We start from the raw sequence: 72,089 nt of genomic DNA, 5'->3' as shown, positions 1-72,089 counted from the left end.
TTGTTGAAGCTGTACAGCATTTGAGGCATTACCTGGCCGACAGGAGATTCACTCTCCTCACTGACCAACGGTCGGTAGCTTTCATGTTCAATAACACACAGAGGGGCAAGATCAAAAACGATAAAATCTTGCGGTGGAGGATCGAGCTCTCCACCTATAATTACGAGATTTTGTATCGTCCCGGCAAACTCAACGAGCCCCCAGACGCCCTATCCCGAGGTACATGTGCCAGCGCACAAATAGACCGACTCCAGACCCTGCACAACAGCCTTTGTCACCCGGGAGTCACACGGTTGTACCATTTCATAAAGGCCCGCAACCTGCCCTACTCCGTCGAGGAAGTACGGATAATCACCAGGGACTGCCAGGTCGTTGCGGAGTGATAACCGCACTTCTACCGGCCGGGCCGTGTGCCCTGGTGAAGGCCTCCCGCCCCTTTGAACGTCTCAGCGTGGATTTCAAAGGGCCCCTCCTCGCCACCGACCGAAACACGTATATTCTCAGTGTGGTCGATGAGTTCTTCAGGTTCCCCTTCGCCATCCCATGCCCCGACATGACGTCTGCCACCGTCATCAAAGCCCTAAACACTATCTTCGCTCTGTTCGGTTTCCCCGCCTATATCCACAGTGACAGGGGATCCTCATTCATGAGCGATGAGCTGCGTCCGTTCCTGCTCAACAGGGGTATCGCCTCCAGCAGGAAGTCCAGCTTTCACCCCCGGGGAAACGGGCAGGTAGAGAGGTAGAATGGGATGGTATGGAGGGCCGTCCAACTAGCCCTACAGTCCAGGAACCTCCCAGCCTCTCGCTGGCAGGAGGTCCTCCCTGATGCACTCCACTCCATTCGGTCACTGCTGTGCACCGCTACTAACAACACACCCCATGAACGTCTTTTTGCCTTCCCCAGGAAGTCCACATCCGGGTGCCGCTCCCGAATTGGTTCGCAGCTCCAGGACCAGTCCTGCTCCATAGGCACGTCTGCCTCTACAAGGCAGACCCGTTGGTGGAAAGGGTGCAATTGCTCCATGCCAACCCCCAGTATGCCTATGTAATGTACCCCGACGGCTGCCAAGATACTGTCTCCCTCAGGGACCTGGCACCAGCAGGTTCCCCACACACACACGCCTCTCCAGCCCGGCGCCACCCTCCCCTCCCCCGGCGCTCCCAGCATTAACCCCACCAGGACCATCTGTCCTTCCCCTGCCCACGCCCGAGGATGAAGAGGATTTCGGCACGCTCCCGGAGTCACCGAACATGAGGCCAGCATCGGCATCACCGCCACCGCTACGCCGCTCCCATGGAACATCAAGGCACCAGACCGGTTTAATCTATAATTGGCACCGGACTTCAAAAGGCATTTGTTTCTGATCAAAAACTGTAAATATAAATTCATTGCTGTATATAGTTTTCCACCCCCCCCCCCTCAATTTTAACAGGGGGTGAATGTGGTAAACCACTGTTGCACCTGTATTAGGTGATGTAAGGTAGGACCTGTACTACAGGTTCACCGGTAGTCCCTGCCTGCTGGCTCCGCCCAGTAGGTGGAGTATAAATATACGTGTCCTCCATTCAGCAGCCATTTCGCCAGCTGCTGTGGGAAGCCACACATCTTAGAGCAATAAAGCCTCAGTTGTATCCAACTCTAGTCTTTGTTCAATTGATCGTGCCTCACCAGCTTGAACAGCAACTTCCTCAGCTCACGGGGAAGGTTTTGCTGTTTCTCAGGTTCAGTTTGTAATCTCAGAAGGCTCTAAACTCCCTTAGGAGTACCATTATTCCTCCCATGCTGGCCAGGTAGCTCGAGAATTAGAAGAGCAGGTCATTCGTGTAGAGTGCTCTCTGACCCTGCTGTGGATGCATCTCCATCCCTTCGCTGATCTGAGAGCGATAGCCAGTGGTTTGATTGCCAGAGCAAATAACAGTGGGGACAGTGGGCATCCTGCCTTCTGCCTCTGTGCAGCCGGAAGTATACAGATCTGGTGATGTTTGTCCGTACACTTGCAATGGAAGCACTGTACAGTAGTTTCAACCACAAGGTGAACCCTGGCCCAAATCTGAACCATTCTAGCACCTCTATGAGGTACCTCCATTCGACTCTGTCAAAGGCCATCTCTGCGTCTAGGGAGATGATCACTTCTGGTGTCTCTTCCCCGGGTGGGGTCATGACCATGTTCAGCAGGCGTTAGTTGTCTGCCCTTGACAAAGCCCGTCTGGTCCTCGGTGACTACCTCCGGCACGCAGCTCTTCAGTCACCTCACCAGGGCCTTCGCCAAGACTTTGCCATTCATGTTTATGAGTGAGATGGATCCGTATGACCTCCCACTCCGTCAGGTCTTTGTCTTTTTTAGGAATCAGTGATATCAATGCCTGTGCCAACGAGGGTGGCAGTGTCCCTCTTGATGGTGAGTCATTGAACATCTCCCGCAGTTGTGGGGCCAGAGCTGACGCAAACATTTTATAGAGGTCCATCAGGAATCCGTCTAGACCGAGCGCCTTTCCCGGCTGCATGGAGCTAATACTCTCCATGACTCCCTCCAGTTCTAATGGTGCTTCCAGGTCATGCCTCCTTTCGTCCCACACGACTGGTTTGTGCAGCCCATTGAGGAACTGTTTCAACTTCGGGTCCCCCCAGGAGCTCGGAGATGAACAGCTCTCATAGAAAGTTGCGAAGCCCTCATTAATCCCATCTGGTGCTGTGACCTGCTTGCCATTTCAGTCTTTCACCTACGATATTTTCCTTGTGGCTGCCTGCTTTCCCAGCTGGTGAGCCAGCAGGTGGCTGGCCTTGTCTCCATGTTCATAAAGGCCTCCCGGGTCTGGCGGAGCTGGTTCACTGCTTTCCCGGTCTCCATTTGCAATTTGTTCCTCTCCGCCAGTAGTTCAACGATCAGGGCTGTGACGTACCGCCGATCCACCTCCAATATGGAGTTGACCAGCTGCTGCCTAGCTGCCCTCGCCTTCCTGTCTCTGAGAGCACTATGCGTTAATATTTCACCCTTTTTCACTGCCTTCAGTGCCTCCCAGACTGTGGAGAGTGAGACCTCCCCATTCTTTTGTTTTAAATAAATTTAGAGTACCCAATTCATGTTTTCCAATTAAGGGGCAATTTAGCGTGTTCAATCCACCTACCTTGCACATCTTTGGGTTGTGGGGGCGAAATCCATGCAAACACGGGGAGAATGTGCAAACCCCACACAGACAGTGACCCAGAGCCGGGATTGAACCTGAGACCTTGGCGCCGTGAGGCAGCATCTAAACACTGCGCCACCGTGCTGCCCTAGGAGACCTCACCATTCTTTTTTTTAATAAATATTTTATTGAAAATTTTTGGTCAACCAACACAGTACATTGTGCATCCTTTACACAATATTATAACAACACAAATAACAATGACCTATTTTATAAACAAAAAATGAATAAATAATAAATAACAAAAATGAAAACTAACCCTAATTGGCAACTGCCTTATCACAAGTAACACTCTCCAAAAATATAATTTAACAGTCCAATATATAATTATCTGTCGCAACGACCTATACATATTATACAGTATATATTAACAACCCTGAGAGTCCTTCTGGTTCCTCCTCCCCCCCTCCCCCCCCTCCCCGCACCCCCCCCCCTCCCCCCCCCCCGCCCCCCCCAATCCTGGGCTGCTGCTGCTGCCTTCTTTTTTCCATTCCATCTATCTTTCTGCGAGGTATTCGACGAACGGTTGCCACCGCCTGGTGAACCCTTGAGCCGACCCCCTTAGAACGAACTTAATCCGCTCTAGCTTTATAAACCCTGCCATGTCATTTATCCAGGTCTCCACCCCCGGGGGCTTGGCTTCTTTCCACATTAACAATATCCTGCGCCGGGCTACTAGGGACGCAAAGGCCAAAACATCGGCCTCTCTCGCCTCCTGCACTCCCGGCTCTTGTGCAACCCCAAATATAGCCAACCCCCAGCTTGGTTCGACCCGAACCCCCACTACTTTTGAAAGCACCTTTGTCACCCCCATCCAAAACCCCTGTAGTGCCGGGCATGACCAAAACATATGGGTATGATTCGCTGGGCTTCTCGAGCACCTCGCACACCTATCCTCCACCCCAAAAAATTTACTGAGCCGTGCTCCAGTCATATGCGCCCTGTGTAATACCTTAAACTGAATCAGGCTTAGCCTGGCACACGAGGACGACGAGTTTACCCTGCTTAGGGCATCTGCCCACAGCCCCTCCACGATCTCCTCCCCCAGCTCTTCTTTCCATTTCCCTTTTAGTTCATCTACCATAGTCTCCCCTTCGTCCCTCATTTCCCTATATATATCTGACACCTTACCATCCCCCACCCATGTCTTTGAGATCACTCTGTCCTGCACCTCTTGTGTCGGGAGCTGCGGGAATTCCCTCACCTGTTGCCTCGCAAAAGCCCTCAGTTGCATATACCTGAATGCATTCCCTTGGGGCAACCCATATTTCTCGGTCAGCGCTCCCAGACTCGCAAACTTCCCATCCACAAACAGATCTTTCAGTTGCGTTATTCCTGCTCTTTGCCACATTCCATATCCCCCATCCATTCCCCCCGGGGCAAACCTATGGTTGTTTCTTATCGGGGACCCCCCCCAAGGCTCCAGTCTTTCCCCTATGCCGTCTCCACTGTCCCCAAATCTTCAGTGTAGCCACCACCACCGGGGCTTATGGTGTAGTTCCTCGGTGAGAACGGCAATGGGGCTGTCACCATAGCCTGTAGGCTAGTCCCCCTACAGGACGCCCTCTCTAATCTCTTCCACGCCGCTCCCTCCTCCTCTCCCATCCACTTACTCACCATTGAAATATTAGCGGCCCAATAATACTCACTTAGGCTCGGTAGTGCCAGCCCCCCCCCTATCCCTGCTACGCTGTAAGAATCCCTTCCTCACTCTCAGGGTCTTCCCGGCCCACACAAAACCCATGATGCTCTTTTCAATCCTTTTTAAAAAAAGCCTTCGTGATCACCACCGGGAGGCACTGAAACACAAAGAGGAATCTCGGGAGGACCACCATCTTAACTGCCTGCACCCTCCCTGCCAGTGACAGGGATACCATATCCCATCTCTTGAAATCCTCCTCCATTTGTTCCACCAACCGCGTTAAATTTAACCTATGCAATGTGCCCCAATTCTTGGCTATCTGGATCCCCAGGTAACAAAAGTCCCTTGTTACCTTCCTCAACGGTAGGTCCTCTATTTCTCTACTCTGCTCCCCTGGATGCACCACAAACAACTCACTTTTCCCCATGTTCAATTTATACCCTGAAAAATCCCCAAACTCCCCAAGTATCCGCATTATTTCTGGCATCCCCTCCGCCGGGTCTGCCACGTATAGTAGCAAATCATCCGCATACAAAGATACCCGGTGTTCTTCTCCTCCTCTAAGTACTCCCCTCCACTTCTTGGAACCCCTCAACGCTATCGCCAGGGGCTCAATCGCCAGTGCAAACAATAATGGGGACAGAGGGCATCCCTGCCTTGTCCCTCTATGGAGCCGAAAATATGCAGATCCCCGTCCATTCGTGACCACGCTCGCCATCGGGGCCCTATACAACAGCTGCACCCATCTAACATACCCCTCTCCAAAACCAAATCTCCTCAACACCTCCCACAAATAATCCCACTCCACTCTATCAAATGCTTTCTCGGCATCCATCGCCACTACTATCTCCGTTTCCCCCTCTGGTGGGGCCATCATCATTACCCCTAACAGCCTCCGTATATTCGTGTTCAGCTGTCTCCCCTTCACAAACCCAGTTTGGTCCTTGTGGACCACCCCCGGGACACATTCCTCTATTCTCATTGCCATTACCTTGGCCAGGATCTTGGCATCTACATTTAGGAGGGAAATAGGTCTATAGGACCCGCATTGTAGCGGGTCCTTTTCCTTCTTTAAGAGAAGCGATATCGTTGCTTCAGACATAGTCGGGGGCAGTTGTCCCCTTTCCTTTGCCTCATTAAAGGTCCTCGTCAATACCGGGGCGAGCAAGTCCACATATTTTCTATAGAATTCGACTGGGAATCCATCCGGTCCCGGGGCCTTTCCCGCCTGCATGCTCCTAATTCCTTTCACCACTTCTTCTACCTCGATCTGTGCTCCCAGTCCCACCCTTTCCTGCTCTTCCACCTTGGGAAATTCCAGCCGATCCAAGAAGCCCATCATTCTCTCCCTCCCATCCGGGGGTTGAGCTTCATATAATTTTTTATAAAATGTCTTGAACACTCCATTCACTCTCTCCGCTCCCCGCTCCATCTCTCCTTCCTCATCCCTCACTCCCCCTATTTCCCTCGCTGCTCCCCTTTTCCTCAATTGGTGTGCCAGCAACCTGCTCGCCTTCTCCCCATATTCGTACTGTACACCCTGTGCCTTCCTCCATTGTGCCTCTGCAGTGCCCGTAGTCAGCAAGTCAAATTCTACATGTAGCCTTTGCCTTTCCCTGTACAGTCCCTCCTCCGGTGCTTCCGCATATTGTCTGTCCACCCTCAAAAGTTCTTGCAGCAACCGCTCCCGTTCCTTACTCTCCTGCTTCCCTTTATGTGCCCTTATTGATATCAGCTCCCCTCTAACCACCGCCTTCAATGCCTCCCAGACCACTCCCACCTGGACCTCCCCATTATCATTGAGTTCCAAGTACTTTTCAATGCACCCCCTCACCCTTAATCACACCCCCTCATCTGCCACTAGTCCCATGTCCATTCTCCAGGGTGGGCGCCCTCCTGTTTCCTCCCCTATCTCCAAGTCTACCCAGTGTGGAGCGTGATCCGAAATGGCTATAGCCGTATACTCCGTTCCCCTCACCTTCGGGATCAACGCCCTTCCCAGCACAAAAAAGTCTATTCGCGAGTCGACTTTATGGACATAGGAGAAAAACGAGAACTCCTTACTCCTAGGTCTGCTAAATCTCCACGGGTCTACACCTCCCATCTGCTCCATAAAATCTTTAAGTACCTTGGCTGCTGCCGGCCTCCTTCCAGTCCTGGACTTCGACCTATCCAGCCCTGGTTCCAACACCGTATTAAAATCTCCCCCCATTATCAGCTTTCCCATCTCTAGGTCCGGAATGCGTCCTAGCATCCGCCTCATAAAATTGGCATCATCCCAGTTCGGGGCATATACGTTTACCAAAACCACCGTCTCCCCCTGTAGTTTGCCACTCACCATCACGTATCTGCCCCCGTTATCTGCCACTATAGTCTTTGCCTCGAACATTACCCGCTCCCCCACTAATATAGCCAACCCCCTGTTTTTCGCATCTAGCCCCGAATGGAACACCTGCCCCACCCATCCTTTGCGTAGCCTAACCTGGTCTATCAGTTTCAGGTGCGTTTCCTGTAACATAACCACATCTGCCTTAAGTTTCTTAAGGTGTGCGAGTACCCGTGCCCTCTTTATCGGCCCGTTCAGCCCTCTAACGTTCCATGTGATCAGCCGGGTTGGGGGGCTTCCTACCCCCCCCTCCCCCCTTGTCGATTAGCTATCCCCTTTTTCCAGCTCCTCACCCGGTTCCCACGCAGCTGTATCTCCCCCAGGCGGTGCCCCCCCGCCCATCCCCTCCCATAGCAGCTCCCCCCTCTCCCCAGCAGCAGCAACCCAGTAATTCCCCCCTCCCCTCCCACCCCCCCGCTAGATCCCCCGCTAGCGTAATTACTCCCCCCATGTTGCTCCCAGAAGTCAGCAAACTCTGGCCGACCTCGGCTTCCCCCCGTGACCTCGGCTCGCACCGTGCGACGCCCCCTCCTTCCTGCTTCTCTATTCCCGCCATGATTATCATAGCGTGGGAACCAAGCCCGCGCTTCTCCCTTGGCCCCGCCCCCAATGGTCAACGCCCCATCTCCTCCACCTCCCCTCCTCCCCCCATCACCACCTGTGGAAGAGAGAAAAGTTACCACATCGCAGGATTAGTACATAAAACTCCTCTTTCCCCCCTTTTTAACCCCCCTCTTCGCCCCCCCACATTCGCCCCACCACTTTGTTCAAACGTTCTTTTTAATAACCCGCTCATTCCAGTTTTTCTTCCACAATAAAAGTCCACGCTTCATCTGCCGTCTCAAAGTAGTGGTGCCTCCCTCGATATGTGACCCACAGTCTTGCCGGTTGTAGCATTCCAAATTTTATCTTCTTTTTATGAAGCACCGCCTTGGCCCGATTAAAGCTCGCCCTCCTTCTCGTCACCTCCGCACTCCAGTCTTGATAAACGCGGATCACCACGTTCTCCCATTTACTGCTCCGAGTTGTCTTTGCCCATCTAAGGACCATTTCTCTATCCTTAAAACGGAGGAATCTCACCACTATGGTTCTGCGAATTTCTCCTGCTCTCGGTCCTGGCGCCATCACTCGGTATGCTCCCTCCACCTCCAACGGACCCGCCGGGGCCTCCGATCCCATTAACGAGTGCAGCATCGTGCTCACATATGCCCCGACGTCCGCTCCCTCCGCACCTTCAGGAAGACCAAGAATCCTCAGGTTGTTCCTCCTTGCGTTGTTCTCCAGTGCCTCCAACCTTTCCACACATCGCTTCTGATGTGCCTCATGCGTCTCCGTCTTCACCACCAGGCCCTGTACGTCGTCCTCATTCTCGGCTGCCTTTGCCTTCACGACCTGAAGCTCCCGCTCCTGGGTCTTTTGTTCCTCCTTTAGCCCTTCGATCGCCTGTAGTATCGGGGCCAACAGCACTTTCTTCATTTCCTTTTTGAGCTCTTCCACACAGCATTTCAAGAACTCTTGTTGTTCAGGGCCCCATGTTAAACTGCCACCTTCCGACGCCATCTTGGTTTTTGCTTGCCTTCCTTGCCGCTGTTCTAAAGGATCCACTGCAATCCGGCCACTTTCTCCTCCTTTTTTCATCCGTATCCAGGGGGGATTCCCTTCTGGTTTACCGCACAGTGTTTTTAGCCGTCAAAATTGCCGTTGGGGCTCCTATCAAGAGCCCAAAAGTCCGTTTCACCGGGAGCTGCCGAAACGTGCGACTCAGCTGGTCATCGCTGCACCCGGAAGCCGGAGACCTCCCCATTCTGATTGCAGGGTACGTACCTGTCGATGGCTTGTGACATTTTCACACAAAATGCCTTGTCGTGGGTGGGGGTTGCTATATCTACACTCCATGGGGTGCATTGGGCCCGATGCATCTCCAGCCTCACATCCAGGTAGTGTGGAGCGTGGTCGGAGATTACGATTGCGGAGTATTACGCTCCTACCACCCCTGGAAGCACCAATTTCACCACTATAAAGACGTGTAGACTTTATGAACCTGGGAGAAGAAGGAGAACTCTTCTTCCCTCGGGTGTGTGAGCCTCCATGGTATCACCCCCCCGCAACATTACCCCCCCACCCCATCTGCTCCGTACAGTACTCAGTTCTCTGTTTCCCTGATTTGGGGGTGGATTTGTTCGTCCGTGGATCCTGTACACAGTTGAAGTCCCCCATCTCCCCATGATGTGTCGGTGGGAGTATCGGTCAGAGATTTCTGCCATTGTCTTTTTAATAAGGTCTGCATTGTTCTGGTTGGGAACGTACACATTTACAAACATCACTGGTGCTCCTTCCACGACACTGCTTACCACGGCATACCGTCCCACCGGGTCTGTCACCGTCTTTGCCACTGTAAATGTTGTCCTTTTACTAAACAGTATGACCACTGCCTCTAGCCCTCATCCCATAGCACGCTTGGTATACCTGTCCTATCTGTCGTGTTAGGTACACTGGTCTAACACTGGCTGCAACTGGATGCAGCTTAGATCAGAAAGATACTCCAGACCTTGAAGTTAGTTCAATTAGGTTTATTGAACTAATAGCACAGTAGCACAGTTCTCTGTGAGTTCGACTCTCTGCTAACTTAAGTGTGGTTACTCTGTATGACTGAACCAGACTAGCTCTTACCCACGTGGTGGAGGTGGGAGATTGTAACAACACCCTTGACTGACTCTCTAGATGTTCATCAGTGGAAAGAGGAGGAGTGTGAGTGCCTTGTGTCTTTTATAGTCCGATCCCACCCCTGAGTGTCCTGCCTGCTTATTGGTCATGTCCTGGTCTCTGTGTCCATTAGCTGCTTGTCTGTATATCATTATGTGTGTGTCTGAATATCATGACACTATCCAGCTGTTTCTTTCCCTCAGTCAGTCCTTTTCCCCCACGCAGACATGGGGAGAAAATGCAGACTCCACACAGACAGTCACCCGAGGTCGGATGCAAATTTGGATCCCTGGCGCTGTGAGGCAGAGGTGCTAATCAGTGTGCCACCGTGCCACCCATTCATGTCTCTGGTACCTCTAGACTCGACTATTCAAACACATTCCTGGCTGGTCTCCCATATTCACCCCTCAGCAATAATTGCAGTCATCCAGAAATCTGCAGCCTGTGTCTTTACATGCAGACTATCCTGTTCCTCTGTGCCTGCTAACCTACATTGGTTTCCAGCCAGGCAAGGTTTGATTTAAAAATTCTACTCCTTGTTTTCAAATCTCTCCACGGCCTCACACCTGCCTATCTCAGTAATTTCCTGTGGAACCCTCTGGTATATTTGTGCTCCTCTAATTCTTGCCTCTTTGATGTGGAGATGCCGGCGTTGGACTGGGGTGAGCACAGTACGAAGTCTTACAACATCGACATGGATACCACTATTACACGTGAGAACACCACCCACCAGGTACGCGGTACATACTCGTGCGACTCGGCCAACGTTGTCTACCTCATACGCTGCAGGAAAGGATGTCCCGAAGCGTGGTACATTGGCGAGACCATGCAGACGCTGCGACAACGAATGAACGGACATCGCGCAACAATCACCAGGCAGGAATGTTCCCTTCCAGTCGGGGAACACTTCAGCAGTCAAGGGCATTCAGCTTCTGATCTCCGGGTAAGCGTTCTCCAAGGCGGCCTTCAGGACCCGTGACAACGCAGAATCGCCGAGCAGAAACTTATAGCCAAGTTCCGCACACATGAGTGCGGCCTCAACCGGGACCTGGGATTCATGTCACATTACATTCATCCCCCACCATCTGGCCTGCGAAATCCTACCAACTGTCCTGGCTTGAGACAATTCACACCTCTTTAACCTGGGGTTACCCCATCTCTGGATCTGTAAAGATTTAATCACCTGCTAATGCTCGCATTCCTAGCATTGTTTGGCATCTTTGAATTTGTCTATATATGTGTTTCTGGAACAGACCTCTTCATTCACCTGAGGAAGGAGCAGCGCTCCAAAAGCTAGTGACATCGAAACAAACCTCTTGCCTCTTTGGCATTCCTAAATATAAGCACTCCAACATTGGTCAACATGCCTTCGGTTGCTTAGGCCCCAACTCTGGATTACCCCTGCCTACACCTCCCCATCTTTCTGTCTCACTTTCCTCTGCTAAGACACTTCTTGAAAGCTACCTCTCTGACCAAGCATTTGGTCAACTGATCTAACATCTTTTTTTCTGACTCTTTGTTATATTTTGTTTTATAATGTTCCTGTGAAGCCCCTTGAGATGTTTCACTTTGTTAAATGCGCTATTTAACTATGTTATTGCTGTCGTAGAAAAGCCAACGATCCCCACATGCGTTTTAACAGCCCTTTCAGCATGCCCTGCCATCTTCAAAGACTTGTTTGCGTAAACCCTGAGATTACTCTGTTCCCTTTAAAATTGTACCATTTAGTTTATATTTCCTCTCCTCACTTCACACTTCTGTATAAAATTTAATCTGCCATGTGTCTTTCCATTTTACCAGTCGACCTAAGTCCTCTTGAAGTCTGTTAGTATCTTCTTCATTTTTATTGCATTTTTGAGTTTTATATTATCTGCATATTTTGATATTATGCCCAGTATACCCAAGTTTAATGTATCAAAAAGAACACTTTTATCTCCTTGCTTGCCCCTGGGAACACCCCTGCATACTTCAGTCCAGTCTGAAAAACAACCCAACAAACTAATGTCTGCTGTCTATTCCTGAACTGGTTTCTCATCCACATTGTCACTGGGTTTTAATTTCATGGCTTTCATTTTGCTAACAGATCTATTTTGTGGTACTTTGTAAAAGGCATTTTAAAAGTCCATATACATGAAAACCCCATCAATAACCTTTTCTATTAATTCTTCAAATAACTCAGCTAAGTTATTCAAACCTGGATGTTTCCACTAACAAGAAAAATTGAACCAAAGGGCACAGCCTCAGACTGAAGGGATGAGTCTTCAAAACAGAAGTGAGGAGGAATTTCCTCAGCCAGAGGGTGGTGAATCTGTGGAACTCTTTGCTGCAGAAGGCTGTGGAGGCCAAATCACTGAGTGTCTTTAAGACAGAGATAGATGGGTTCTGGATCAATCAGGGGATCGGGGTTGTGGGATGAAGGCAGAAGAATGGGTACGAGAAAAATATCAGCCATGATTGAATGGTGGAGCAGACTTGATGGGCCGAGTGGCCTAATTCTGCTCCCATGCCTTATGGTCTTATGATTTGCTTTATTAAAGCTATGCTGGCTTTCACTTCTTCGCCCATATTTTTCCAATCACCAAGACTAGTATCGACACACATACCTCCAGTCTGATATATAAGCATTTACCACTGCTTTCTGCTATCTGTCCACCAGACAGTTTCACTTTCATGCACCCTGCCTCACTGCAATTCCATGGCCTTCAGCTCCACTGATAAATCTATTGCCATGCGTATCTATGCCAGTCTATTCTTTATCATAGTGTTATGGGCCAGGGTTTAGAGAACCTCAAAGTGTATCATGGAGTTCACCTGACCCACAACTTTTAATAGAGTGTGGTATGGGGAGCACACGGCCCACTCTACAGGTGTGGTACAGCAGAAATGGAAAGATATTTTTTAAAGCAAAACAATGTTTATTCTATGAACTCAAGTTAACTTTTTTAAAAGATACATTGAACATCTTATCAACCATCAATTCAAATACAACCCCCAAAGAATACAACACTAAGTAATCCTTTGAGCTATCCTTTTAACATCCATAAAACTTAAAACAAATCGTTTAACAGAAGCACCTCAGGTTTAACTTCACAACTGAGAACAGTTATCACGTTGAAATCAGCAAATGGACATTCATAAGATTGCAGAGATTCATACACATCCTGCTGTGATTTCAGCTTCTCCAAAACTAAAATGGAACCAAACCACCCTGCAACAAAATGCCTAAAGCGAAAGTAAAAAGCTGACAGACAGCCCAGCTCCACCCACTCTCTGACATCACTGCAGTAATAAACACCCATTTCTTAAAGGTACTCTCGCTACAGATATTTATATACACACCCATTTATAAACACCCATTTCTTAAAGGTACTCTCACATGACAATAGAGATGTATTCAATTCTATTGTATGCTCATTGTTGTCGAGTTTTGCTTTCAGTTCGGTAGGTTTTGCAGAAATCTTTGTAGTCATACACAGGTTGACTGTGTCTTTATTGACTCTTAGACCTATTTACAGGTGTACACGTCAGTGACATGAACAAAGGCGCTTTCTAGATGAAAATGATGGTGGACAATGCACATATAAGCCTTGCATCCAAGGATCACATTATGGAGCCTCATGAGAATTGTTCTTAGAAAGTTAGTGATTACCTTGATACTGCAGCACTAAAGTCAGCTCTTTGTGTATGTTTTCATGATAAGGAGATATTAGAAACCTGTGTCCAGAAATGGGGTTGAAGATGTAGCAGGAGATTTAGGGGTTAAACAGACTGAGGGAAAATACTGCTAGCAGCAGAGTCTGAGGGATACACCCACTGTCTGAGTTACCTTGTCACATTCAGACTTAACCCCGTTAGTGGGAAATCACAGGATGGCCGGTTCAGCCAGGATGTTCCACACAAAGTCCATTGTCATATTCAGGACTAACTTGTTTGACCAAGCCATCAGCCTATCACAGAGTCTGTTTACCTATTTGTCAGTCAAAGGAAGGTTAGGTGCATATAAATGGCATAGCGCTTCTTTTGTACAAACAGGAGTGGGAAATCAGCGAAGATAACAATAATGGATTCACGTCTGGCCATCTCAGGGAAGAACCTTTGTTTGAAGGGGTAGGTGGAGCTTAGAGAGAGAGAGAGAGAAAGAATGTTGTTCTGAACAGATGGGGCAGAAGGCTGTGGAAACCAACCAAAGAGGTAATGAAAGTTGCCACCAAGGCAGGTTTTGGAAATGGATTCTGAACAAATGTTCCTACCAGAAGAAAAACTGCTTTGTAAATGCAAGTATTGCCTTTGCCTATTTGTGTAAGTACAATGAGAGCTGTATGTTCATGTGTAGTGTTGTTTAATGGGAACGAAAGTGTTATGGTTAAGAAACCACAGTTAATCTGTTAGTGTTAGAGTTGAAGTAAAAGTTTACACATTGTTTTATTTTCTTTTGTTTTCATAAAGTTTGTTTATAAAATACCGAAGCCCTATTTCTAATACCCTCACTCCTGGAACAAATTGATCTTTCCGTACCACATTAAAACATTGAAAAGTTATGGCATCTGTCCAGTTTCTTAGCCACTGTTGAGAGCTGACCAGACATCCGTATTTATGCGGTCAGCCACTTTGGAGTCATTTCACCCAGGTCCACTTTGCAATGGCCTTCATTTTATGACTGTGAGGTTTTGCTCAAAGTATTGTTCATCGTTGAACACTATAACCTTTGATGCCTCCCTGCAACATTATTTTGCTTTTCGCTTTTATGTCTGAATGTTATTCCTTTATTAGTTCCCACTCTCCCCGTGCATGAAACTGAATGATGGAAGGTCTTTCCACGTGGTGAGAGTTGAAATGCCTGCGAGATGGAATGACTGTGTGCTGTCAGGGGTGTGTGTTCATCCTGATGATGCTGGCCAAGGAGCCCTGAGGATTTTACTTTGCTCCTGAATGGCTCTCTGGTGTTGTTTGATGGGATTCCTATGTTAGGTTACAGAATGTCAGTCGATACGAATTTCATTACACGACTGTGAAGTCAGTGTTTTAGGGCTAATAGGAGCTATAAAACCTTTTGGGATGGACAATGTGGAGGACTGTAATGGTATGAAAGCGATGCTCTGCCATACCTCCTGTGTGCTCATCAGTATCTATGAGAGAACTAAGTTATCATTGACTGCTGTGTCAAAGCCTACTGGAACACGTCAATGCAGGATGTAAACTTAGAAAGTTTCCGATGAATGCAGGGCAATGAGTTTTTGTCAATAGTCACACAATGGTACTATTGAACCACTCTCTGTGAGTACAATGCTAATGTAACTCGCAGATTTTAGTCCATGCCGTCTTGTTGGTCATTGTGCCCTGATGACTGATGGCATCAGTATCCAGACTCTATATTAATCATGCACCAGAGCTGACGTTTGGAGGGATAGTGCTGTCTGGATGTATCTCTGTCTTTATCAGTCAAACAATAATCATTGACAGATGTTTTACCCCTTAGAGCCACCTTGGTAAGCTCCTGTCACATAGGCACGAGTGCTTCGATGTGTGTTTGGCATCGATGCCTCTTTAAGGCTGACATGTCCAGTGACTTCGCCGTGCCATATGTAGAAACATACATAGAAAATAGAAGCAAGAAGGGGCCATTCGGCCCTTCAAGCCTACTCTGCCATTCATTATGATCATGACTGACCATCAAGTTCAATGATCAGGCCTTCCCCCATATCCCTTGATCCCTTTACCCAAAAAGCTATATCTAATTCCTTCATGAAATTACACAATGTTTTCTCCTCAAGTACTTTCTGTGGGAGTGAATTCCACAGATTCACCACTCTCTGGGGAAGAAATTTCTCCTCAACTCAGTCATAAATGGTTTACCCCTTATCTTCAAGCTATGACCCCTAGTTCTGGACTCCCCCACCATCGGGAACATTTTTTCTCAATCTACCCTGTCTAATCCTTTTGGATTTTTATAAATTTCTATCAGATTCTCTCTCACTCTTCCGAACTCCAATGAATATAATTCTAACTGGTTTAGGGCGCGATTCTCTTGCTGCATTGTGCTCAAGTGAGAACATAACACGGCTGGAGAATCCCGGGAGAACCCTCCAGTGGGCCTCCCAGCAGCCTTCGTTCCTCATGGGATTTACCCAAAGCCCATGAGACATCGGAGTCAGAACTCCGCCTGAAAGGGGCGGGATCAAATGACATTGGCAGACTTCAGCTCCCCAGTGCTAAAAATTATTCTAAGTGTGGGCTAAACCAGTGAGAAACTCCCCAGGGCCCCAAAAAATTACCAAGTGTCATGGAATAGCGGTGGGGAACTCGCCGGCAGTGCCGGTGGGAAACTTTCTTAAAAAGTCCGCTACAAATGAACTTAGAAATTTTTCCGGAGAATCGTGCCCTTAGTCGCTTCTTATCTGACAGTCCTGCCGTCCAGGAATCAACCTGGTAAACCTTTGCTGCACTCCCTCCATAGCAAGAGCAGCCTTCCTCAGATAAGGACACCAATAATGCACACAATACTCCAGGTGAGGCCTCACCAATGCCCTATACAATTGCAGTAAACATCACTATTCCTATACTCAAATCCTCTCGCTATGAAAACCAATGTACCATTTGCCTTTTTTACTGCCGACTGTACCTGTGTACTTACTCTCAGCGACTGATGCACAAGGATACAAAGGTCTCTCCCAATTTACACTCATTCAAATAATAATCTGCCTTCCTATTTTTGTTACCAAAGTGGATAACTTCACATGTATCCACATTATGCTGCATCTGCCAATCATATGCCCACTCACTCAGCCTGTCCAAATCCCTCTGAAACACCTCTGCATCCTCCTCACAGCTCACCCTCCCACCCAACTTTGTATCATCTGCAAATTTGTACCATGGTTGAAAGGACTGAACTGTGTATAGATGTTTAAGAGTAAACACTGGTGGACTGCTAAACTTAACAACCACATGCTCCCTAGGGAGCTACGCTTGCCAAGAATGCCTCCATTATTCTGGTTGAAGGTTACTTATGCTGCTCCATTTTCATTTTGAGATTGATGACCTTTTGTGAGATGTTGAAGATGACAATGGAGGTCTGACTGTCTTCCCTGCATCGCTGCGACTGGAAAACTGAGCTTGTAGCAGCTTGTCTTCACCTTATTCTTCCTGGTATCTTGTCACTATGACGTTGTCACAGACACGTCTTCCGCATTGTGCCCATGCAATGAGACCCTCATTTGGGTGAACTGAATCCTTGCCCTCTTCAAATTCATCTTTTTCATTGTCTTTCTTGTCCAAGGAGACATTTAGCTCCTTTATGTCTCTCTGTGGCAACACATCACCCCTTTGCAGAGCGAAATTGTGCAGATGCAGCAAAAAACAATCATAATGTGGGACACCCTGGCCAGGATTCTCCCTTAGGCCCCACGCCAGCGGGACAACTGGCGCCAACCACTCTGGTGTCAACAGCCCCTGAAAGTAAGGAATTCTCTAAACTTTCGGGGGCTAGGTGGACGCCGGAGGGGTTGGTGCCGCTTCAGCCAGCGCCGAACGGACGGCACGAGTTCGCGCATGCACGGACCAGCCAGCGTATTTATGCGCATGCGCAGACCGGCTGGCGTATTTCCGCACATGCACGGGGGGTTCTCTTTTCCGCTCCGGCCCCTGGGCAATATGGCGGAGCCCTACAGGGGCCCGGCGCGGAGGAAAAAAGTGCCCCCGCGGAACAAACCCCACCCGCAGATCGGTGGGCCCCGATCGCGGGCCAGGCCACCATGGGGGGCACCCCGGGGTTGGATCCCCCCCGCGCCCCCCCCGAGGACCGCCGCCACATATTCACCTGCCAGGTCAGGCCTTGCGTGAGGTGAGCAATTCACGCCTGCGGGACTGGCCAAAACTGGACGGCCGCTCGGCCCATCGGGGCCCGGAGAATCCCAGCCCCTGTGTGGTGGTAAATAGAAAGCCACATCTGATCGGTCCAAACATTTGAAACACATCTTTGAGAGACCAATAGGCTGCTCTGTTAAGGACCTTGTGGCTGAAATTACAGCATTGCAACTCTCTGCAGACGCAATCTGCGGGCGATAAACGATGTCATTAGCCAGGTCTTAAGGGGTAGATAGTCTTTATCATTGAGTAGCTAACCCCCTATGTGCCAAGGGCCCTCAAAGGTCTGTGGCACCTGTGAAGGACTCAAGATATAACAGTAAATATGCATGATTTACTTTCTGTCATCCCCGATCAGCTGGATATTTAGAGAATGTAATCCTTTTCTGTTACTTAATCACACTGGCTGTTGTCAAGGATCTCTCAAGGTCACATGTGTGCAGTCGATGGTGCCCTGCACTCATGAAAAGCCTGAGAGCGCAGTGAATCCCACACTCTGGCAGCTTGGTTTGCTTCATCCAGGCTGAATTGCACCTAATGGTGAGCTTTAGCGAAAACGGTATCTGTCACTGCCTTATGCATTTATGTGTCACTGACTGTGATACGTTCCCAGTGGAGCCCGAGAGCGATCTGCTGGCAAAGAAGTTGATTGCAGCAGTGACCTTGGGAGCAAGGGGCCTTGGATGCCCTCCATGTTCATGTGGCATGCAATCCTCAAGGAGAATTTGGCAATAAAGAGCATCAACATTCCTTGACAAGCGAAGGCACCTGCTGCACTGCCTTTTAGTCATCTCCGTGCTTGAGGTGCATTTTCTGTAGACCCTTGGTCGTGTCAAATGTGAATTTGGTCCCTCGTCAGCATTTTGATCGTCCGGGGTCCCACTGACTTTTGTTCCTCAGAGTATCAGTGTTCCCTGAGCTGTGACAAATGGCGACAGATCCTTCCTCTCCTTACTCACATCAAAACTATCAAGAAGGCAGTATTGTCTGCAGTCTGTATTCATTATATCTGTTAACGATCGGATTTGAGACATCATTGCATCATCCCCTTGAATGTTCTCTCAGCATCTCCAAGCCAGGAAACTTCTGTCCAGCAGCTATGGCCCTTCTCCCATACCTCTGTCAGGAACAGACGGCCAATCGGACCAACCCAACTATAGCCTCAAATCTTAATGATCCTCCAATGAATGCGCCGTCAGTAAGGTGCAATACTCCTTCAATGGGCATTTGACTCTGGAAAAACATATTCAGCTGACGTTCTCCACGTCTTCAGCAGATAATTAATAGGGTATCCCTTCAATCAGCCCAAAATGGAAGTTGTGAACTCCTCCCACACACCTTGAGATCCCTCCCCTATTGTTGTTTTCAAACTTGTTTTTCCAACTGCGTCATTACTCAGTAAAATGCTGATCCCGATGTTTGTGAATGCGACCAGCACCTTCCAACCTGCCCCTGTCATGCACCAAGCTCCTCCCATCCTCCTCCACAGTCACTGCCTCCTAATTCCCACCCCTTCTGTTACTATTCAGCCTTCCCCATTACCCTTGACCCTGTCGTTATGCACATGGTTATCCCTCTTCACCCCACTGTTCCCTTCAATGTTGATGTTCTCATGCCCTTAGCTGATCTGAACTCTCCCCTTCTCAAGGCAACCTGCACCCTTACTTTCAGATATCCTTCCCTCATCAGACCAAACAATATCCTCCCCATGACTTTACAGCGCAGATTTATTGAATCCAGACGCCTCACCTTAAGCCTTCTGCTTCCATAAATCCTTTTACCAGGACCAAATGCCTTAGTTTACTGACCACACCCAGCGCACCATTCTGTGCACAACTATTACTGCCCAGAGAGGCATTGCCCCACCAGAGACTGTGACCAAGACATGCTTATCATGCAGTGCCCTCTAACATGACTGTACAACTCCAGGACAACCTGCTTTATTCTCCATCACCATGAATCTCTGACTCCACCACTGCCCCAGGACAGTCTCTGACTCCTCCAATGTCCCAGGACAGTCTCTGACTCCTCCACAGTCCTAGGACAGTCTCTGACTCCTCCACTGTCCCAGGACAGTCTCTGACTCCTCCACAGTCCTAGGACAGTCTCTGACTCCTCCACTGTCCCAGGACAGTCTCTGACTCCTCCGCTGTCCCAGGACAGTCTCTGACTCCCTCCACTGTCCCAGGACAGTCTCTGACTCCTCCACTGTCCCAGGACAGTCTCTGACTCCTCCACAGTCCTAGGACAGTCTCTGACTCCTCCACTGTCCCAGGACAGTCTCTGACTCCTCCACTGTCCCAGGACAGTCTCTGACTCCTCCACTGCCCCAGGACAGTCTCTGACTCCTTCACTATACCCAGGACAGTCCCTGGCTCTACTGTCCCTGGACAGTCTCTGACTACTTCACTGCCCCAAGACAGTCCCTGACTCTACTGTCCCAGGACAGTCCCTGACTCTACTGTCCCAGGACAGTCCCTGACTCTACTGTCCCAGGACAGTCTCTGACTCCTTCACTGCCCCAGGACAGTCCCTGACTCTACTGTCCCAGAACAGCCTCTGACTCCTTCACTGCCCGAGGACAACCTCAGATTCCTCCACTGCCTCAGGACAGCCTCTGACTCCTCCACTGTCCCAGGACAGTCTCTGACTCCTCCACTGCCCCAGGACAGTCTCTGACTTCTCCACTGCCCCAGGGCAGTCCCTGACTCCTCCACTGCCTCAGGACAGCCCCTGACTCCTCCACTGCCCCAAGACAGTCCCTGACTCCTCCACAGCCCCAGGGCAGTCCCTGACTCCTCCACTGCCTCAGGACAGCCCCTGACTCCTCCACTGCCTCAGGACAGTCCCTGACACCTCCACTGCCCCAGGACAGTCTCTGACTGCTCCACTGCCTCAGGACAGCCCCTGACTCCTCCACTGCCCCAGGACAGCCCCTGACTCCTCCACTGTCCAAGGACAGTCTCTGACTCCTCCACTGCCCCAGGACAGCCTCTGACATCTCCACTGCCCCAGGACAGCCCCTGACTCCTCCACTGCCCCAGGACAGTCCCTGACTCCTCCACTGCCCCAGGACAGTCCCTGACTCCTCCACTGCCCCAGGACAGCCCCTGACTCCTCCACTGTCCAAGGACAGTCTCTGACTTCTCCACTGTCTCAGGACAGCCACTGATATCTCCACTGCCCCAGGACAGCCCCTGACTCCTCCACTGTCCAAGGACAGCCCCTGACTCCTCCACTGCCCCAGGACAGTCCCTGACTCCTCCACTGTCCCAGGACAGCCTCTGACTCCTCCACTGTCCAAGGACAGTCTCTGACTTCTCCACTTCCCCAGGACAGCCTCTGACATCTCCACTGCCCCAGGACAGCCCCTGACTCCTCCACTGTCCCAGGACAGCCTCTGACTCCTCCACTGCCCCAGGACAGCCTCTGACTCCTCCACTGTCCAAGGACAGTCGCTGACTTCTCCACTTCCCCAGGGCAGTCTCTGACATCTCCACTGCCCCAGGACAGCCCCTGACTCCTCCACTGTCCAAGGACAGTCTCTGACTCCTCCACTGCCTCAGGACAGCCCCTGACTCCTCCACTGTCCAAGGACAGTCGCTGACTTCTCCACTGCCCCAGGGCAGTCTCTGACATCTCCACTGTCCCAGGACAATCTCTGACTCCTCCACTGCCCCAGGACAGCCTCTGACATCTCCACTGCCCTAGGACAGCCCCTGACTCCTCCACTGCCCCAGGACAGTCTCTGACTCCTCTACTGCCCCAGGACAGCCCCTGACTCCTCCACTGCCCCAGGACAGCCCCTGACTCCTCCACTGCCCCAGGGCAGTACCTGACTCCTCCACTGCCCCAGGACAGCCCCTGACTCCTCCACTGCCCCAGGACAGCCCCTGACTCCTCCACTGCCCCAGGGCAGTCTCTGACTCCTCCACTGCCCCAGGACAGCCCCTGACTCCTCCACTGCCCCAGGACAGCCCCTGACTCCTCCACTGCCCCAGGGCAGCCCCTGACTCCTCCACTGCCTCAGGACAGCCCCTGACTCCTCCACTGCCTCAGGACAGTCTCTGACTCCTCCACTGCCCCAGGGCAGTCTCTGACTCCTCCACTGTCCCAGGACAGTCTCTGACTCCTCCACTGCCTCAGGACAGCCCCAGACTCCTCCACTGTCCCAGGACAGTCTCTGACTCCTCCACTGCCTCAGGACAGCCCCATACTCCTCCACTGCCCCAGGACAGTCTCTGACTCCTCCACTGCCCCAGGGCAGTCTCTGACTCCTCCACTGCCCCAGGACAGTCCCTGACTCCTCCACTGCCCCAGGACAGTCTCTGACTCCTTCACTATACCCAGGACAGTCCCTGACTCCTCCACTGCCCCAAGACAGTCCCTGACTCCTCCACAGCCCCAGGGCAGTCCCTGACTCCTCCACTGCCTCAGGACAGTCTCTGACTGCTCCACTGCCTCAGGACAGCCCCTAACTCCTCCACTGCCCCAGGACAGCCCCTGACTCCTCCACTGTCCAAGGACAGTCTCTGACTCCTCCACTGCCCCAGGACAGCCTCTGACATCTCCACTGCCCCAGGACAGCCTCTGACATCTCCACTGCCCCAGGACAGCCCCTGACTCCTCCACTGCCCCAGGACAGCCCCTGACTCCTCCACTGCCCCAGGACAGCCTCTGACATCTCCACTGCCCCAGGACAGCCCCTGACTCCTCCACTGCCCCAGGACAGTCCCTGACTCCTCCACTGCCCCAGGACAGTCCCTGACTCCTCCACTGCCCCAGGACAGCCCCTGACTCCTCCACTGTCCAAGGACAGTCCCTGACTCCTCCACTGCCCCAGGACAGCCTCTGATATCTCCACTGCCCCAGGACAGCCCCTGACTCCTCCACTGTCCAAGGACAGTCTCTGACTCCTCCACTGTCCCAGGACAGTCTCTGACTCCTCCACTGCCCCAGGACAGCCCCTGACTCCTCCACTGTCCAAGGACAGCCCCTGACTCCTCCACTGCCCCAGGACAGTCCCTGACTCCTCCACTGCCCCAGGACAGCCCCTGACTCCTCCACTGTCCCAGGACAGCCTCTGACTCCTCCACTGTCCAAGGACAGTCTCTGACTCCTCCACTGTCCAAGGACAGTCGCTGACTTCTCCACTTCCCCAGGGCAGTCCCTGACTCCTCCACTGTCCCAGGACAATCCCTGACTCCTCCACTGCCCCAGGACAGCCTCTGACATCTCCACTGCCCTAGGACAGCCCCTGACTCCTCCACTGCCCAGGACAGTCTCTGACTCCTCTACTGCCCCAGGACAGCCCCTGACTCCTCCACTGCCCCAGGACAGCCCCTGACTCCTCCACTGCCCCAGGGCAGTACCTGACTCCTCCACTGCCCCAGGACAGCCCCTGACTCCTCCACTGCCCCAGCACAGCCCCTGACTCCTCCACTGCCCCAGGGCAGTCTCTGTCTCCTCCACTGCCCCAGGACAGCCCCTGACTCCTCCACTGCCCCAGGACAGCCCCTGACTCCTCCACTGCCCCAGGGCAGTACCTGACTCCTCCACTGTCTCAGGACAGCCCCTGACTCCTCCACTGCCTCAGGACAGTCTCTGACTCCTCCACTGTCTCAGGACAGTCTCTGACTCCTCCACTGCCCCAGGGCAGTCTCTGACTCCTCCACTGCCCCAGGACAGTCCCTGACTCCTCCACTGCCCCAGGACAGTCTCTGACTCCTCCACTGTCCCAGGACAGTCTCTGACTCCTCCACTGCCCCAGGACAGTCTCTGACTCCTCCACTGCCTCAGGACAGCCCCAGACTCCTCCACTGTCCCAGGACAGTCTCTGACTCCTCCACTGCCCCAGGACAGTCTCTGACTCCTCCACTGCCCCAGGACAGTCTCTGACTCCTCCACTGCCCCAGGACAGCCCCTGACCCCTGCACTGCCTCAGGACAGTCTCTGACTCCTCCACTGCCTCAGGACAGCCCCAGACTCCTCCACTGCCTCAGGACAGCCTCTGCCTCCTCCACTGCCTCAGGACAGCCCCTGACTCCTCCACTGTCCAAGGACAGTCTCTGACTCCTCCACTGCCTCAGGACAGTCTCTGACTCCTCCACTGCCTCAGGACAGCCCCAGACTCCTCCACTGTCCCAGGACAGTCTCTGACTCCTCCACTGCCTCAGGACAGTCCCTGACTCCTCCACAGCCCCAGGACAGCCCCTGACTCCTCCACTGCCTCAGGACAGTCCCTGACTCCTCCACTGCCCCAGGACAGCCCCTGACTCCTCCACTGCCCCAGGACAGCCCCTGACTCCTCCACTGCCCCAGGACAGTCCCTGACTCCTCCACTGCCTCAGGACAGTCCCTGACTCCTCCACTGCCCCAGGACAGCCCCTGACTCCTCCACTGCCTCAGAACAGCCCCTGACTCCTCCACTGCCCCAGGAGAGCCCCTGACTCCTCCACTGTCCAAGGACAGTCTCTGACTCCTCCACTGCCCCAGGACAGCCTCTGACTTCTCCACTGTCCCAGGACAGTCTCTGACTTCTCCACTGTCCCAGGACAGTCTCTGACTCCTTCATTGCCCCAAGACAGTCTCTGACTTCTCCACTGCCCCAGGACAGTCTCTGACTCCTTCATTGCCCCAAGGCAGTCTCTGACTCCTTCATTGCCCCAAGACAGTCTCTGACTTCTCCACTGCCCCAGGACAGTCTCTGACTCCTCCACTGCCCCAGGGCAGTCTCTGACTCCTTCATTGCCCCAAGACAGTCTCTGACTTCTCCACTGCCCCAGGGCAGTCTCTGACTCCTTCATTGCCCCAAGACAGTCTCTGACTTCTCCACTGCCCCAGGACAGCCTCTGACTTCTCCACTGTCCCAGGACAGTCTCTGACTTCTCCACTGTCCCAGGACAGTCTCTGACTTCTCCACTGCCCCAGGACAGCCTCTGACTTCTCCACTGTCCCAGGGCAGTCTCTGACTCCTCCACTGCCTCAGGACAGTCTCTGACTCCTCATTGCTTCAGGACAGTCCCTGACTCCGTCACTGCCCCAGAACAGCCCCTGGCTCTACTGCCCCAGGACAGAACCTGACTCTTCCACTGCCTCAGGACAGCCCTTGACTCCTCCACTGCCCCAGGACAGGCCCTGACTCCTTCATTGCCCCAGGACAGCCCCTGACTCCTTCATTGACCCAGGACAGTCCCTGCCTCCTCCACTGCCCCAGGACTGTCCCTGGCTCTACAGCCCCAGGACAGCCCTTGACTCCTTCATTGCCCCAGGACAGCCCCTGACTTCTTCATTGCCCCATGACAGTCTCTGACTTAATTGCCCCATATCACCCTCTGATTCCTCAGCCCCACGGCAGACTTTCTCTGCTCCAATTTATTTCATCACCATGACCCCCAGTCAAGCCTCCATCTTGCCCCTTCTCTCACGTGCTCCACTAGCCCTCCCCTGGCCAAGTTTCTCTTTCCCCTTTCCCTCCTATGTTCTACCAGCACCTGCCAACTCTTGCTGTCTTCACCCTCCCCAGTGGTATTGCCTCCTGAGGAGGGGGAAGACACCAGAAGACGGGTGCGGCGGGACGGAGAATCCTGCCCTCTGTTCTCCTGCCGGAGGAGATTTGCACCCGATTTACGTTCCTCCTGGGAGCACAAATCGGGAAGCAATTCTGGATCCCATGCCATGCAAATTTATGCACAGTAAGGAATACAAGGGATTCCTGAGGGAATCCCGCTATCGGGCCATAATTTCTAGTGGGCTGCCCAACAGTGAAGTCCTGTGGCCGACCACTCCTCTTCCGGCACTGCAAATCAGCACCCCAACCCCTCCACACTGCAAAGAGGCCTCCCACTCCCGGATTGCCAGGGTGCCCCTTCTTCCCCAGGTACGGCGGTGCCTGGCCCACCCCCAAGGGACTCCCTGAATAAGGAGACCTCCCCAGGGACCTCCTTAATAGGAAGATCCCACCAGGGACCGCATGAATAGGCAACTCAACCCAGGGACCCCCGAACTAGAGATGCCCCCAAAAAGACCCCCGAACTAAAGGAATCCCCCCCCCCCCCACAGAGACTCCCTAACATGGCTGGAGACATTGGACCGTTTTGGGGGAAGGTGGGACCTGTTAAAGGCGGACAGGTTGCACCTGAATCGAAATGGGGCCAGTGTCCTTGCAGGGATGTTTGCTGATGCTATTGGTGAGACTTTAAACTGACTTGGCAAGGAGCTGGGATCCTGAGAGATGGTTCAACAGGTGGGGATGCACAACCAAAATTAGAAGAGACAACAAGTGAGTCAGGAAGGCAAAGAAGTTATAGGCCAATTACGTCACAAGGGAGTTTGGCAACATTGGATGGTATTTATTTTAATGCAAGGAATCTGGCGAACAAGGCAGATGAGTTGAGGGAACAAATTAAAACATGGGGGTATGATGTCATTGCTGTCACTGAGACAAGGTTGAGAAAGGGGCTGGGTTGGCATATCAATATTTCAGGATATGGGGCGGGATTCTCCGATACTCGCCGGGTCGGAGAATCACCGGGGGGCGGGGTGAATCCTGCCCCTGTCAGCTGCCGAATTCTCCAGCACCGGAGATTCGGCGGCGGCAGGAATCGCGCCGCGCCAGTCGGCGGGCCAACCCCCGGCGATTCTCCGGCCCGCGATGGGCTGAAGTCCCGCCTGTTCTATGCCAGTCCCGCCGGTGTAAATTGGACTAGGTCCCTTACCGGCGGGACCTGGCAGCGCGGGCGGGCTCCGGGGTCCTGGGGGGGGGGGTAAGGGTGATCTGGCTCCAGGGCGGTGCCCCCTCGGTGGCCTGGCCCGCGATCGGGGCCCACCGATCCGCGGGCGGGCCTGTGCCGTGGGGGCACTCTTTTCCTATGCGCCGGACAGGTGGGCCTCCACGACGGCCGGCCCGTAGGTGACACCCCCTGCACATGCGCGGGGATGATGTCAGCAGCCGCTGATGCTCCTGCGCATGCGCGGACCCGTGCCGGCCGACAGAGTCCCTTCGGCCCCGGCTGGCACGGCGCCAAAGGCCTTCCATGGCAGCGGGCGGGGCGTCAACCACTCTGTGCCGGGCCTAGCCTATAAAGGTGCGAAGGATTCTGCACCTTTGGGGCGGCCCGACGCCGGAGTGGTTCACGCCACTCCGTCCCGCCGGGACCCCCCACCCCGCCAGGTACGGGAGAATCCTGCCCATGGAGACTTCAGGCGATTGAACAGCACGGTAGCACGTGGTTAGCACTGTTGCTTCATAGCTCCAGGGTCCCAGATTCGATTCCAGTCTGGGTTACTGTCTGTGTGGAGTCTGCGTGTTCTCCCCGTGTCTGCGTGGGTTTCCTCTGGGTGCTTCGGTTTCTTCCCACAAGTCCCGTAAGTCGTGCTGTTAGGTAATTTGGACATTCTGAATTCTCCCTCTGTGAACCCGAACAAGCGCCGGAATGTGGCGACTTGGGGATTTTCTCAGTAACTTCATTGCAGTGTTAATGTAAGCCTACTTGTGACACTAATAAAATTATTATTATAAAAACCCTCTTCAGAATCCACTCTGTTCATCCTGCATGGGGAAAGTGCGAGAAAAAGTGCCTGAAACATAGTCTGTTCCAGCCCCATCCTGGCTGGAAACTGCATCCAGCAGCCTCGCCCACCTGAGGTTAGAAAATCAAAGTTAAACTGAATTTCAGAACCTGGAATTTACGAGCCCTCATGGATAATGTGCAAAACAATCAACCGCAACGGAGAACTGTCCTTATTGCCCGTGAACTCAGGCAATTCAACACCGACGTCACTGACCTGCAAGAGGCCCAAAGAGCAGAAAAAGGGCAGCTGAGGGAAGATAGCGGTGTTTACAGTGTCTTTTGGAAAGGAAACCTCGAAGATCAGCCCAGGACATATGGAATTGGTTTCACATTCAAGGACAAACCCGTCAACCAATTCTTGGAGCTCCCTGTCAGCATCAACGAAAGCCTTATGACCCCCCCCGTCTACAACTTGCCAAGAACCAGCAGGCAATGGTTGAGAGTGCCTCAGCCCAACCCTAGACCCAATGATGAGTACAAAGAAGACTCTACTCCACTCTGGACACCATACACTCCAACATTCCTAAGGCAGATAAGATCATCCTCCTTGGGGACTTCAGCGTCAGGATTGGAAAGGACTCACAAATCTGGAAAGGAACCATCTGAAAGGACAGAGTTTAGAATTATAACTCCAATGGGTTTCTCCTGCTCGCCGAATGTGCAGAACACCAGCTTGTCATCACTAACACACTGTTCCGCCAAAAATACAAGTTCAAGACTTCCTGGAGACATCCACGATCAAAGCACCGGCACATGATCGACTTCATCATCGTCAGATCCCAAGACCAAAAGGATGCCCTCAACACCAAAATGATGACCAGTGCAGATGACTGCTGGACTGACCACCAGCTCATCTGTTCCTCTATGTCCATTAAACTCCACCAGAAGCAACGGATGATGAAAGAGCAGCTCAGAAAAAAGATCAACATTGAGCGGCTTCAAGAGGCAAGCATACTAGCGAATTTCCAATCGGGAGACATTGGCCGGGATTCTCCGAGTCCACGTCGGGTTGGAGAATCGCCGTTGACGCCGGAAATTCCCGCCACGCCGCTCCGACGGCGCGACGCCATTCTCTGGCGACCGGAGAATTGGCGGCAGTCGTGCGCGCAGTCGACGCGCCGCCGGTCAGGGGCCATTGAAAGAGCTTTTGCGTGTGCGCGGACCAGCGGCGGCAGTGCAGGGCCGCCTATCGGCGCTGGAGCTGCGTGGAGCACTCCAGCGCTATGCTGGCTCCCTGTGGGCCACTGAATCGCTGGCCCAAGAGGCCCATTGACGCCAGAGTGAAACACTCCGGTGTTTACGCCGGCGACAACACTTAAGCGGGATTTTGGAGAATTCTGGCCATTTTCTTGGTAGGTTAATGTTTTATATTATGAGTGTTCAGCATTTATAAATATGTTTAAAATACAAATTAAATGAAAGGAAGATTTATATATATTTTTTTTATTTGGGTTGTCATGAGGCTGTTAATTCCATTAAAAGGGTACTTTACTGTGTAACATGAGTATGGAGTCACAGAAGGTGATTTGTCAAGAGGATATTAATTCCATTAAACAAACTATAATGGAAAGGATGTAGTGATCACTCGCTAACGGGTATGATTGTCCACCTGAGATACTCAGTGTTGCTGGTCACATGTTCGGTGGGTCCTTGAGTGGCTGATGAGCCCGATCCTAGAGCCACATCTTCATTCACTCACTTGGAGGGAGTTTCCAAAAGGTGGCACTGGTCCTCGGATGTGAAGCCACGTGTATTCCTTTCCCAGGCTCCTTTTCTGTGCTCCTCTTGCCGTCGAGAGTTCTCGAAGAATTGTGACCCTTCAATTAGGAGGTTTCTCCAAGTGGGTCTCTTCTGAGCAAAGATCTCCCCGGCATTAACGCGATGTTCCATTTCTTGAGGTAAGCCTACAGGGTGTCTTTGAAGAACTTCCATTGTCCTTGTCTTATTCGGGGTCCTCCCTTGAGCTGGCTGAAGAAGGTTTGCTTTGGCAATCGGGTCTCTAACATCCTAAGCATATGGGTGGCCCAGCAGAGTTGGTTTTTGATTATCGTGGTCTCGATACTGGTGCTATTGACTGCTGCAGGGACACTAATGTTAGCACACCTGTCCTCCCAGCTGATTCAGAGCTAAAGTACACTTGGATTTTGGAATGTATTTTAAGCTGAATTGTTTAGGAGTCTTCCCGATGTAGCGTTTATCCTTAGAAGCCTCAGTGATTACTTCAAATGGTTTAACAAAGTTTAATGCCTTAGTTGATATATGCAAGTCTCCTGTAAGCTAATGTGAATTGTCTGTCTGACAGGTATTGCAGCGAATTAATCACCCACCCCTAAGAGTGTACTGTAAAAGGACATCTGAAATGACGTCAGAGGAGATGTGTGCCAGGAAACTGCGCTTCAGCAGCTACTACTTTCTTATCAATTAATAATTGTCCAAACCCTTCCCTTCCCCCTCGTCCCTCCCTCCCTTTTACAAATGGACAGAATCGTTGTGTTTAAGTGAGAAAATATATTTTATTGCAAGAAATTTATAAAAGTTGAGCTGGTATTATGTCATTGTTCAGCTGATAAAGTTATAATAATAATAATAATCTTTATTGTCACAAGTAGGCTTACATAAACAGTGCAAAGAAGTTACTATGAAAAGCCCCTATTCGGGTACACAGAGGGAGAATTCAGAATGTCCAATTCACCTAACAGCATGTCTTCCGGGACTTGTGGGAGGAAACCGGAGCACCCGGAGCAAACCCACGCAGACACAGGGAGAACATGCAGACTCCTCATAGACAGTGACCCAAGCCGGGAATCGAACCTGGGACCCTGCCGCTGTAAAGCAACAGTGCTACCCACTGTGCTACCGTGCCGCCAGTTAAACATTAAGGTTTTTCTCTTTAAAAAAAAATTTAGAGTACACAATTCATTTTTTCCAATTAAGTGGCAATTTAGCGTTGCCAATCCACCTAGCCTGCACATCTTTGGGTTGTGGGGGCGAAACCCACGCAAACACGGGGAGAATGTGCAAACTCCACACAGACAGTGACCCAGAGCCCGGATCGAACCTAGGACCTCGGTGCCGTGAGGCAGCAGTGCTAACCACTGCACCACCGTGCTGCACCTAAACGTCAAGTTAAATGTTAACTGGTTCAAAGTTTTGAATTTATAAAATTATTTGTGTTAATAAATATTTTACATTAAACTTTACAAGCTTCTACAAGTGTCTCACTGAAACATCAGAACACAACATTTAATTGAGATAATTATAAATGAATAAGATAATTGAAGTAAACAAGGTAGAAACAGAATAACACGGGTATCACTGTGGCACACTAGTTAGCACTGCTGCCTCACAACACCAGGGACCCGTGTTCAATTCTGACCTTGCGTGACTGTGTGGTGTTTGTACACTCTTCCTGTGACTGCATGGATTTCCCAGAACCATGGAATAGAATCATAGAATTCCTACAGTGCAGAAGGAGGCTATTCAGCCCATCAAGTCAGCATGTTCCTTTGAAAGAGTGCCTTTTCTGGGTCCACTCCCCCACCCTATCCCCGGAACATAACCTATACATCCCTTGACACTAAGGGGCAGCTTAGTATGGCCAATCCGCCTATCCTGCACATCTTTGGACTGTGGGAGGAAACCGGAGCACCCGGAGGAAACCCACGTAGACATGAGTGAGGCAGCAGTGCTAACCACTTGCTTTGGTTTTCTCCCACAGTCCAAAGATGTGTAGGTTAGGTGGTTTAACCTTGCTAAATTTCTCCTTAGTGTCCAAAGGTTAGGTGAGGTTATGGGGATAGGACCAGGCGTAGGCCTGGGTAATGTGCTCTTTCAAAGTGTCAGTGTGGACTTGATGGGCCGAATGGCTTCCTTCTGCACTGCAGTGATTCTATAAATGCTAATCAAAAAAATTGGATCCAGAATTGGGGTGTTTTCTGACTGGAAGTCTGTGACCTGTGGGATCCCACAGCGATCAGTGTTGAAGAGAGATTGGATAGACTGAGGTTGTTTTCCTCGGAGCAGAGAAGACTGAGGGGGGACATGATTTGAGATGTAAAAATTATGAGGGGCATAGGTAGACTAGAAAGATATAAACCTTTCCCCTTGGTGGAGCGATCAATGATCAAGGGGCATAGCTGTAAGGTAAGGGGCAGGAGGTTTAGTGGGGATGCGAGGAAAGGCTTTTTCACCCAGAGGGGGTGGGAGTCTGGAACTCGCTGCCTGCAAGGGTGGTGGAACAGAGACCCTCAAAACATTTAAGAAGTATTTAGATATACACTTGCGATGCCAAGGCAAACAAGGCTATGGGCCAAGTGCTGAAAAATGGGATTGAATACTTAGGTGGTTGTTTTTGACCGGCGCAGACACAATGGGCCTATTGAAACCCCCACAAGACCTACGGGGAGGGACCGATTAGCCTCGTGGCACACCAGAGGGGTGGGGCCCATTAGCAGGGTAATTGATTACAGGCATAAAAGCTGGCCCTGATAGGAGCCTAGGTAGAGAAGCCCTGGCTGGGACCTGGATTGTGACCTGTAAATAGTTTGCTTTAACAATAAATCGTTTTCATTTTACTCTCGTACCTGACTCTTCTGTAATCACTGAAGGGCCAAAGGTCTTTTTCTCTGCTGTAGACCTCTATGACTCTATAACTCTATGACCACTTCTCTCACAGTATTAATGGCCGCCCATTAATTAGTTATAAAAAAATACAGAGGGCGGGATTTTCTGTTTCTGAGACTAAGGGTTGACGCCAATGCAGTATCCGTGGACTTTTATGACAGAAAACCCGGCGCCGCACCTGGACTGATTCCGCTACCTTGAGGGGCTAGCACCAGTGCCGCATGGAACACAATCGATTCCAATGAAAAATGGCGTGGATTCGCCGGGTCTGTGATCGACACTCAGGAGGCTGACAAGCTGTAGCCACCCATACACGTTACAATCCCACACACACTTATCCCAGCCAACAAGATGGCACTGGTTGTACTGGAGTGTGTCCATACAGCTGATTGGTCGTCTGGAGCCAGAGGGCACCCAGGGGGGGTGTCCTGAGGAGATACCTATACGACCCATGGCACTAAGTTCAAAGTGGGCTGTTAGCGGTGTGCTGCCTTGCCAGCTGCGGCAATGGTGTTCTGTGCCTGTCCACCCCGACCCCTAAGCCCACCTCCTGGCCACCCATCCTCTCCCCAGCTCTGGTCGAAGCCTCCCGGCCAGCAGCACAACTGTCAGCAAACTACACCGATGTTGGACACCTTCCGTACTCTCTCTCCCTCAGCAGCCGCCACAATTTTTAAAAGCACATGTGAACCACGCCGTCGGGAACTTGGCCCATCAGAGTTGTAGAATTGCGGAGGCCCTGAAGATTACTGGGTCAGGCCTGCTAATGATAGCACAGTGGTTAGCACAGTTGCTTCACAGCTCCAGGGTCCCAGGTTCTATTCCTAGCTTGGGTCACTGTTTGTGAGGAGTCTGCACATTCACCCTGTGTCTGCGTGGGTTTCCTCCGGGTGCTCCGGTTTCCTCCCACAGTCCAAAGACGTGCAGGTTAGGTGGATTGGCCAAGCTAAATTCTCCTTAGTGTCAAAAAAGGTTTGGTGGGTTTATTGGGTTACGGGGATAGGGTGGAGGTGTGGGCATAGGTAGGGTGCTCTTTCTAAGGGCTAGTGCTGACTCGACGGGCTGAATGATCTCCTTCTGCACTGTGAATTCTATGTAAATTCTATGATATGCAAACGGTGCCTACTGTACGTGCGGAGTGTAATGCATTGACTGTGTTTTCAAGGTGATGGAGAATTGCAATTTGCCATCAAATCGATGCCTGCCGTGATTTTGGTGTTGGAAGCTATTCTCCGTCTAATCGCATTTCCCGATTTAGTCGTTGACTAACGAAGAATCCTGCCCAATATAACAAACTGTAATAAAACTGAAACATTTTAAGAACTTTTCTTAATGCTAAGCGAAAATCCCCTCCATACTATTCTGGCTGGAAAAACCGGGAAGTAACTTGTTTTGAAGTCTGACTGTACTGTTGCAAATTAATTGCCATGATGTGGAGATGGGGTGAGCACAGTAAGAAGTCTTACAACACCAGGTTAAAGTACAACAGGTTTGTTTCAAACACTAGCTTTCGGAGCACTGCTCCTTCCTCAGGTGAATGTGAATAAGGTGAATAAGGGTGATGAATGAAGGAGCAGTGCTCCGAAAGCTAGTGTTTGAAACAAACCTGTTGGACTTTAACATGGTGTTGTAAGACTTCTTACTGTGCAAATTAATTGGTGGAGGATGTGAGAACTGCCTGGCGTGAGTCTTGCATTGATGATTTCCTCCTTTGGTGTGAAGTATTTGCCATCCAATCAGCAGATCTCTTCAGACTTTCCATATTTTTAAAATAATTATGCTTCCTAAATCACTTCCTATATTTCCGAAATCACTTTAAGGCTGCATTTAAATTAAAATTGTGTATTGAATGCAAAGTGATTTTATTTTGCTCAAATACTGATGTTATACACCTGGAAATTGTGCAGGGGTTCTCCCAGTACCCCACAGTTTATGTCGGATCTCTGGAGTTTTTGCCAATCTTGCAACAAAGTTACAGCAGGGGATTGCAAAACTCCTTGTGAAAACTCTACCCCATTGCGTCAAGCCAAATTTGGAATCTGGTCTAACTGTAGGGAGGAGCTGAATCTGGAGAAGTTGACTCAAGGAAGAAAATTTCACTTTGCTTCTCTCTCGAGATGGATCGCCTCTGGATTTATGCTCCAACTTCCCAGCACCAGTGCAACGTGAAACCACATACACATACACGCGGCACTTTAATTTAGTTGACCAAGGTTCAGTTTATTGATCCTTTGCCCTGACTGAAATATTTGTATTTTCCATTCGGAGGACTTCAATCGTGTCTGGAAAAACATAAGACATGATCGAGTTTCCAAAATGATTTTCAGAAGTAAAAATCCTTTGATTCTAATTTTTAAATTACCAAATAAAAGTCTTCTAATTTTAAACATAATCCAGATTAGAACACAAAAGGGTGCACATAGGGCAAGTTAATTACCAAATGTATGATTCCCTTTTATTGTGAGAATAGATCTTTAGCCCTTTTGTCCTTAATTATTATCTGTACTAATTTGATTTCAAAAAGTGAGAGGATGTACCTGCCCCCTGCAGCTACTAATGCTGGATTGGCCTCTTGAAACTGTGACTCTGTTAGAGTTAAGTAATTACACTCTAGTTCCTAATACGTGGCACAATACATGATGATATCACATTCCTCATAGTCTGAGCCACGTTGGTCTAGTTTTCCACCAGTTATTTAACCTTCTGCTGGCTGACGTACCAATCACTGAGAGCTCTTTGCTGGTTAAAAAAATAAAGATTTTCTGAAAAAAAAAAGGACTGGAAGCATACCAAATGACTGATGCAGGGCAGATCAATGCATGTTCTGTAACACCTGCCTGCCAGCTGGTATGCAGGCACCAAGTCGATGTGAAAGTCGCTCACAAGAAACGTAGGGTGCTGTTACATTGTATGGACACTGTCTTGAGGTCAGTGCCTGTTTTAGAGGGGTGAAAGCTGGCAGGTCAGAGCTTCAATGCCGCTATCATGTTGCTCTCCAGTGAGCAAAAAAAACTGCATTTGGCAAATGCCGGTTATATTTTTAACGTTAGCAAAAACGTTAACGGAATATTTTACTCACATTCAGTGGAATGGAAACTGAAATTTCAATGGTTTAGTGGAATATGTGGGATTTTATTTTAAACTGGTTGAAGTCATACTGGGCTGGTTTGAGACTTGAAGCGACAAAGGCTACTGCCACATAGCTGAATTGAGTTAGGAGACACCACACCTCAATTATGCTGCACACTTTATACCAGAATTCCACATTGTTTTGGAAGGGTGTACTGCAACTGCTGTCTTAGTTTCTTAATTTCTTACCAAAGTAACACATTGCCTGCGAATGTGGTAGCATGTGCCAATAAATTGCTAATTAATATTGCACCAGAGAAGTAACACAAACTCAGCTTTAAATGCAGACATGCCAGGTATAAACGTTCCATATGTTTGAAAATGGTTTCCTGCTGTGTCTTTCCTGCTGATCGCAAATGGCACTTCTAACATTTCTCTGTTGTAGTCAGTTCTGCAACAACAATGAATAAGTCCTGATCTTTAGAATTCAATTTACACTCTGCAGCCAAGCAGTTAGTCTTTATTTTATTTTCCTCTGGAATGCACTGCTGGATTTCTTCATGGATGCTTTATTTCAGATAAAAATAACAGATAATATAAATATCCTAGAGGAATCTCAGGGAAGGTATGGAAAGAGTTAACTAGACAATTAAGATTGAACTATTGAACTCATCAGAGAGGCACAACGTGGCTGTATATGTGCAGCTAAGTAAAGTTCCACTGATTCAATCCCATTTATTTCCATGCACATTTTGAACCACCAGAAATTGTTAAATCTGCTGACTTTGGAGAAATTCAAAAGATAGAGAGAGAGTGACGGGCTGACAGTGAGAATGTTAAATGTTCTCTAAGTTGTTACAGCTAAGTCATAAATAGATGGATACATATTTCGAACTGATTCCACTCCCACAATAATTTAAATAATACTGAGTGGGTACACCCTGCCTTGAAGTGCTAAAGGGGTGATCTGATTGAAAGGAGTTCCCCAGATGCTTCCACCATTTAGTCGGAGAATCCAGGGAAACGGGTTGGAATATTAGAATTTGAACAAACGAGCTTCAAAGTAAACCTAGAAAAACTTCTTCATACTAACAGTTGTGAGAAAGTGGAATGCATTTCCCCAAACGCCATGCATGCAAAAACAATTAAAGTGTTTATAAAAGGAACAAAGAAAAAAAGAACTTGCATTTATATAGCACCATTAATGACCTCAGGATTTCTCAAGTGCGATACAGTCAATGAAGTACTTTTGATGTGTAGCTGTAAATACACAGCAAGCTCACACCACAGTGGAGTAAATGATCAAGTCATTTATTTTAGTTGTTGGTTGAGGGCTGAGTGTTGGCCAAGACGCTGGGAGAACTCTCTCCTGCTCTTCTCTAAATAATGTCATCATGAGGGGGGCAGATAAAGCCTCAGTAAATGTCCGATCTAAAAGAAAGGGGTAATTCCTTACTTGGGAAATAGGGGTATTTAGGTTTATGCAAAAAGAAAACCACAAGTTTGGGATTATAAAGATTGAGCTGCCCTCACTAATAAAAATTGCAGAGTTAGCCCAATGGGCCAAATGACCTACCCTGTTCCTGTTAACATAATTCTGTAAAGTACGACGGCAGAATTTCAATGGTTGAAATTAATAGAATTTTAAAATGCCCTACTTCACAAATAGATGTATCTGGGAAAACCAGGAAGGAAATATTAGTAATAGAAACCACTTGTTAGCTTAGGTAGATGGGCATTGAGAATGTATTTAAAGGTGCACATCGTTGTTGAGGCAACATGGGTTAAGACTAGCAATTTCAATGAATAGGACTGAGGGCTCTGTTACCAATAGTACTTGAGAGTATTGGAGTCTTTGGGATGTGAATTAAGGTCGGAGGAGATAGAAGAGAAAGAGTGGGGCAGAGCCAATAACTAGCTGAATGCATTAGGAAACAGAGAGGCAATGTAGGCCAGTAAGGCTAATGAACAAGATTTAGTGCTGTACATGTCATAAATAGATGGATACATATTTAGAACTGATTCCATTCCCACAATAATTTAAATAATACTGTGTGGGTACACTCAAGTGCTAAAGGGGTGATCTGAGAGCACAAGTGGAAGAGAGTTGGCTCATGTTGAAGTTTAAAGATAATTTGGGAGGTCAACAAGGACGTCAAGGAGTCTAATCAGTGAGTCCTCATCATTTTACCTCATTCCAGTGTATCTTTACTGCCCCTTCTCCATGGCTAGTATATCCTTCCTGAGGCATGCTGGCCAAAACTTAAAGGCAGTACTCCAGATGGGAGATGGTTACAGGGCATGAGGAGGAATAATGCACAATGTTGTTCCTCAACTTTGGTGCAGATCATTTTGGAGCTGAAGAAATCAAGAGATATGAACACTGAATTGTGGAAGAAATTGACTTTCAGGAATAATGGCACAAGAAGTAAAAAAGGATGCTGATTCATCAAGCACCTCAAGGATGATGATTGAGCTTTTACTGAAAAAAAATGATCGTGGAAACCCATGTTATTATTAATGCACAAATCAACCACCAAGTTGTGGGAGAAAGAGATACCACATGAATTGCAAATCACCTCAGATTGGTGCAGGATTTCTGCTGCTCTGCTCTTAGCTTTGCCAAATCAGCAATTTTTCCCCTGGACTTTCCAGTGAAATTTATTAAGTTTCTGCTATTGCAAATTAATTGCCCTTTGCATTCATCACAGGAAATTAAATCTACTCATTAGCATGTTAAATATCTTTTTAACCATGTGACCATTATTTTTTTTTTAATTTAGAGTGTCCAATCGATTTTCTTTTCCAATTAAGGGGAAATTTAGCTTGGCCAATCCATCTACCCTCCACATCTTTTGGGTTGTGGGGGCGAAACCCACGCAAACACGGGGAGAATGTGCAAACTCCCATGTGATCCAGAACCGGGATCGAACCTGGGACCTTGGCGCCGTGAGGCAGCAGTGCTAACCACTGTGCCATTGTGCTGCCCATGACCATTGTTAATGATTGCTAATCAGCTTCACTTGACAAAAAAAAATGGACAATTACAAATGTGAAGCCATATTCCTCATGTTGTGAATTATTACAGCGTTTTTTAAATGCCAAGGTTTCCTTTTCTTTATTTTCTGTCTCATTCTCCCTCTCCCTTAATCTAATCTTTCTTTTCCGCTCTTAGGGTGGGATTCTCTGGCCCATGCCGCCAGCGGGATCTTCCACTTGCGCCGTAGGCAACCCACCCCCCTGTGGGTTCCCCAGTGGCAGGGCGGGCCATCAAAACAGCATAGACCTCGGTGGGACTGGGAGATTCTGCAGGCTGTCGATGGCGAGTTGCCTCCACCACCAGAAAACACGGGGGCGGAACATCCGGGCCTTAACTTTTCTTTTTTATCTGATTTGACTTTGAAACCACCCACCCTAATTTATTTTTACATTTATTCCTAGTTGGGATGTGGGCATCAGTGGCATGGTCAGCATTTATTGCCAACCCTTATTCCGCTTGATAAGGTGGTGATGGGCCGTGAGAGCTGCTGGATAAAGAGTTCATGATGTTGACACAGTAATAATAAAAGATAAGCAATAAAGTTCCAAGTCAGGAGGGAAACTTTCAGTCGACGATGTTTCTATATGTTGTAGCTTCACTGGGTTGGCACTTCATTTTTAGGTTTGCATGACATTACTCCTGGCATGCTGTTCTACATTAAAATGGATTGGTCACCTTATTTGATGGTAATGGTAGAGGGAGGAATATGCTGAGGCATGAGGGATTATATATTATGTGTATTGCAGCTAATTGTCCACAGTGCATCATGGATGCCCAGATTTGAGCTCCTATAACTGCTTTTAATCTATTTATTTAGCGTGGTGATAGTATCGCACCATATGATGGCACCTTTCCTTAGTGTGAAGACGACTTGGTCTCTACAAAGACTGTATGATGGTGACCCCTACAAATACTGTCATGGACAGATGCATCTATGACAGGTGAGATCGGTGAGGATGAGGTTAAGTAGGTTTATTTTCCCTCTTACAGGTTCATTACCTGTCACAGGCCCAGCCTGGCAGATATGTCTTTCAGGACTAGGCCAGTTTGGTCAGTAATGGTGTTACCAAGCCAGTCTTGGTTATGGATATTGAAGGCCCCCATCCAGAACACATTTGTGCCCTTGCTTCCCTCAATGCTTCTTGCAATAAAGTTCAACAAGGAGGAGCACTAATTCTTCATTGGAGGGAGGAAGGTGGGCATGAGCAGCAAGTTTTCTTCTCCCCTGTTCAACCCGATGCCAAGTAACTTCATGGAATCTGGAGTCAATGATGAGGGATCCCAGATTTTCTCCCTCGTGACTGTATATCATTGTGTTGCTACCTCTGGTGGTGCTGTCCTGCCAGTGGGACAGGACATACCAGGGATGATGTTGGAGGAGACTGGAACATTGTATGATTCAGGGAACCTGACTATGTCAGGCTGCTGCTTGTTTCATCTATAGGACTGGTCTCCCAATGTTGGCACAAATTTCTGATATTGTGTGTGGGGTGGGGGGAGAATTATGCAGTGCAGACTGAGCTTGTTGTGCCCTTGATGTGTCCAAATCTGATGCCTAGATGAATACCTAGTGGTCAGTCCAATTTTATTCTTATTGTACTTTTTTGTAACACTTTGCTGAAACTGAGCATCTTGCTGGGCACTTTAGAGGGCAGTTAAGGGTCAATCACGTGAACAATATGCAAATATACTTCACATTGCTGTTCAAATTTCCCCCCAAACATCTGCTGACAAAACAACCATAAATAATTCAATGGATGTAAATGGTGTCCAGGGATTGACTTTTTCTGTGATGTAATGACTTGTAAAATCATATTCTGTCATCTGTACCAGAATAGGTTTGTGCACAAATGAGGAAAAATTAATTTAATAATTGTTTCTCATGGGAGTGTGCATCAAAACTCTTTTCTTCATTTATGCTGTTAAAGAAAAATGAAGCCAATCAATGAGTATAAAATACACAAGGGCCTGAAGCCTTCAATTTTCTCGCTAGTTTCTGACTACGTACCGAATATGCATCTAAACATATGTGCTTGGGGATGGGGGTGGGGGGGGGAGGGGTGTAGTATTGCTTGATGACCAGAGGGAAGTAACTTGCACCAGAACTATGCTTTAATGTTCCCAGTGTGAGCACATAGTCAATAATGATTAATGCCATTCCTACAGCTTTCAGGAACACACCTCTAGGTCTCAACAAGGGTTCAGCCAGAAATTTTCATTGGTCATCAACCTTTTGGTAGAAGGAGGGGAGGGGCCAAAGGTATTTCTTCCACAGAAAATGATAAGAATCAGCTGCTGTCAGTGGCATCCTTTCCAGCTTTAGCTGTGCAAAGCAAGCTTGCAAAATGACGTTTGAGTTTAACTTTTCCCAACATGACTTTGATTCCCTCTGGTCTTGCTACTCATGCCATGGGAATGATCTAACGGTAAGGTTTCTGGATGCAATCTACCGGCCATGCTGCACCTGAAAAGCAGTGCATCGTGTAGATGGGAGAGGCCACTCTCGGGATCTACCCGGCTCAGCACACCTCACGAGATCAACGCGATCTCGCACAGCGTCATGATGTGAAGACCGCCCATTGTGGGCGGGGCCACTTTTTGGCAAATCTGTACATTAGAGCGCGATAGCTAGTCTCACTTTAATATGCAGTCCCCCGAGGTAACCAAGTCATTGGGATCTTGGACGAGTGCCATTCAGTACTAGTCTCCACAAATGGGGACCAGATGGAATGGCACAGGGAGGGTCTCCTACGGGGTTGCAGGTCCAAGGTGCATGCCCTCTGCTGGTGCCATCTGGACACCCTGGCACTGCTAGCCTATCACCCTAGCAGTGCCAGTCTGGCACCTTGGCAGTACCACCTGGGTGCCAGCCTGCCCCTTCCAAGATGTCCAGGTGGAATTGCCAGCTGGCAGGGGTACCCCCAGGATGCCAGGCTGACACGGCCAAGCTGCCAAGCTGGCATTGTTTGTGTGGCAGTGATCGGATAGGGGGGATGCCCTGCACGGGTGAGGGGGGTCCTGGGGAGCCTCGTACAGTGAGTTGGGGCTTGGGGGGGTGAGTTTTGGGGATCGTGTTGGGCTCAAGAGATTTAAAAATGGCGTCCCGATCTCTCCCTGCACTGAGGAATTTCAGCGAGCGGGGCTCCTCAGTGCAGGAAACGGGACTAAGTGCGGCTCAGGCCGTACGTCCCCTGCTGAGGCCCCATATCTAATGGAGTCAGTTTAGATAGAGTTGTTTTTCTCAACGCTGTGAGTGCCCACTATGGGACATAGTTCCCATTTGGTTAAATCGCGCCCTCTAAGTGTAATTTGGGGCGGGATTTTCTGGGAGTTTCCTGTTGGCTCTGTTGTCGATTTGCCCACCACTATCTAACCACACTGGGTCACTTTTTGGGGCTTTGGTGATTTTCCCCAGTCAAGCCCTTACAATTATTTTCATCACTGGGGAGCTGCATTCGCTGGCAAGATTGGCTCCTCAGAGGTCAGGCCATTATTTTAAAAGGGTGCCTTTTAAAGTATCTCTAACTGGGTTTGTGGGTACTCCACACCATCCACCAATGGGGAATGTCAGCCCCTATGCATAAGGGTAATTGCCCCACATTCCACCAAGTGAAGACAACCCGCTATGTGGTCGCTGGGGGACCCACCCCTTTTCAGGCCTTCCCATGCCCCCTTTCAGGCCCCCTCCCTTCCAGGACCCCCACTCTTCACCCCCAACCTTTCAGTGGCCTCTTCATACTCACCCTATACCCCTCCCCACCCTTCATACCCACCCTCCACCCTCCTTTCATGGGCACAGCCCCTCTCAGGCCCTGACCCTTGGCACTGCCACCCTACCGGCTTTGTGGTGTCACATGGGCATCTTGGCAGTGCCTGGGTGGCAGTGCTAAGGTGCCAGCCTAGCAGTGCCAAGGTGCTCACATTCCAAGGGAGGGCCAGGGGGCCAGCCTGCCCTATCCCTGACTACCCAGGGGCCTCCAATGATGTGGGAGACACCCCAGGTGTTGTGACTCCCAGTCCACGTTTACGTGGACGTGTCCTGTCCGCATGACCACTCGCTGGGGAGCCGGTTCGATGATGGGCAGTCGTTAGACAGGCGGTCCTTTCCGTTAATGGAATAGAGATTGGCCTGAACTAGTGGTATTGGTTTCACGCCTTGCTGCGGCAGGATGCAGATCTCGCCAACGGGAGCGGGCTGATTCGGTTGGAAACCGAATGGCGATTGGCACGGTCCCGATTTTGGACTCTTCCGTGATCGAACCAGGTCGCTCGGATTCACGCCAGGTGTAATATGGCTGTTAAATCGCACTCATATTTCCCTCACAAATGTAAGGATTTGATCTACAGAGAAGTCAAATTCTGATGTTACTGTGGCTGTTTCTTGGGCAGTTGCTTAGCCACCTGTGAAGCTTTCTTTTCTTATTTCACCCTGACCTTCCTTCCTCTCCCCTTTCGGTTGGTGACCTATTTTTCCATCATGAGTACAATGACAAACCCTTGCAAAATCCAATATTTTTCACGGAAATTGATTCCTAGGAAGAGTCAAAGGAAGGCACAATTTGTGAATCCTGTCGAATGCTTTGATTTTTAGAATATGTCCATTAAAGTCTAATATCTGTGGTGAAGGAATTCAATTGACAGCTGTCTGCCTTGCATCTGAAAAATAAATATATAAAATAGTAATTAATCAAGAAAATTGGTGTCATCTTCAATAATATGTCACGTGCACATTTTCACTAATTAATTAAAGTCGGTTTAATCCTTGCAATAATTGTCTCTTATTATCATCTAATGATTGGACAATCTTTGCAAATCAGCAATTCAATATATGTTACACCAGGATGCTGTTAGGGATCATATCTGCTTCAGAAATGATGGAAGGCATTGAAGATGTTCGGGTCTATGTCGATGACATAATAATTTGGTCCACCCCCCGCAGGAGCATGTCAGTCGCCTCCAGCGCGTATTCAAACGTATACGTGAGCAGGGCCTCCACCTCAACAGGGCCAAATGCTCTTTTGGTCAGACGGAACTCAAGTTCCTCGGGGACCACATCTCCCAGTGGCTGGATGCGGACAAGGTGGCTGCTATCACAGCCATGAAAACGCCAGAGGTCAAGAAGGCGGTCCTCCGATTTCTGGGCATGGTCTACTCTTTAGGGAAGTTCATCCCTAACCTCGGCTCTCATACCACGGCTCTCAGGAACCTGGTCAGGAAGACGACAGACTTCTAATGGCTCCCTGCCCACAAGCGCGAATGGAGAGAACTCAAAACCAAATTCACCACGGCCCCGGTCTTAGCTTTCTTTGATCCAGCAAAAGAGACCAACATTTCAACCGATGCCAGCCAATCCGGCATTGGGGCAGTGCTCCTGCAACGCGATGAGGCCTCATCATGGGCCCCCGTTGCATATGCGCCAGGCGCCATGACCCCCACGGAGCAGCGCTACACGCAGATAGAAAAGGAGTGCCTGGGCCTTCTGACCGGTTTCACGATTATGTATACGGACTTCCTCAATTCACCGTCGAGATCGACCATCGCCCGCTGGTCAATATAATACAGAAAGACTTGAACGACATGATGCCTCGCCTCCAGCGTATTCTTCTCAAGCTCCGGCGATATGACTTCCAGCTGGTAGACACCTCAGGCAAAGACCTCATCATTGCTGACGCTCTCTCCAAGGCAGTCAACACTCCATGTGACCCAGTGGGATTCGTCTGCCAGGTTGACGCCCATGTGGCCTTCGTGGCCTCCAATCTACCTGCCTCGGATGAACGCCTTGTCCAAATTCGTCGCAAGACGGCGGCTGACCCTTTGCTCCAGCGTGTCATGCCCCACCTAACAGATGGGTGGCTCAAGGGCCAATGCCCTCAGTTCTATAATGTCAGAGATGATCTGGCGGTAGTAGACGGGGTTCTTCTGAAACTGGACCGCATTGTCATCCTGCATAGCATGCGCCAGCTCGTCCTGGAACAGCTACACGAGGGCCATCTTGGCGTGGAAAAGTGCCGCCGATGGGCCCGAGAGGCAGTGTACTGGCCCGGCATTAATGAGGACATAGCCAATACAGTGCTCAACTGCCCCACTTGTCAGCGCTTCCAGCCGGCCCAATCACGTGAGACCCTGCAGCCCCATGAGTTGGTCACGTCCCCTTGGTCCAAGGTGGGCATCGACCTGTTCCACGTGCTGGGTAGAGACTATGTCCTGATCGTGGACTACTTTACAAATTACCCGGAGGTGATACGGTTGCACGATATCACATCGTCGGCAGTCATCCGTGCCTGTAAGGACACCTTTGCTCGACATGACATCACACTCACTGTTATGTCGGACAATGGCCCCTGCTTCGCAAGCCAGGAATGGTCCAACTTTGCCAGGCAGTACAATTTTGCCCATGTGACATCCAGTCCCCTGTAAAGTCCAACGGCAAAGCAGAGAAGGGAGTCCATATATTCAAACGGCTCCTCTGCAAGGCTGCCGGTGCTGAGTCCGATTTCTACCTCACCTTGGGCCTTATCGCTCCGCCCCACTGTCCATTGGCCTGTCGCCAGCCCAACTGCTCATGGGTCATACCCTGAGGACGACGGTGCCGTCCATTCATGTCCCAGACCTCGACCATGTTCCGGTCCTTTGACGGATGCAGCTTGTAGCCACCTAAAATGGCTGATTCCTGATTAGAATGGTCAAACCCCGATCTAAAATGGCGAACGAAAGAGGCTGATGGGAAAATCAGCCAACAGGACTCAAACGGACAGCTGCAGGCAAAACAGTGTCTTCGGATCTGGGGAAGTCAGCCCAGACTGATACCTCCAGCCATCAACATCACAACAACCCAGCCATCTGCATAGTAAGCAGCCATCCCCGGGAACAATTGCTACACATTAGCAACATAAAGCCAATCCAGACCTTTCGACGCCAGCAGTGGCTGTGACAAAGGAAGGTAGACGACCACCCCCTGATCAAGGAATCGCCCCATTATTGGAGCATATCAAACCAAGTGATTGGGACCAAGTCCAATCACTTGGAACCAGGTACGAGGCCTGCCCCGAGAGGCGGGAAGCCCCTGGGAACTATAAGAATAGGGGCCAAGCTCAGATCGACCCTCCGCTTCCTGCTCGCAACCTTCGAGACTCTTCGACAAAGAGAACAGTAAGTCTTACTCCAGCGATCGCTACCAGATAGGTGCTCCTGACTATCGACTTGTACCCGCATTGAATCCCGCAGGCTCAGACCCAATTCGAAAGATCATTCGTTTCCCTGACCTGGTGGGCCATTTCCAAAGTTAAGTATTGCCCTTTAGTGGTAGGTAGTAGTCTAGAAGTAGGATTATTGTAAAAGTATTTATTACTGTATATAATAAATGATCGTTGATTTAACTTTTACTAAGCGGTGTGCTGCATTATTAATCATTACTTGAGCTTGAACCACGTGACGGTATCAGAAAGATACCTGGCGACTCGTGAGCAAAGGTGACAGAATTAGGGCTAATAAAACTAAGGCTAATAAGAGCCACATTTTGGCGACATCCTGACGGGACCCGATCTAGAAGTGGAAAACCACTCTGGGAGAACGCAAGAAATGTTGAATTAGAATCCAATTGGAAACAAAAACCACAAGTGTTCAAGCAGTTCTGATTAATAAGTCATAATTCGGAAGTGTGTGTATGCATGCGTAACTAACAGGGCTATAAGGTAAAACTGATAGATTTTGTTGCGTCAAAACTGTCGGAAGTCGGTATTTTCGGAAATTAGCAAAAGCCGTACCCGCATCTACGACACCACCTTAGCCCCCTGTTCCAAATTTAAACGAAGCAAGCGGATAGGAAAGATGGCCATGCAGGCAACGCAACGCCTCATGAACCCTGAGGAATTTGCGGTCGCAGTGACCAGCAGCAGTAGAGTGGGACAGTGTCCCATTTTGCATAGACCATGCAAAGTGCCGGAAGCAAATTGCAGACATGCAGTCACTGCTTTCTGTCCAGAAGGGATTTCAAGAAACCTTTGGGGAAAAATTAGACCAGGAAGACGGCCCTGATTGGGAAGAATTACAGGAAACCGTGCAGAGATATGTTCCGGGAACATGTGCGCAGGGAAAGCCCCAAAGGAGAAAAGCACCCCAGTATGAGTATGAGCTTCCCCAATGAGGGGGCGGAGAAACCATTAGTAAACTCCTAGTATAAATAAAGCTGGCCAGTTCAGGAACCAGCAGGACGGAGTATGTAGCAAGGGAAGTTACTGCTACTGTTATGTATATATGTTATTGTAAATAAATATTATTACTTTGTATCCTTAAAACTCGTGCTGGATTCTTCGTGGCCCTCACAAAACTGGCGACGAAGGTTAAAGTGAATAGCTGTCTACACTGCTGAAGCCACCTCCCTGGATTTTTGTTGGATACAGGTTGGAAGTTGTTTTCTATTATACCATGCCTCTGTACGGACATTTGGATGTTTTTGATGCTGCGCTGGAAAGCTGGAACCAGTACACACAACGGATGCGTTACTATTTCCGGGCAAACAATATCACCGAAAACGAGCGCCAGGTGGTCATACTGCTCACCGCCTGCGGCCCGCATATGTTTGGGGTGATTAGGAGCCTTACGTACCCAGCTGCGCCGGACACCAAAACGTTTGATGAACTTGTGAATATAGTGGGGCAACATTTTAACCCAACCCCGTCCACGATAGTCCAGCGTTACCGGTTTAATACCGCTGAGAGGACCCCTGGAGAATCCCTTGCCGATTTTCTATCCAGACTACGCAGGATTGCGGAATACTGTGACTATGGTGAGACCTTGTCAGAAATGTTACACGACCGTTTGGTTTGCGGTAATAACAATGCAGCCACCCAGAGAAAGTTGTTAGCTGAGCCAACATTGACTTTTCAACAGGCCATTCAAATAGTATTGTCCCGAGAGAGCGCAGAACGAGGAGTACAGGAGCTACAGGGAATGGAAGTGCATGTCTTGGGGCGCAACCCCTTCCGTCTGAAAACGTCCCCCCGCACTCCTGCGGTACCTTGGGCGAGGCAACGTCCGGACCGACGCCAGTGGCCGTCGGACATTCCTCCCCGAAGGGAGTCTTCTCCAGAGCCAATGGATGAGGAGCCATGTCCATGTCAGAATTGTAGGCGCCGACCCTGTCACGGACGGCGGTCCTGGGGCGCCACGCCGTCGTTCCGACTGAAACTGGGACCAGCCCAGGGGCCGTAACTGGGACCAGCCCAGGGGCCGTACCTTCCATGTGGATGAACCTGCGGCGACTACTCCTGAGGACGTGGAGACGGAGGACGACTGCCTGCAGCTGCATTGTGTGGCAGCTCCCTGTGTGGCCCCCATTAAGGTGACAGTACGGGTCAATGGCCACCCGCTTGAGATGGAGTTGGATACTGGCGCAGCGGTCTCCGTGATCGCCCAGAGGACATTCGACCGCATCAAGCAGGGTATACAGACCCTTACATTAACCGATTCACAGGCCAGGTTGGCCACCTACACGGGGGAACCACTGGACATTGCAGGAACTACAATGACCCCTGTTATTTATGGACGCCAGGAGGGGCGTTTCCCACTTATCGTGGTGCGCGGCCATGGGCCCACCCTGTTGGGTCGGGACTGGTTGCGCCATTTGCGGTTGCAATGGCAGCACATCCTCCAAACAGTTTCTGAAGGGTTGACTGAGGTGCTAGGACGATACCCAGATGTATTCCAGCCTGGTTTGGGGAAAATAAAAGGGGCCGTAGCCGGTATCCAAGTCGAACCAGGAGCCACGCCGCGCTATTTCCGGGCGCGCCCAGTGCCTTACGCCTTGCTCGAGAAGGTAGAAGGGGAGCTCACTCGTTTGGAGAGTCTGGGTATTATCAGGCCCGTCCGTTTTGCTGACTGGGCAGCACCAATTGTACCTGTAATGAAGCCAGATGCCACAGTTCGCTTGTGTGGCGACTATAAACTTACAGTGAATACAGTTTCCCGACTCGACCGATATCCAATGCCTCGCATAGAGGATCTCTACGCGAAACTTGCAGGTGGACTCTCCTTCACAAAATTAGATATGAGTCACGCCTACCTGCAGTTGGAGCTGGACCCTGCCTCCCGACCATATGTAACGATTAATACACACCGGGGCCTGTATGAATATACACAGTTGCCCTTTGGAGTATCCTCTGCCTGCGCAATTTTTCAACGTGTTATGGAGGGCATTTTGAGAGGTTTACCACGTGTGGCTGCCTACCTAGATGACGTTTTGATTACAGGGATGTCGGAGCAGGACCATTTGGAAAATCTGGAGGCTGTTCCTAGACGCCTTTCGGAGGCTGGAGTCCGTTTACGTCGCACAAAGTGCGTATTTCAGGCAAAGGAAGTAGTCTACCTAGGTTATCGGGTGGACCGCGAAGGTTTGCACCCCGTCGCAGAGAAGGTGCGTGCAATTCAACATGCCCCCGCCCCGACTGACACTTCGCGTCTTCGTTCTTTTCTCGGTCTCGTAAACTATTACGGGAAGTTCCTCCCCAATCTGGCAACTACGCTGGCCCCGTTGCACCTTCTGCTAAAGAAAAATCACACCTGGGTTTGGAGTCAGCCGCAAGAAACCGCTTTCTGGCGGGTAAAGCAACAATTGTCGCCGTCTGGGTTACTAACCCACTATGATCCTGGAAAGCCTTTGCTCGTCACATGTGATGCATCCCCGTATGGTATTGGGGCCGTCCTGTCCCACAAGATGGAGAACGGGGCCGAGCGACCGATAGCTTTCGCCTCCCGCACATTGACTGCAGCGGAGAAAATGTATGCGCAGATCGAGAAGGAGGGGCTGGCAGTGGTTTTTGCGGTGAAACGCTTCCACCAGTACGTGTATGGCCGCCATTTCACTATCGTGACTGATCATAAGCCTCTGCTGGGACTTTCCAGAGAGGATAAGCCAATACCGCCCATTGCTTCTACACGGATCCAGCGCTGGGCTTTGTTGCTTGCTGCATACGAGTATTCTCTGGAGCACAAACCAGGTATGCAGATAGCAAATGCCGACGCACTGAGCCGATTGCCTTTATCGACCGGCTCCATGTCGACCCCCATGACTGGTGAGGTGGTTGCAACCCTAAATTTTATGGACACCTTGCCTGTCACGGCATCACAGATCCGTGAGTGGACCCAGATGGAGCCAGTCCTGTCAAAGGTTCGGCACATAGTCCTGTATGGTGGGCAGCATAGACAGCTCCCAGGTGAGTTGCGGGCATTTTCCTCCAAGCTGTCAGAATTCAGCGTGGAAGACGGCATCCTCTTGTGGGGGACGCATGTGATTGTCCCGGAAAAAGGCCAGGAGCTGATACTAACAGACTTGCACAATGGGCATCCAGGCGTGACCAAAATGAAAATGTTGGCCCGGAGTTATGTCTGGTGGCCAGGCCTCGACACCGACATTGAGAAGGTGGCCCAAAACTGCTCCATTTGCCAGGAGCATCAGAAGCTTCCGCCGGCCGCGCCCCTACATCACTGGGAATGGCCAGGGCGGCCTTGGGCACGCTAGCTTGCAGATTTCGCAGGCCCTTTTCAAGGATCCATGTTCCTTCTACTAATTGACGCCCATTCTAAATGGCTAGAGGTGCATAAGATGCAGGGGACAACGTCCTGCGCAACAATTGAAATGATGCGTTTGTCCTTTAGTACGCATGGCCTCCCCGAGGTGCTGGTCACGGATAACGGCACTCCAGTCACGAGTGAGGAGTTTGCGAGGTTCACGAAGATGAACGGCATCCGCCATATCCGCACTGCGCCATACCACCCGGCTTCAAATGGGTTGGCAGAGCGCGCAGTGCAGACATTCAAAAGAGGCCTAAAGAAGCAGTCTTCCGGATCAATGGACACGAGACTGGCTCGCTTTTTGTTTACGTACAGGACCACCCCCCCATGCAGTGACTGGGGTAGCTCCCGCAGAACTACTAATGGGCCGGAGACTTCGCACCCGCCTTAGTATGGTTTCCCCGGACATTGGCGTAAAAGTACGCCGCACACAAGAACGGCAGGGACAGGGATTGTCTCGGTATCGGCCGATTCGGCAGTTTGCGCCCGGTGACCCAGTATTCGTGCGGAATTTTGCTGGTGGTGCCTAATGGGTTCCTGGTGTAATCTTTCGCCAAACGGACCCTATATCTTACCAAGTGCAAGCCCAGGGTCGTCTCCAGCGAAAACATGTAGACCACGTTCGGTCCAGAAGACTATCCCCTCAAAAGATTCCCCGCCCCCGGAGCTCATTTCTACAGCCGCAGAGACCAGAGACAAGGGAGGGTAGTCCTCACAACCTTCCACTGGTGCCTCACTCGAAGCCTGCGCAGGTCGTTACAGAACCGAATGGAGATAGAGACGTTGACATGACGGAGGCAGCAGACTCTGACTCCGAGATGGAGACACAGGATGCATCAGAGGGGGAATCCTCGGGTCCACGGGCCGTGGATGTACAACCGTTGCGCCGTTCATCACGGAAACGCCGGTCTCCCCTCAGCACTCTTCCCCAGCACACTCCCATCAGCACACTCCCCTCAGCACCCCCACCACAGCACTCTCCCCTCAGCACTCTCCCCTCAGCACTCTCCCCCTCAGCACTCTCCCCCGAACACACTCCCCACAGCACTCTTCCCTCAGCGCTCTCCCCTCAGCACACTCCCCTCAGCACACTCCCCTCAGCACTCTCCCCTCAGCACACTCCCCTCAGCACTCTACCCACAGCACTCTCCCCTCAGCACTCTCCCCTCAGCACTCTCCCCTCAGCACTCTCCCCCGAACACACTCCCGTCAGCACTCTCCCCTCAGCACACTCCCCTCAGCACTCTACCCACAGCACTCTCCCCTCAGCACTCTCCCCTCAGCGCTCTCCCCTCAGCACACTCCCCTCAGCACACTCCCCTCAGCACTCTCCCCTCAGCACACTCCCCTCAGCACTCTACCCACAGCACTCTCCCCTCAGCACTCTCCCCTCAGCACTCTCCCCTCAGCACACTCCCCTCAGCACTCTCCCCACAGCACTCTCCCCTCAGCACTCTTCCCTCAGCACTCTCCCCTCAGCACTCTCCCCTCAGCACTCTCCCCCCAGCACACACCCCACAGCACTCTTCCCTCAGCCCTTTCCCCTCAGCCCTTTCCCCTCAGCCCTTTCCCCTCAGCACACTCCCCTCAGCACTCTCCCCTCAGCCCTCTCCCCTCAGCACACTCCCCTCAGCCCTCTCCCTTCAGCACTCTCCCCTCAGCACTCTCCCCTCAGCACACTCCCCACGCACACTCCCCACAGCATTCTCCCCTCAGCACTCTCCCCTCAGCACTCTCCCCTCAGCACACTCCCCTCAGCACACTCCCCTCAGCACACTCCCTTCAGCACTCTCCCCTCAGCACTCGCCCCTCAGCCCTCTCCCCTCAGCACTCTCCCCTCAGCACTCTCCCCTCAGCACTCTCCCCTCAGCACACTCCCCACAGCACACTCCCCACAGCACTCTCCCCTCAGCACATTATCCCCAGCACTCTCCCCTCAGCACTCTTCCCTCAACACTCTCCCCTCAGCACTCTCCCCACAGCATTCTCCCTGCAGCACTCTCCCTTCAGCACACTCCCCCCAGCACTCTCTCCCCAGTACACTCCCCTCAGAACTCTCCCCCCAGCACTCTCCCCTCAGCACACTCCCCTCAGAACTCTCCCCCCAGCACTCTCCCCTCAGCACACTCCCCTCAGAACTCTCCCCCCAGCACTCTCCCCTCAGCACACTCCCCTCAGAACTCTCCCCCCAGCACTCTCCCCTCAGCACACTCCCCTCAGAACTCTCCCCCCAGCACTCTCCCCTCGGCACTCTTCCCTCAGCACTCTCCCCTCAGCACTCTCCCCACAGCATTCTCCCTCCAGCACTCTCCCCTCTGCACACTCCCCTCAGCACACTCCCCTCAGCACTCTCCCCTCAGCACACTCCCCCTCAGCACTCTCCCCCCAGCACTCTCCCCTCGGCACTCTTCCCTCAGCACTCTCCCCTCAGCACTCTCCCCACAGCATTCTCCCTCCAGCACTCTCCCCTCTGCACACTCCCCTCAGCACTCTCCCCTCAGAACTCTCCCCTCAGCACACTCCCCTCAGCACTCTCCCCTCTGCACTCTCCCCTCTGCACTCTCCCCTCAGCACTCTCCCCCCAGCACACTCCCCACAGCACTCTCCCCTCAGCACTCTCCCCTCAGCACACTCCCCTCAGCACTCTCCCCCCCAGCACTCTCCCCTCAGCACTCTCCCCTCAGCACACTCCCCTCAGCACTCTCCCCCCAGCACTCTCCCCCCAGCACTCTCCCCTCAGCACTCTCCCCTCAGCACTCTTCCCCCAGCACTCTCCCCTCAGCCCTCTTCCCTCAGCACTCTCCCCTCAGCACACTCCCCTCAGCACTCTCCCCCCAGCACTCTCCCCCCAGCACTCTCCCCTCAGCACTCTCCCCTCAGCACACTCCCCTCAGCACACTCCCCTCAGCACTCTTCCCTCAGCACTCTCCCCCCAGCCATTCCCCTCAGCACTCTCCCCTCAGCACTCTTCCCTCAGCACTCTCCCCTCAGCACTCTTCCCTCAGCACTCTCCCCCCAGCCATTCCCCTCAGCACTCTCCCCTCACCCCGTACCGCGACCCACATCCCCCCTCCACCTGCCTAACCATGATGGTGTATTGTGTGTCGCAGGGCCACATGGTGACCGACCCGGAGCACCAGGCAGACACCACCCACATCCAGCGCTTGGGCGGCCAGCCCGCAGCGACTCGAGCAGTGATGGGGTGGGCAGCTCCAACATCAGCCCTCCGGCCCAGTCCAGTGACGACATGATGACACAGGCACTCAGGCAACAAACAGGCACGGCACAACGACACAGGACAGGCACACAGGGGACAGACAGGCACGGCACAACGACACAGGACAGGCACACAGGGGACAGACAGGCACGGCACAACGACACAGGACAGGCACACAGGGGACAGACAGACATGAAAGAACACAACACGACACCACCACGGAGGGGACAAACATACGGGACATGGCACCCCAGGGTACCCCCGACCGCAGGCCCGATGAAGGCACCGAGGTTGCGTCACAGCCGTCCCCTGCACCCTCCGCCGCTGCAGATACTCTCACCTCGATTGGCCATTTTAGTGATGAGGCTTCTGGGACACTAACTGGTGGCACCACACAGCCGATCTGGTACAGCAGGTGGAGGTAGGAGCAGCCGAGGGGCCGGACGGTTGGAGGGCAGCTCAGCCCTGGCAAACACCTGCCGCTCAGACGGGTCCCAGGTTCCTGGAGTTCCCTCACCCACCCATAGGCCCGATGCAGTCAGGGACCCACGGGCAGGAAATGGTGCCGGTCATGAGTGCCACACAGACCAACACCGCACAGGTGGCGTCCGCGGTGGAGACAATGGTGGCGACGGTGTCGGGCATGGGACTGAGTTTGCTGGGCCTGGAGCTATCTGTGCACGTGCCCTCTGCGGCCCAGGACAGGGCTGCCGTCTTACAGGCAGCCATGAGCCAGGGCCAGCTGAACATCGCAGAGATGGTCTCAGCAGTCCATGGCCCAGTCCCAGCAGGCTATCACTGAGAGCATCAGCGCCATTGCCCAGGTGATGGACGCCATTGTACAGAGCCAGACAGGGATGGCGAACTCCCTGAGTTCCATGGCTGCGAATGTCCAGACCCTGGTCGATACCAGCGGGGGCCTCCAGGACTGGCAGCGCCAGATGATGGTGGTGCCCCGGGTGCTGGATCTGCTCGCACCCCCATCCCATGGAGAGCCCCGGGGGCCACCGGGCACCCCGAGGGAGGAGGAGGTGCTGGGGCCCGTTCCGGCTCCCCCTGCAGGGGAGGTGCCGGAACGCCGTGCCACCTCGGACACCCCCTCTACCGTCTCTGGTGCATCTAGTGGGCAGCGAGCAAAACAGGGTGGCACCACACCAGCCCAATTGCCCGAGGTGCAGCCTGGCCCATCCGGGCCGGGCCGCCCCAGGAAACGGCTGCCAAAGGGGACCCTAGCCACAGGGCAGGAATCACTGGAGTCCATCTCCAGTTCTGCTGTACCCTCTGGGGGAAACACCGAGACGTACTCATAGGGCCCGTAGAGGCCAGAAAGGTAGACACTGATGAGTGAATTGACACGGGTGCAGGGCACAGATTAGTTGGATGGGCTAGGGCACATATACAGGACGTCTGTTATTAAACACATTCCACACCTATGTGAGCTGCCTCTGTACTCTGTACGATGCATGCGGGGGTGGGACGGGGACTGTGTGCCAGTGTGTGTGAGGGGCGCTGCGATAGAAGTTGAACTCCGGTACGTGTGATGTGCCCCCCCCCCCCTCCCCCCCCCAGCGGTTCCCCCACGCAAACCCGCCCCCAGCTATACGCCAGGGTCATGGGATGCAGTGTCTGGGCCTCGTGCATGGTCCACCCAGGTGGAGGGTCTTGATGTGGCCATGAGTCAGACATTGACGAACAGTGTATGGCTCGGAGCCCATCGCACGGCGGGCTGTCATCATCCTCCATGCCTTGTACCAGACCCGCTTACACCATCAACCGTGTGCCCCCATCCCCTTGTGCCGCAGTTGAATGTGTCATGGAGGGGTTGTATGCATGCGGGTGATGTGCTGGTGGGGGAGGTGAGGCTGGTCGGTGGTGTGGGAGGTGAGGGTGGTCGGTGGTGGGGGAGGTGAGGGTGAGGGTGGTGGGGGAGGTGAGGGTGGTCGGTGGTGGGGGAGGTGAGGGTGGTCGGTGGTGGGGGAGGTGAGGGTGGTCGGTGGTGGGGGAGGTGAGGGTGGTCGGGGGTGGGGGAGGTGAGTGTGGTCGGTGGTGGGGGAGGTGAGGGTGGTCGGTGGTGGGGGAGGTGAGGGTGGTCGGTGGTGGGGGAGGTGAGGGTGGTCGGTGGTGGGGGAGGTGAGGGTGGTCGGTGGTGGGGCAGGTGAGGGTGGTCGGTGGTGGGGGAGGTGAGGGTGGTCGGTGGTGGGGGAGGTGAGGGTGGTCGGTGGTGGGGGAGGTGAGGGTGGTCGGGGGTGGGGGAGGTGAGGGTGGTCGGTGGTGGGGGAGCTGAGTGTGGTCGGTGGTGGGGGAGGTGAGGGTGAGGGTGGTGGGGGAGGTGAGGGTGGTCGGTGGTGGGGGAGGTGAATGTGGTCGATGGTGGGGGAGGTGAGAGTGGTCGGTGGTGGGGCAGGTGAGGGTGGTCGGTGGTGGGGGAGGTGAGGGTGGTCGGTGGTGGGGGAGGTGAGGGTGGTCGGTGGTGGGGGAGGTGAATGTGGTCGGTGGTGGGGGAGGTGAGGGTGAGGGTGGTGGGGGAGGTGAGGGTGGTCGGTGGTGGGGGAGGCGAGGGTGGTCGGTGGTGGGGGAGGTGAGGGTGGTCGGTGGTGGGGGAGGTGAGTGTGGTCGGTGGTGGGGGAGGTGAGGGTGGTCGGTGGTGTGGGAGGTAAGGGTGGTCAGTGGTGGGGGAGGTGAGGGTGGTCGGTGGTGGGGGAGGTGAATGTGGTCGGTGGTGGGGGAGGTGAGGGTGGTCGGTGGTGGGGGAGGTGAGGGTGGTCGGTGGTGTGGGAGGTGAGGGTGAGGGTGGTGGGGGAGGTGAGGGTGGTCGGTGGTGGGGGAGGTGAGGGTGGTCGGTGGTGGGGGAGGTGAGGGTGGTCGGTGGTGGCGGAGGTGAGGCCGGTCGGTGGTGTCGGAGGTGAGGGTGGTCGGTGGTGGCGGAGGTGAGGGTGGTCGGTGGTGTGGGAGGTGAGGGTGGTCGGTGGTGTCGGAGGTGTGGGTGGTCGGTGGTGTCGGAGGTGAGGCTGGTCGGTGGTGTGGGAGGTGTGGGTGGTCGGTGGTGGGGGCGGTGAGGGTGGTCGGTGGTGGGGGAGGCGAGGGTGGTCGGTGGTGTGGGAGGCGAGGGTGGTCGGTGGTGTGGGAGGTGAGGGTGGTCGGTGGTGGGGGAGGTGAGGGTGGTCGGTGGTGTGGGAGGTGAGGGTGGTCGGTGGTGGGGGAGGTGAGGGTGGTCGGTGGTGGGGGAGGTGAGTGTGGTCGGTGGTGGGGGAGGTGAGGGTGGTCGGTGGTGGGGGAGGTGAGGGTGGTCGGTGATGGGGGAGGTGAGGGTGGTCGGTGGTGGGGGAGGTGAGGGTGGTCGGTGGTGGGAGAGGTGAGGGTGGTCGGTGGTGGGGGAGGTGAGTGTGGTAGGTGGTGGGGGAGGTGAGGGTGGTCGGTGGTGGGGGAGGTGAGGGTGGTCGGTGGTGGGGGAGGTGAGGGTGGTCGGTGGTGTGGGAGGTGAGGGTGGTCGGTGGTGGGGAGGTGAGGGTGGTCGGTGGTGGGGGAGGTGAGGGTGGTCGGTGGTGTGGGAGGTGAGGGTGGTCGGTGGTGGGGAGGTGAGGGTGGTCGGTGGTGGGGGAGGTGAGGGTGGTCGGTGGTGTGGGAGGTGAGGGTGGTCGGTGGTGGGGGAGGTGAGGGTGGTCGGTGGTGGGGGAGGTGAGTGTGGTCGGAGGTGGGGGAGGTGAGGGTGGTCGGTGGTGGGGGAGGTGAGGGTGGTCGGTGATGGGGGAGGTGAGGGTGGTCGGTGGTGGGGGAGGTGAGGGTGGTCGGTGGTGGGAGAGGTGAGGGTGGTCGGTGGTGGGGGAGGTGAGTGTGGTAGGTGGTGGGGGAGGTGAGGGTGGTCGGTGGTGGGGGAGGTGAGGGTGGTCGGTGGTGGGGGAGGTGAGGGTGGTCAGTGGTGGGGGAGGTGCCGAACTCTGCTGTCTGTGCCCATGCCCATCACTGCTGACCCCCACCGTGGTCGCCAAAACGTGCAGCTACCAGCGACATCCGTGCCTGCTGGCCCAGCCGGCAGCGCTGGGCAGCCTCCTGTTGCCGTCCATCCCCCATGTCCCATGCATCTGCTACCCCCTCGCCATCCCCCTCATCTGGAGAAGAGTTCCTCCCATCCTGACCGTCCTCGTCCTCCTCCTTCTGCACATCGCCCGTCTGCTGGGCTATGTTATGCAGGACGCAGCAGACCACAACGATGCGGCCGACCCTCTCCGATGGGTGTCGTGTTGGGCGTTCCGATACACAAACGAACCAACACGGTTGTAGATGGTACAACTCTGTTTTATTATTCTGTACAATAATAACTATTAACTTCTGGCTGTGGTTCGTGCTTCACCAGCTAACCTGTGAACCCAGCCCTAGCACTATCTTAGAGAGGCATTCAGCACATGGTGTATTTCTGAGTGGCACGCTGTGAGCTCTGTGCTCTGAGCTGTCTCCTGGTAGAATGAGCGGGAACTGTGGTGTTCCCTGTTTTATAGTGCGTGTGCTCTCACTGGTGATTGGCTGTGATGTTGTGTGTGTGTTGGTTGGTCCAACTCCCTGTCCATCAGTGTGTGTGTGTGATTGCATCATGATATGTTAATGTGGATATCATGACAATAGGTACTGGAGGGCACCCCCCAGAGCGGTCCAGGCACCTGAAGCGCATCTTCAGCAGCCCAAAGCACCTCTTGACCACACTCCTGGTCGCTGCATAGACATCATTGTAGCGGCGCTCCGCGTCGGGCTGTGGCCTCCGGATAGGCGTCATCAGCCACGACCGGAATGGATAACCCCTGTCGCCCAGCAACCAGTCCCGCAGACGGGGGGGTGTCCCTCAAACATGGCGGGGATGAACGATTGTGAGAGTATAAAGGAGTCATGCACACTGCCAAGGTACCTGGCGCAGCCGTGCAGGATCGTCATCCTGTGGTCATAGTCCACCTGCACGTTCATTGAATATGCACTCTTCCTGTTCAGGCACATGACTCTTTCCTCCGACGTGGGTTGCATGGCGATGTGCACTCCATCGATTGCCCCCTGCACCATGGGTATCCGGGCAACAGTGGCGAAACACGCTGCGCGGACATCCTGGTGGGCGTGGTCCACAGGGAACTGTATGTACTGGTCCGAGATGTCGTACAGGGCGTCGGTGACGGCCCGGATGCACCTTTGCACCGATGGCTGGGAGATGCCAGACAGGTCCCCACTCGGTGACTGGAGCAACCCTGTCGCAAAGAAGTTGAGGGCGACCGTCATCTTGACGGCCACCGGGATGGCATGTCCACCCCCGGTCCCACGTAGTGCCAGGTATGCCATTAGGTGGCAGATGTGGGCGACGGTCTCCCGGCTCAGCCAGAGTCTCGTCCTGTACGCCCTGTCCGGGAGGTCCTCAAAGGACATGCGGGGCCGGTACGCACGTTGTCGCATCGGACGCCTCCGTGGCCGTGGCACATCCTCCTCCTGCTCCTCCTCGTCATCCTCCTGCTGTGGTTCCCGCACTGCATGGTGCTCCTCCTGCGCCTCTCGGGCGTGTGGCCCTGCAGCTTGGGCGCCTTGCACGTTCCCCAATGCAGCCCGCTGCTCTACAGCAGGCTCCGCCACCTCCCTGTCACGCCCGTGCTCCAGCTCCCACTGGGCCTCATGCAGGGCAGCAGCCCCCGCCACGGCAGCCAGCAACGCTGGAAGATGGCTAAACATTATACTATCTGTAGGGGGTGGGTTTCAGCTTTGGTATACACCCTTCCACAACCAGCTGCCATGGGCTACATGGCCGGCCCGTTTGCCAGCACGTGCCACACCCATGCCCCCTCGGTGCCCTGAGATCTGTCGGCCGTTCCCTCTGCCAGGGCCACCGACTGGTGGCAGTGCCCTAACCGGGGTGCTCCCGTGTGTGCTGCCCTGGACATACCCGCTGGTGGGTGCTGCCAGTTTGGTTAGGGGGGGTGCGGGTGTCTGGCACACGTCAGGACGGCCTTGCCGCCTGCGCTGCGAAGCGAACGGGTTGGGTGGACAGCCGCGTGTCCGCCGTCATGGGTTCTGGCCATTGGATCCGCCGTGCCATGGCGGGCCGTGGCCGCTCGCAGCCTTTGTCGCCCCCACCGCTCCTCCCCCACCCCCACCCCCGGATGTGTGAGCCCCCTCCCCCAACACCCTCAGATGAGTGCCCACCCCCACCCCCGGATGTGTGGGCCACCACCCACCCCCACCCCCGGATATGTGGCCCCCCTCCCCCAACAACCCCGGATGTGTGCCCCCTCCTCCACTTCCACCCCCGGATGTGTGGGTCTACCCCACCCCGTCCCCCACCCCCGACAGCCTCCCCCACACCAGCTGCAGACACAGCCGTGCCGCTCCCCCTCCCGGGCTCCCCACCCCTAATGCTGTCAACCAGCCCGGCCCCCCGGGGCCCGCTCCTCACCATCACCCACCTCCTCCCGCAGTGTCAGCCTGCACGACTGGCTGTCACTGCTTTGTACCATGTTAGAACAGCGGCGGCATGACATCCGGTCATGCCAGTGGGACTTCGGCCCATGCGGCCCGGAGAATCCCTGCTCCAGCGGAGAATCGCTGCTGCGATCATTTTCGGCGATTCTCCGAGCTGCCGGGCACCATGCGCGGGTGCCCGTTTTGCCACGCATCGGAGAATGGTGTCCCGGCGTCGGAGGGAAGTCGGAGAATTCCGCCAAACATTACCTGAAAGCTTCGCCTGAAGAAGAAACTCACAGGAAGACGTCCACCCGAAACAAAGACTTTTATCCTTCTACTTTCATTATTGTTTTACACCCCTTTTTCCCCTCTGTGTTTGTTTGTCTGTGTGTGTGTGTGTATATAGAGGTGGAGTGAATTAAAAACAGGGGGGGTTAGAGATTAGATAGCAGTAAATCAGTTGTACTTGTTGCCTATTTAATTATAGTTATTGTTAATGATAAAATGTTAATTGTGTTTAAATTTTCAAACCTGGTGACTGTAGTTATTGGGCAGCCAAAGACCTCGGGTATTTTAAAATAAAAGCTAAATTCAACCATGTGCGACTCTGGGTCAAGTGGGGCTGAAATTGACCACGCACTGGCCCAGGGTGTATTAAAAAGGGAAGAAGCCAGGAAGTGGCACGAAGTGAATGACCTTTGCCGCCTTCTTTTGGGCTGTAATTATTATGATCCCAGATCAGACCCCAACAGTTGCTAGGATACCATACAAAACCCCCACTATTTTACTTAATTTGCATGACTGTGAAGAAAGGATACTTTGCTCCAGGAGTGATTCCATGCACAAATAGGGGTATGGTGTATTAAAACAATCTTTATTATTAACACAGTCTTAAAACTAACTTCAACATCAAAAAGAAAATAGCTTACAATTGCCACTTAAACAATGCTTAACAATGAAATGAAACACTCCTAACTGCTATCTTTCATCTCCAATCGAGCAAACCCCATCTCAGGTCAAAACCCACTTTTAAATACAGTTAGAATTCCAACTCAGGAATTCTTGCTGTAAAGAGATATCTTGGATAAACTGCCTGGAGGGATAGATCTTTCAGGAACCAGCTTGCAGATTATTGCCTGTGTCAAACTACCGTTTCACCTGCCAGACGTTTCAGGAATTGCTGTTCTGTTCACAGGCAAAATCTTTTTAATTAAACTGTTTTGAGTGAAGCTGCAGGTATGTTCACATCCTAATCTTTAACTGAACTCCACACTGAAACTCAACACCTGTCTGCTTCACCCCCTGGCTCTTCCCATGAATTACATCATCTTACTAAAGCTAAACACATGTCTCTGATTATTTACATATAAACAAAATACCAATAACTTTTACGATGCTTTAATTATCCGTTATAGCCGAAGTGTCTGCAGCAGTCATACACAAATTAACCCAGGCTTTTAACCCTTACTGCACGAATTACATTTAATACAATATATACCTGAGATTCCTACATTCATCACATAGCCATTCTATGATAGTGACCTGAAATGCTTGCGGGTATACATAATTAATCCCGGTTTGGTCGCCAATTAACACTGCAGATCATTATACTAACTATGATAGTTTCAGTCTGTCTGATTGCTCAAACAAAACAATTGAATTTATCTTGACAGAAATACTATAAAACATAATACCCAGATTAAGCAACACAGGGAAAAATCATTAATTGCATCATCAATTTTCACTTTCACCAACTTTTCAAAGCTTTGACATCTAGACTCGAAATGTTAGCTCTTTTCTCTCCCTACAGATGCTGCCAGACCTGCTGAGATTTTCCAGCATGTTCTTTTTTGTTTTCAAAGCTTCTGTTTGATGCCCATTAAACTATTTTTCTGTGTTTGAGTTGGAAATGTTAATTCATTTTACCTGTTGTTCTGCGAATTGTTCTGTGAATTGAGACAATTCACACCTCTTTAACCTGTGATTATCCCTCTCTCCAGTTGCTCCGTTTGGACCTGTAGACTTAATTTATGCAAAGACTCGCATTCAAAGTATCGTATTGCATCGTTGACTTTGTCTATATATATGTTTCAGGAACTCACCTCTTCATTCACCTGAGGAAGGAGCTTGTGCTCCAAAAGCTAGTGATTCAAGGCAAACCTGTTGGACGTTAACCTGGTGTTGTAAGACTTTTTACTGTGCTCACCCCAGTCCAACGCCGGCATCTCCACATCATGGCTACCCTCTTTTTGTTTTGGTAATTTCAATTGAGGAGCTCACCTCTCTTCAAGTTTCCAGTTCTAATAAAGGTAATCTACACCCTAAATATGAATCTGTTTTTATGATGCTGATTGGACTCACCGCGGATTTTAAAATATTTTATAGTTTTGTTACGGATTTTACAGCTTTAATTTTATCTATCCAAGTTTATAATACACTATTTTCCTCGCAAAGCAGAAAGGGAGGATTTGGGTTCTTTCCTTCTGTTGCCACACTGTGTGCTGTGTAGTATGGAGTGAAAGAAAAGGGAGATGATTATTAAAGTGATTGAGGCTGAGAGGTAGCTGGACAAGGAGAACATGTGTGCATCGATGTCAGATATAGGGCGAATGAACACTGTGTCCCTCCCTCCCACTCACTCATACTAGTGAATAACGTCAGCACTGCAGCAATTTAATTGCACTCATGCCAGTGGAGAAATGCAACTGTTGTCTGGTCCAGCAACCTTGCTACTTGACCCCATTGGAGGATTGCATTCAATTTAAATAGAAACTAGTTTGAAGCTGCCTGGTTGTCAATGTTTTACAAATGCACATGGGGTATTCTGTTATCACACACCGGCCATGGCATCACATCAATGTCTCAGGATTAGCCTCACACAAACCGCCTTAATAGTATAATCTTGGATTAAAATTGTTCATCAGTATAGTTCCTCTCAAGGATCTGCCAGAAAAATCATGAGTTTCTTTCTTACATCTGTTAACATTATTACCATACAGAGCTTTTATTTGGAGTTTGTTACTGATTGATTGATTGATTGATTCTCACATGTACCGAAGTACAGTGAAAAGTATTTTTCTGCGACCAAGGGCACGTACATAGTAGACAAAAAGAATAATCGACAAAGCACATTGACAAATAGTGCATCGGCACGGTAGCACAGTTGTTAGCACTGTTGCTTCACAGCGCCAGGGTCCCAGGTTTGATTCCCGGCTTGGGTCACTGTCTGTGCAGTCTGCACATTCTCTCTGTGTCTGCATGCGTTTCCCCGGGTGCTCAGTTTCCTCCCACAAGTCCCGAAAGACGTGCTGTTAGGTAATTTGGACATTCTGAATTCTCCCTCAGTGTACCCGAACAGGCGCCGGAGTGTGGCGACTAGGGACTTTTCACAGTAACTTCATTGCAGTGTTAATATAAGCCTACTTGTGATAATAAAGATTTTTATTATTGTTAAACAGTGATTTGTTACAGTGCAGAACAAAGGCCAAATAAAGCAAATAAATGAGCAAGAGCAGCATAGGGCGTGGTGAATAGCGTTCTTACAGGGAACAGAGCAGTTCGAGGGAGAGTCGTTGAGGAGTCTACTAGCTGTGGGGAAGAAGCTGTTTCTATGTCTGGATGTGCGGGTCTTCAGATTTCTGTACCTTCTGCCTGATGGAAGGGTCTGGAAGGCAATGCCTGGATGTGAGGGGTCTCTGACAATGCTGTCTGCCTTCCTGAGGCAGCGGGAGGTGTAGACAGAGTCAATGTGGGGGTGGCAGGCTTGTGTGATGCGCTGGGCTGAGTTCACCACACTGCAGTTTATTGCGCAATTGCCATTCCAAGCTGTAATGCAGCCGGATATGATGCTCTCCATCGCACATCTGTAGACGTTTGTGAGAGTCGATGCAGACATGCCAAATTTCTTTAGCTTCCGTAGGAAGTAGAGATGTTGCTGGGCTTTCTTGACTGTCGCATCATCGTGAGTGGACCAGGACAGACTGTTGGTCCACTTTGGAGCCATTGACGGGCGGGTATGTCGTGTTACGCTTCCTGAAATTGATGATCAGTTCCTTGGTCTTGCCGACATTTAGGGACATTCTAAGGATTGAAGAGTGAGAAATGTTTCACAACTCCAGACTAAAATTAATGTGTTTCCCTAAGAGCCAGTGTTACTTATTAACTGCTCCAACAGGGAATCTTTACATTAAACAAAATGAATGTTTGCTGGTGTTATCTTCAGTTGTCTAGGCCCTAAACTCTGGCATTCCCCCCCTATTCTCTCCGCCTCCTTACCTCACTCTTTGACCAAACTTTGTCATCTGACCTAATATCACCTTATGAGACTCAAATTTGTTTTTATAATGCTCCTGTGAAGCGTGTTGGAACATTTAATCATGTTAAAGGCACATTATGGGGGGGCTTATCTACCCCCCCCCCTCCCCCCCCCGTGGCATGTTTTCCGGCGGCGGGAGATGGCTCACCGTTGACCAGTGGTGGAACCTTCTGGTTCCAGCGCTGTCAATGGGATTTCCCATTGAATCCAACCCCCACCACCGGGAAACCCGTAGCGGGGGATTCGGCGTTTGCAGGACTGGAAGATTCCTCTGGTGAAAACAAGTGGAAAATCCCGTCCTATATATACAAGTTGTGTTATTCTTGTTGTATATTTCTGACATTTTGATCTGCTATTTATCTACATGATCATATCAGTTTCTTAGGAAAGTACATCCGGATACGTCTGAGCAAATACGTAGTACATTTAGGATGCCTTAACTTCCGCCGGTGAGCCAGAGAGGGCAAGGGAGGGTCAAGGCCCCCTCATTTAATGTTGGCAGTCACTTGTTCTGTTCAGACTGGCAGGGTCCTATGGTTACTGTTCATCGGTCAACTGTCTTTTCCCCTAAAATTCAGACTTCTCAATTGGTTGGTTTAAACACTTTAGATGCCTTATCCTTATCAAGCAGGCACATATAACAAACTGCTTGCGACATCTTTTCGATATTTCAACCTCTGTTGCAAAGCTGTTCTGAACTTATCCTCGACTCTGCAGTTGAGGCGCCAGAGAGAAGCCGATTTATTTGCTCTCTCCAACTACATAAGTGGTGCATGCAATTGTTTCCACATCGGCTGCCAGCTGGAAACCCGAGGGAATGTTCAGTCATTTTCTACTTCCACAAAAAAGTGCAGCCTTCAACAAAAAGTTTTCATCTGCATTGACCAGTTCGAATTTTCAACTAAAATCTCAAACCACTTCAGCAAACGTCTCTCAAAAATCAGAATGTGTAACTCAAACTAAAATAACCTAAAAAAAAGAACCCTCATTCTGCTGCTTACACCAGCTTGCTGCTGAGTTGAACTAGGGCCAAAAGAAAGTATGCGGTTTGTTGAAAAAAGATGGGTCGAGCCAAAATAAGCAATGGAGCAACTTCACTGACCTGAGACAGACTGCAGGAGAACATTTGATATTTTCCCCAGCTTTCAGAGACTAATATGCTTCCTTACAGCTTTAAAAACTGCTCAACATTTGAGAAAATATCCCATTTTTACACTGCAGCTGTTACTTTTGCAACAAAGTTTGAATTACTTTGTAATTACTTTGTAAAGTTTGAGTCATTTACAGAGTAAAATAATCATGTCTAAATGTAAGATCAAATTGGTTCCTTTCCATCATTCAGTCAGCAGTATTGTCCATTGTGAAGATTTATATATTTGGTGCAGATGTGTAAAATCATAGAATCACCGATTCATCAAATGGTTATAACACAGAAAGAGGCCATTCAGCCCATCCTCCCCAAGCCAGTTCTCTGCAGCAGTAACTCAGTTAATCCTATTCTTTGTCCATGTAACCCTGTATATATTTTCTCATCAGATAATTACAAATATCCTTTTCAAAGACACAGTTGTATTTGCTGCCACTACACTGTCAGGCAGTGCCATGCCAAATCCTAATCATTCGCTGCGTAAAAATATTTCCTTTAATCATCCTTTGTTTTTTTTGCCATTTACCTTAAATTGGTGTCTTTGCTTCATGAGCATTCTGCCAATGAGAACAGTTTCTCCCTGTTGGCTTTGTCTGGACCCCACATAATTTTGAATACTTCTATCAATTTACCCTTCACCTTCAAGGACGACAGCTCAGTTTCTCTAATCTAACCATGTAACTGAGGTCCCCTATTGGCAGATCTCCCACAGGATAATCTCAATGTTTGTCAATGCTTTTGTGATATCTGGAGCGGGATTCTCCGACCACCCGCCGGGTCGGGGAATCGGCGGGGGGGGCAGCGTGAATCTCGCCCCCGCCTACTGCCGAATTCTCCGGAGCCAGGGATTTGGCGGGGGCGGGAATTGCGCCGCGCCAGTCGGCGGCCGCTAGCAGCCCCCCCCCCCCGGCGATTCTCCGGCCCGCGATGGGCCGAGTGGCCGCCAATTTACGGCCGGTCTTGCCGGTGTAAATTACAACAGGTACTTACCGGCGGGATCTGACTCCGCTGGGCGGGCTCCGGGGTCCTCGGGGGGGCGCGGGGGGATCTGGCCCCGGGAGGTGCCCCCACAGTGGCCTGGCCTGCGATCAGAGCCCACCGATCCGCGGGCCTGTGCCGTGGGGGCACTCTATTCCTCTGCGCCGGCCGGTGTAACGGTCCACGATGGACGGCGCGGAGAAGAAACCCCCTGCGCATGCGCTGGGATAACGCCAGCACATGCTGGGGCTCCCGCACATGCGTCAACTCGCACCGGCCGGCGGAGGCCCTTTGGTGCCGGTTGGAGGATTCCGCACCTTTGGGGCGGCCCATCGCCAGAGTGGTTCACGCCACTCCTTTGCACCGGAGTTGCCTGCCCTGCCGGTTCACAGTGAATCCCGCCCCTGGGGCGTCATTCTCCGACCCCCCGCCGGGTCGGAGAATGGCCGTTGGCCGCCGTGAATCCCGCCCCCGCCGAAGTCTCCAGTACCGGAGATTGGGCGGGGGCGGGAATCGGGCCGCGCTGGTTGGCGGGACCCCCCGTTCAATTCTCAGGCCCGGATGGGCCGAAGTCCCGTCCAGAAATTGCCTGTCCCGCCGGCGTAAATCAAACCTGGTATTTACCGGCGGGACCAGGCGGCGTGGGCGGGCTCCGGGGTCCTGGGGGGGGGGCGCGGGGCGATCTGACCCCGGGGGGTGCCCCCACGGTGGCCTGGCCCGCGATCGGGGCCCACCGATCCGCGGGCGGGCCTGTGCCGTGGGGGCACTCTTTCCCTTCCGCCTCCGCCACGGCCTCCACCATGGCGGAGGCGGAAGAGACTCTCCCCACTGCGCATGCGCGGGAAACTTTCAGCGGCCGCTGACGCTCCCGCGCATGCGCCGGGAAACTGTCAGTGGCCGCTGACGCTCCCGCGCATGCGCCGCATTTCCGCGCCAGCTGGCGGGGAAACAAACGCCATTTCCGCCAGCTGGCGGGGCGGAAATCCCTCCGGCGTCGGCCTAGCCCCTCAATGTTGGGGCTAGGCCGCCAAAGATGTGGAGCATTCCGCACCTTTGGGCCGGCGCGATGCCCGTCTGATTGGCGCCGTCTTTGGCGCCAGTCGGCGGACATCGCGCCGTTGGGGGACAATTTTGCCCCTGTTCTTTCGCATTTATTGGCAGTGTATAGGGCAGGATTCTCCGTTGGCTGACGCAGAATTGGGATAGGCGATTGAGCGGGGAATTGGTTCTAACATCGAAATCGTGGCGGGTTGTGGTTTCACGCCAAATCACAATTCGCTGGTGCCTCGACATCAGTGTCAATGCATTCCACTCCACATATCATTAGTAGGCCTGACCTCATATTTTCCGGGGCCTCCGCCATTCTCCACTTCCACTAGGGTGCATTCCCGACGGTGAGGTTCACTTGTACAATTAAAAATCTGTAAACAGGCACCGTGGCTGATGAGGGAGATAGAAGAGGTAGGACATGGAGAGGCGCGACCATGGGCTGCTGGTCTTGATACAGGCCCGGCTGGCTGGGGGGATCCCTGCCAGGGCCGAGGGAGGGGGTGATGGGGGAACGGGTCCTGTGACCAGGGTGACCTGCCCAAGGGACTGGGGCTGTATACAGGCATGGACCGCCATTGACGCGGCCTACAAGGCAGCCACCTTGCTGTTCACCCCACTGACCACCCATCTTGGCCCCTAGTTCTGCAGAGTGGCACTGGCTGTATGGATGCGCCCACCCCATCATCCCTGCACCCCAACTCCCACCCTCCACCCCACCCAACGTTATACCACACCCCCTCAACAGGCCGCCACCTGCCGGTGGGGCATCATGCGGCCTGCCCAAGGCAACGCCCACAATAGCCCCTACAGAGGTTGCCAGACAGGGGCCGTGGAGTGTACTGCTGGCATGGCAGCAGGGAAGGGCGGCAGAGGTCCCCTCAGTGTCGGACACCGATGGGGCCAGGGTGCGGGGATGGGGTGGGGGGGCGGGCATGTGGGGGTAAGGCCCGCAATGCCAATCGGGTCCATCATGTAGCCCAGTGGACCTGGTTGGGCACAGAGGTATGCACCATGTCGGCCTTTCGCCCACTGCAGACAATGGATATTGGAATTCAACCAGCAATAGTGGCCTTCCTCCAAGTCGCCGCAGCCCTGGGGGATGCCCTGAGGCTGTACCAGCTGGAGCTGGAGCTGCTTGAGGATGAGGAATCTGCAGCAGCGGAACCTGCCCCAGAGGAACAGAAGGCTGTAACAATATGGATATTGTATAGGAGATAAGGGGTTAACAATTTTATGTAAATACTTGTTAGCACCAGATGGTGATCAAGAGCAGTCACATAAATATCACGTGACGACCCTTGATTCTGGGAGAAGGTGTTTAGACGTGAGAGAGTGTAGTTGTGTATTTGAGAGTTCTGTAGTTAGAGTTATAGCAAAGTTTATTTTAGCAACCTTGTACTTAGGAATACGTTTGAATCTCGTTTAAGTAGTGTTACTAAATCAGCTTTGTTAATTTACTTAGTTTGATGTTCTTTGTTAAACACTATGCATTCAAGACATCCAGACAAAGAAAACAGAGAACATTACAGAGGCAGCTGCCCAGGATGGAGAACTGGCTGCCCAACAGGCCGAGGAGGAGGTGCAAAGGAGGGGCCACTTAAGGCCTCGCAAGTACCGGCAGAATCTGTCATTTGAGGACCTGTCAAAGACTCTGGCTGAGCAGGGAGACAGTGCAACATATTTGCCAGATCATGGTGCACCTGGCACTGCGGGGTAATGGGGGAGGACACTCACTCCCTGTGTCCGTTAAGGTGATGGTCGCCCTGAACTTTTATGCCACGGGCTCTTTCCAGGCGCTGGTGACTTCTAATATAGTCACCATTAAACACCTTTTCACCAATACTCCAACCTGCCTCATCTTCTGCCTGAAGGGTGTGAGGGATGGGCTGGGCTGGGTGTAGAGGGTTTGCCACGTAGGGGGTGTGGGAGAATGGTGGTGTGGGTGTTGGAGGATGGCACAGGGCAGAGCCCCCAGGATAATTGAACGTTCCACCTGGGGTCACCCACAGAGGCAGAAGGGAGCGGGGCCAGACAAAAGAACAAAGAACAAAGAAAAGTACAGCACAGGAACAGGCCCTTCGGCCCTCCAAGCCTGTGCCGAGAATGCTGCCCGTCTAAACTAAAATCTTCTACACTTCTGGGGGTCTGTATCCCTCTATTCCCATCCTATTCTTGTATTTGTCAAGATGCCCCTTAAATGTCATTGTCATCCCTGCTTCCACCACCTCCTCCAGCAGCGAGTTCCAGGCACCCACTACCCAGACGTTTGAGGCCACCTTGCAGGACGGCTTACCCAGTGAGTGACCAATCACTGCTCACCATCTCTACAACCCCCCGTCCTTCACCACTCCAAAGAATATATGGGCTGGTGAGATGGAATGGCCCGCACACATGCAGGGATCACCTGGTGGACAGTGGAAGGTGATCCTGAAGGCAGGAGTCAGACATTGCCAAACAATGAGGGGCACCAGAGCTCATCTCACAGTGAGTCACCATCATCTTCCATCCTGTGGATACTGCCCGCCCAGGGCTAACACCCTGCAGTGACGCTGTTAGGACCCTTGGAGGGGGGCTGGGGGAGCTGGGTGTCATGATATGCAGGCACACACATAATGATATACAGACAAGCAGCTAATGGACACAGAGAACAGGACATGACCAGTAAGCAGGCAGGACACTCAGGGGTGGGATCTGACTATAAATGTTTCTGGATTTTAGCTTGAGTTTTCCTTATTCCCAAATGACCTCCCACTGGTACCTCATGTGCAACTCGCAACACTTCCTTTCTATACCCGACTGGCAATACTACTTGATGAACTTCTGCCAACTTTTCATCCGCCTGCATATGTACAGGTCTCCATTTTCTCATCAAGACATCATTTTTACGGTAATAACACTCTGGTATACTCTCAGATTCCTCTTCCGTATATGCTTTCTGATATATCCGTTTATTTCTACATCTTTCTGTTGTAACTCCGCCAATTTTCCTGAACTAAAAATATCCGCCTCATCCTCCACCTGTTCTTGTTCTTTTTCAACCATCTGATCAAAAATCGTTTCTGATAATTGCACTTCAATTTCATCTTCACTCTTTGATTTCTCCTCTTGTCTTAACCTTTGCGACCTTGTTACTACACCATCCGGAAAAATCCCAGAATATTCGTCCTTCAACACTTCAGTTGTCTGATTTTCCACTGGCTTATCAACCACAGTAGGCATCACTCCCACCTGCGATCCAGCTATATCATTACCCAAGATAAACTGTATTCCTGGACAAGATAGTTTCTCTATTACTCCTACTAACACTTCACCACTTTTCACTGGACTTTCTAACCTTACCTTATACAATGGAACGCTACACCTCTCACCCTGAATTCCACATATCACCACCTTTTCTGGCAACATTCTTCCCAAACTACATAATTCCTCATCTCTTACCATTCAAGATTGACTAGCTCCTGTATCTCTTAAAATTGTGACTTCTTTACCTGCTCCTCCTGATATACATGAGTAAACTTTACCCACACAAGTAAATTCTTTAAAGACATCTGGCACCTTCTTAACAATCACTTCTTGAACAGGCTGTACAATCATTTGCACCTCCTTCACTTCCCTTGGGCTTTCCTTTACCACTCTAACAAACCCCACTGTCTTACCCTGTTTTACCACATCAGCCTTCCCAATGCTGTTCTTCAAATACCAACACTGACTTTACATGGCCTAGTTTATTACAGTGAAAACATCTGAAACTTTTCATTTCTTTTCCACCCTCCTGGATGTCTTTTTAAATCTGAGGTACACTCTCTTTATTGTCTCCCATCAGATCACCTTTACCTTTAACACTTGAGTATTTCTCATGTCCCCAGTTTCTATCCCTCACCGGCTGAAACTGATGTCGGAAACCAATCTTTGATTTATGAATTAATTCATAATCATCTGCCATTTCCGCTGCTAATCTCACAGTTTTAATCCTCTGTTCTTCCACATGAGTTCTCACTACATCAGGAATTGAATTTTTAAACTCCTCCAAACGTATAATTTCTCTGAGAGCTTCATACGTTTGGTATATTTTCAAAGCCCTTATCCACCTATCAAAATTACTCTGTTTGAGTGTTTCAAACTCCATGTATGTTTGGCCAAATTCTTTCCTTAAATTTCTAAACCTTTGTCTATAAGCTTCAGGCACTAGCTCATATGCACTTAAGATGGATTTCTTCACCTCCTCATATGTTCCAGATACCTCCTCCGGTAGTGATGCAAACACTTCACTAGCTCTACCTACCAGTTTTGTTTGAATCAGTAACACCCACATGTCCTGTGGCCATTTCATTTGTTTAGCTACATTCTCAAATGAAATGAAAAAGGCTTCCACGTCCTTTTCGTCAAACCTTGGCAATGCTTGGACATATTTAAATAGATCCCCACCAGGCCTTCGACTATGACGCTCTTTCTCACTATCCTCATCACTATCATCCAACTGTACGTTTCCCTTTACGTCTGCCAATTTTAACTGATTGTCATGTTTCATGGCCATTTTCTGAAGTTCAAACTCCCTCTCTTTATCTTTTTCCCTGATCTGTATCTCCCTTTCTTTTTCTTTTTGTTCTGCTGGGGCTATTCTTTCTTTTCTCCTTTCTTCTCTCTCAATTTCTTTTCCCCCTCTCTCTCTTTCTCTTTCCTCTCTCACTCTCATATGCCAGCCACTTTAATTCTTTCTCATGTTCCATTTGTTTAATTTGCAACTGAAATTTTGCCATTTCCAGTGAGTCAAACTCTATCTCAGGCAGCTTTAAATGTTTAACCACCGCCATAATTATCTCACCTTTTCGCATTTTGTCAGGTAATGTTAACTTCAATGTTCTTGCCAAATCTAAGTCTGCTTTTCGTTTCTGTCCGTAAAGTACTACGTGTGACATTCTCCACCCCCAAAAACTTCTGAGCCTCTGAAAGAGCCATTGTTCACAACACTCTCCCCACTTAAACTAAAATACCACACCGGAAAAGCACCAATCCTTCACTGTCTTTAAGTTCACAAAAGCCAATCCAATAGATAGACTTTTATCCCCCTCGAGCCCCCAATTGTTATGGGCGAGGTGTTTCTAGAACCCCAAAATGTAACATGGAGTTCAACCAACCTCTCCCTTTAATGGATTTGTTGCTTTTCCTAGCACATGGCTTGTTCCCTAGGAGTGGGATTACAATTATGGACACGTGGGTTTTTAAACACAAAACACTGTTTATTCCATGAACTCAAGTTAACATCTTAAATAAACATTGGATCTCTTAACACCCCTCACTTCAAAGATAA

The 72,089-nt window shown here is 51.3% G+C and overlaps 1 long non-coding RNA gene across 1 annotated transcript; it reads left to right on the top strand.

The window, feature by feature from the left end:
• The first annotated feature begins 34,781 nt into the window (after positions 1-34,781).
• Positions 34,782-61,604, top strand: LOC140425749 (uncharacterized). Its single transcript, XR_011947977.1, has 3 exons — positions 34,782-34,901; positions 38,901-39,024; positions 61,386-61,604. It is a non-coding gene; the product is annotated as an uncharacterized lncRNA (long non-coding RNA).
• Positions 61,605-72,089: the final 10,485 nt, after the last annotated feature.

Source organism: Scyliorhinus torazame, chromosome 6 (genome assembly GCF_047496885.1).
Source record: "Scyliorhinus torazame isolate Kashiwa2021f chromosome 6, sScyTor2.1, whole genome shotgun sequence".
Taxonomy (NCBI): Eukaryota; Metazoa; Chordata; class Chondrichthyes; order Carcharhiniformes; family Scyliorhinidae; genus Scyliorhinus; species Scyliorhinus torazame.
This window is presented reverse-complemented; position numbering and strand designations above follow the sequence as displayed.